Source organism: Diadema setosum, chromosome 15 (assembly GCF_964275005.1).
Source record: "Diadema setosum chromosome 15, eeDiaSeto1, whole genome shotgun sequence".
NCBI classification, from domain to species: Eukaryota; Metazoa; Echinodermata; class Echinoidea; order Diadematoida; family Diadematidae; genus Diadema; species Diadema setosum.
Genome location: NC_092699.1, coordinates 4,615,616 through 4,679,541, shown reverse-complemented (window position 1 = coordinate 4,679,541; position 63,926 = coordinate 4,615,616). Strand labels below are relative to the sequence as shown.

The 63,926-nt window shown below is 36.4% G+C and overlaps 1 protein-coding gene across 1 annotated transcript; it reads left to right on the top strand.

The window, feature by feature from the left end:
* The first annotated feature begins 6,151 nt into the window (after positions 1-6,151).
* LOC140239189 (uncharacterized) lies at positions 6,152-31,420 on the top strand. Its single transcript, XM_072319070.1, has 9 exons — positions 6,152-6,208; positions 6,424-6,635; positions 7,289-7,569; positions 18,697-20,279; positions 20,722-20,901; positions 26,381-26,548; positions 27,516-27,683; positions 30,028-30,195; positions 31,193-31,420. The coding sequence occupies exons 1-9, from the start codon at positions 6,152-6,154 to the stop codon at positions 31,418-31,420; spliced, it is 3,045 nt and encodes a 1,014-aa protein (XP_072175171.1).
* Positions 31,421-63,926: the final 32,506 nt, after the last annotated feature.

Sequence of the window (63,926 nt, the reverse complement as noted above, 5' to 3'; positions counted from 1 at the left end):
TTTTTGGTAGAATAGTGTGATTAGGCGTGTCTTTATAATCCCTTTTTAATTTCTGAAAAACCTTGTCCACACTCTTCACTTTCAACACTAATAACTTTTAAAAGAATAGTGCTACTGCTTTGAAAGTTGGCATTAATTATGAACAGAATGTGTTAATGAGGCATGCCTAATTTCAGTTTAATCTAATAATCCCTTTATTGTTGTTACTCTGGTGGTTTACTCCTGTTTTTTGTCCCATTCATCGCACAGCCAGCACGGTTTGGTAAAGATTAAGCGCTTGAATAGACACTGTACTTCAGATCCTCTTTTCTCAAGCCACACTTTTCCTGAGTTTGTGCTTTCTTTCCAATATTTAGATAGGTTAGGAGAGTCCATTTGATATGAGTTATACATCATTTTAAAGCTTAGAGTCTGTTCTTTCAGAATATGGCCTTAACTAACAATTCATGTCTGGCGACTTTTTGTTTGTTTTGAGGTGCAGGGTCACATTTAGTTGTATCATAATCTGTGTGTTTTGTATTAAAGGACTTCGGAACAATGAAACAAACCTTATCTGAATTCAGATTATTGTATTACAATAACGCAAGTTCCCTTCGGAAACTGTGCGTGATACACGGGAGTGAACATTCAATGATGCGTTCGCTCATGCAGAGACGCTTCAAAAAATGCTTGTTCCGCTATGCATTTTCGAATGCGATCCGTATTTTGTTATAACGGAGCACATTTCTTTTGTTTTTCTTTGTCAGTGGCGCTCAGAAAAGACTTCGTGATAACGACAATTTTGTCATAACCGTCTTCGTTATAAGCGAATTTTGTACATAGACTTTAATGGCGATAATTTTGGGACCAGAAGTTTTGCTTCGTTATAACGAAATTTCGTTATAACCGTGTTCGTTGTAACGGGAGTGCACTGTATCCAAAACAAACATTTCATCGTGTGGCTAGATCTTAGTTGATTACGACTCTGAACAATATCGCCAATAACGTTTAATGGGCTACGATCTTTATTAGAAAATAGCGGAAGCTGAGTATAATTTTGCATAAAAGAATGTTACGTCCCATGTACAGCCAGCAGACGTAAAATTTATGCAGGATATGTTCATTCGGTGGAACACCAAATTTTCGTATACATTACAGTTGGGACAACAAAGTAGAATTTGCAGCAGCGATAGAAATAAAAGCATCACGGACGTTCGTCTGTTTAGGGCTTTGATATTTCAATTGTTCTCTGTAATTTCATACGTGCTCATAAAGTTCTTATAATTTTGTGGTACATACCCATCATATGTCAGATCCAGAACATGGTCAGATATTAGATGCCACGTACCATAAAAAAGGCACATCATTAGTTTGAAAAACAAAAATTATTGTGAAAATAGGGTTTTACCGTATTTTTACCCTTTAAGTCCTTGTCAAATGAAAAATATCAGGCAAAAGTCAACCAAACCATACATTTCCTGAAAGGATTTTTACCAATCTTGGAGATGACATGAAAAAATCTGGTTTCTTAGATCATCCTGGCGTGTTCTAAGGGAAAGAATGTCATAAGGTGCTAAATTTGGCAATTGTACATCGTTCAAAATTCTCACCCATATATATGTATATATATACATATGAGATTAAAACCTAAAATGGCATTAAAACGCTTTATCCTGGCGAGGAAAGCGCATGTTTTTGAAACAAGACACCAAACAGGTTAGTCATCGCATTCTTCATCAGCGACCAGGATGCGATGTGATGTTAGATTAAAAATCCGTTTCTGAAGCAGAACATACACACAAGGGTATACGTCTGCTCCTGGTCGGACGGATTTCAAAACTAACCTGCTTGTGATGGAATGCGTCTAAACTGGTGGTAGTTGTTGCCACAGTGCATGGTAACCGCGCAGTTTGTATGTGCGCGGTTGGCGTAGCAACGACGCATCCATGGACTGGTTCCCTCCACGAAGAGCCAAAGATGAAAGGATGAAATCAGTTTAAAAAAACATGACAAACATGAATCCCTGATAGCTTTTCAATGGACTTACATTGCCAACGTCATGCTCCGATTTACTATCACGAAGATAAACGGTTCAGAGACCCACCTCATCTTGTCTTTCACTGAAGCAAACTCACACCTCCGGCCCCCATAGAGACATCCCAGCCAGTAGTTGTGCCTTGTCCGTGATGGAATACTGTATCAGACTTTCCTGATAGTCAACGGTCTTTCCCGTAGTCAATCAGACTTTTCCTGATAGTCAACCAGCCTTTCCTGGTAGTCACTGATCAATAACGAACAGAAGTGAATGAGATTAAAACCTAAAATGGCATTAAAACGCTTTATCCTGGCGAGGAAAGCGCATGTTTTTGAAACAAGACACCAAACAGGTTAGTCATCGCATTCTTCATCAGCGACCAGGATGCGATGTGATGTTAGATTAAAAATCCGTTTCTGAAGCAGAACATACACACAAGGGTATACGTCTGCTCCTGGTCGGACGGATTTCAAAACTAACCTGCTTGTGATGGAATGCGTCTAAACTGGTGGTAGTTGTTGCCACAGTGCATGGTAACCGCGCAGTTTGTATGTGCGCGGTTGGCGTAGCAACGACGCATCCATGGACTGGTTCCCTCCACGAAGAGCCAAAGATGAAAGGATGAAATCAGTTTAAAAAACATGACAAACATGAATCCCTGATAGCTTTTCAATGGACTTACATTGCCAACGTCATGCTCCGATTTACTATCACGAAGATAAACGGTTCAGAGACCCACCTCATCTTGTCTTTCACTGAAGCAAACTCACACCTCCGGCCCCCATAGAGACATCCCAGCCAGTAGTTGTGCCTTGTCCGTGATGGAATACTGTATCAGACTTTCCTGATAGTCAACGGTCTTTCCCGTAGTCAATCAGACTTTTCCTGATAGTCAACCAGCCTTTCCTGGTAGTCACTGATCAATAACGAACAGAAGTGAATGAGATTAAAACCTAAAATGGCATTAAAACGCTTTATCCTGGCGAGGAAAGCGCATGTTTTTGAAACAAGACACCAAACAGGTTAGTCATCGCATTCTTCATCAGCGACCAGGATGCGATGTGATGTTAGATTAAAAATCCGTTTCTGAAGCAGAACATACACACAAGGGTATACGTCTGCTCCTGGTCGGACGGATTTCAAAACTAACCTGCTTGTGATGGAATGCGTCTAAACTGGTGGTAGTTGTTGCCACAGTGCATGGTAACCGCGCAGTTTGTATGTGCGCGGTTGGCGTAGCAACGACGCATCCATGGACTGGTTCCCTCCACGAAGAGCCAAAGATGAAAGGATGAAATCAGTTTAAAAAACATGACAAACATGAATCCCTGATAGCTTTTCAATGGACTTACATTGCCAACGTCATGCTCCGATTTACTATCACGAAGATAAACGGTTCAGAGACCCACCTCATCTTGTCTTTCACTGAAGCAAACTCACACCTCCGGCCCCCATAGAGACATCCCAGCCAGTAGTTGTGCCTTGTCCGTGATGGAATACTGTATCAGACTTTCCTGATAGTCAACGGTCTTTCCCGTAGTCAATCAGACTTTTCCTGATAGTCAACCAGCCTTTCCTGGTAGTCACTGATCAATAACGAACAGAAGTGAATGAGATTAAAACCTAAAATGGCATTAAAACGCTTTATCCTGGCGAGGAAAGCGCATGTTTTTGAAAAAGACACCAAACAGGTTAGTCATCGCATTCTTCATCAGCGACCAGGATGCGATGTGATGTTAGATTAAAAATCCGTTTCTGAAGCAGAACATACACACAAGGGTATACGTCTGCTCCTGGTCGGACGGATTTCAAAACTAACCTGCTTGTGATGGAATGCGTCTAAACTGGTGGTAGTTGTTGCCACAGTGCATGGTAACCGCGCAGTTTGTATGTGCGCGGTTGGCGTAGCAACGACGCATCCATGGACTGGTTCCCTCCACGAAGAGCCAAAGATGAAAGGATGAAATCAGTTTAAAAAAACATGACAAACATGAATCCCTGATAGCTTTTCAATGGACTTACATTGCCAACGTCATGCTCCGATTTACTATCACGAAGATAAACGGTTCAGAGACCCACCTCATCTTGTCTTTCACTGAAGCAAACTCACACCTCCGGCCCCCATAGAGACATCCCAGCCAGTAGTTGTGCCTTGTCCGTGATGGAATACTGTATCAGACTTTCCTGATAGTCAACGGTCTTTCCCGTAGTCAATCAGACTTTTCCTGATAGTCAACCAGCCTTTCCTGGTAGTCACTGATCAATAACGAACAGAAGTGAATGAGATTAAAACCTAAAATGGCATTAAAATTCTCACCCATATATATGTATATATATACATATATATATATGTATATATATATATATATATATATATATATATATGTATATATATATATATATATATATATACATATATATATATATCACCATTAGTATTTTTATTTTTATTTATTATCATTATCATTATTATTATTATTATTATTGTTATTATTATAATTATTTCAAGATTGTCCTTTTGCTCATGTGAATCCTTTTCTCTTCTGACCTAACATACCACCAGATACCTTTCAGTTAGTGAAGGTCATGATTCACCAACAGTGCGTGCTAGCATTCTTACTTTGTAACCTCATTTCCATGCTGTAAGTAATAACACCGTTAATGATTGTATCAAACAGTATTGCTTCTGCGACAATGGAAGTCTTCCAACTCTCGAATGTCATATATCCCTTTGGACTATCACCGGGTGTTCTCAAATTACTATCCGTTACATTGTCAAGCTGATACAGTTGATTCCTTTTTAAATTAGCCGGCTTGTTTTCCTGTGTGCTGACGTATAGTTACGGCCTTTCCAATGTTACAGAGAAAACTTATTAGTCACCTCAGAATGCCTCTTCAAGGTTTTCACCTATTCGTTTCTGGAATAGGAGGCTTGAATCCTCTCCTCATGTCTACATTTTCGTAGCTTTATTCCAGCCTAATCCCATTTTGTATTATTAGTCAAAAATTCCAACTTTTTTGTGAGGAAAAGGCGAGAAATAGGGCGGCGGCCGACAACCCGGGAGAACTACAGCTGTACTTCCGCCTCCATCGAGAGTTGGGAAGGTTTTTGGAAGGGATATTTACAATCAGCAGCTCTCTGCAATATTTGCATGTCTTTCAAATGTTAGTATCCATTCATATCTTACCTCTAATGCAACAGAATATCATAGAAAATCTCAAACTTTTTTTATAGCTCAAAAGTCCGTAAGGCATAACGGTCCAGATATATGAAACTCATTGACTGATGATCTTAAATAGACGCAGTTCTTCCTTACAGTATTTCAAATAATCCTATAAAATGTTCTCGCAACATATCACTCGAATTAGAAATATGCGATTTAGCTCCAAGTTCCTGAACATTGTTTATATTTTTTTCCTTTACTTCTTTTCGCTTCTCCGTTCTTTTGCAATTTGAGTACCCTCTTATTCTTGTCCCTTATACTCGTTTTTCTTTCTTGTCCTTTTGTATTTTCCACCTTGCGTTGTCCTTTTTTCGGTCAAATGACATTCAAAATACTTGAAATGTACATGTTATTTATTCTATAGATATTTGTGTATGTGTTGTGTTCCTTCAGTTAAAGAAATATATATAATTGTTCAAAGCAGTAATGATTACACGCCCTTGTCAAAGTCAAGAGATATGCTTATTGACAAACGGTCTCCTCCACCTGTATACCAATAAAGTTTTGTCGTCATGAAATATTTCCATTTACATTACATGATAATGTACTAAGAACTCCTGTTTATATGTCAATGATTTGTGAATGTTTGATGTTGTCATACTTATTTTTGTTGTATTGCATATTATAATGGATAAATAAAACTTACTGAAACTGAAACTGAAACACACCCATGCATACACACGTATGCACTCACATGTATACGTGAGCGCCGCACGGAAACAAAAAAAAAAGGCGCTGGGAATATTAGTTCCTGAATGCAACTGACCTTGTTGATTATTCTTCTTATTCGTTATTTTCTTTACACAAAAGATGCAGCTAGGCCTATATACAACTAAAAGTAGACTTCATAAACATGATAATAATCAAAGTATTCTAATTCCTTTTGGAATTCTGCCTCCTTTTGAATGACAACATGCAATCAAACGCAAGTCAGAATAACTCAGATCCGATATCAGCCAACCAGAATTCGGTACTTATTGTATCTTTTATGTTCTGGTTGATCTCAACTTTTATGCAATAGGGTCCAGGAGAAAGTTTCCAACCCCACAAGAATATGAAGGACACTGATCAATGACTGAAAACAGAGTGGTCATATGCCTCATTCATTCTAGGTCTTGGACTAAGAAGTCAGTCCGGTGAGGTGTTCTGACGATCAGTTCATCGATTAACCTGTCTTTTATGTAGCCACGCCCTTCTCCCAGTCTAGTCGCCTTACGACGTGGAATCGCCAGTATAGGACAAAATTATTACATCCCTGCACCACCCTCAATTTCGACTTCATGCATTTTGGGTGTCAATACTTCGCTGGAAATCATGGCTAAAAATTTTGAGAGGGAAGAACAGCCAGACAAGGCTGCAAAACGTGCCAAGTTTCAACACGAAGTTGATGAGGAGAGGTAAGCAATATTATAGTCAAAACAGAACATTTTAATCTCATAGAAATGTCTTCAAATCATGCGTATGACTTTTAATTTTGATGGCAGACAGGATAGCGGAAAAAGCCTGCATACTGGGTTTCTTAAAAAAAGTCCCAAGTGTATGTTTCTGACCTTTGCAAAATCATGTTTAGTTTTCATATTAAAAAAGAAGCTATGAAAAAACATTTCGCTGTGATTGCTTCACAAAAGGAAAACCAGTCGGAATGTTCACTCGATTGACATGGGTTTTCAATAGGCACATTTCGAATCATGATTAAAATGACTAATTGCAGACTTAACAAAGTATCTGGATTATGGCTGGTTATTATTCATAGAGATGCTCTCTTAGCCATTCGAACTTGGTTTTGCATCGTACAAACTGATCGACTACTTTGATTGCATGATAAGGTTTGCATCTGGGCTATAACTCATGTCATTTACTGCGACCCATGTATTGTTTTCACTTTGGGCTTCAACCCCTATAATACCGCAGGGGACTCAATCAGGGATAAAATAGGATTTACATCAGACTTGAACAAGCAGAACTGATCGAGGCACTTGATTATTCATGTAATTAATGTATATAATCATACAGAATTCAAAATGGGCCCATTCCTCTCAATTTATCACAGGATGTCAGACGATGTGGATACCCTTCTGAAAGGTATTGCATTAGATATCTCAAACAATGAAGACATCGAGAACCTTGGGAAACAATTGGGTTTCACTTTGGGAGAAATCCAGAACTTTATCAAAACCAACAATCGTTACCATGAAGTAACCAGTGATGGAACTGTCAGCATGCTTCGTAAGTGGAGCCAAAGGGTAAGCTCGTCGTCACTTCGATCAGACCTGAGAGAAGCTCTGATGAGAGCCAAACTTGTCCGGATTGCTGAGACACATCTACCCTCCGGTAGGTCATCATACTGTAAAGTGTGCAGATGCATAGGGTAATTTTCCTATAGACAGAGTGATTCAGGAGACAAACATGACATTGATCATTAAAAGAGTAGTCCTAATTAAATAGATATACACCGTAATATTGTCACGATCTTTTCCTCTACCATTTTGTGTTAAATGCATACAGAGTGTGTTGTTATGTTCACTCTCATTTTTGTTTAATGTTTGTAATGTTTATGTTACGTAGTGTAGATGCTATTTACATGGTAAAATCAATCAATCAATCAATCAATCAATCAATCAATCAATCAATCAATCAATCAATCAATCAATAAAATGATAATAATAGCTCATGGCAAAACAAATCGTGTGTTTAACTTTAGTCATATAGGCATTTTATCCGGCATTGTGTCATCATTCTGTTTGGAAAGTAAGGTTGAATTCCAACAGCTGTTTGTGCACTCTGTCATAACCCTTTGTTTCCTTTACTTTAATTACCAGTCCCCTATCCCCTCTTCAGCTCACCATTAAAAAATAAGCACACTTGATGACAAATAAAAACAAAAGCTAAAGGTCTTGAATCATTCATATGCATCACAGCTCACTGTTTTAACAATGTCATAACAGCAATTATTAATAGAACGGGGGGAGGGGGTGTTTCATAAAGCTGTTCGTAAATGCCCAAGTTGTTCGTAAAAGCACCAAGTTGCTTGTAAGTGCACCCAGTTGTTAAGTCCTTCATAGATTCGTTCGTAAAATTACGATCATCTGAGGCTGTTTCATAAAGATCTGAGTTGTTTGTAAGTTCAAGAAGGTGCTTGTACCTTTACGACAGATATGGTTCAGGTTGCTCTTAAAAATCAAATGTGTTTGTAAGCCGTTCGTAAGTGTTTCAGAGCAACAAAACACCTGCAAGCAGATTAGGGAAAGAAGGGTATTTCTGTGCAGGCAGAACCCTAGTAGAGGGTTCTTTACCCTTTACTGGCGCCACACGAGCAGGATAGTGTATTTTGGCCAACCTGTTGGCACATGCTCTACGATTATACAGGACAATAAAAAAAAAGACCTCTATCCAATCTCTTACAAGTGTGCATTTATTGCAGTAATATAATTTGCCTTGCAGTGTACTTTATATAACATACATCTATATTAGGATTAATAATATCATCTCAGTTTTCCTGTGTTGAGTTGTGCCAGATTTCTGATTGGCTGTTTCTATGGGAAGTAGCCATTCCAGCACGATTTGCTATCTTAACATCTTTCTTATATGAAATGTGGCCCTGAAAGTTAAGATCTCTCTGAGACGCTTATATGCCAATTCCACTATGATCATAATGGACGCCATGTTATTGTAATGAATTGCCTTTTTATGAAGGGCAATCACCATTATAGTAATTAAAATTGTAACAAGACTGTCCTGCAGTCATTATGGATGATCTTAGTGCAATTAGCTAAATAGTAAATTGATTCACAAGTATGCATGCATGTGACACGTTTGAAGTCGATGTCTTGAACAGTATAAGATATCTTTAAGAAATATATTTTCAGATCAATGACCCATGTTCTTTGACCTTCGACTTACCCAAGCTTTATTCTGTTTATGCGCATGTGCTCATCAGAATAATTCATCAATGCAAGAACTAAGGCAATGCAGAAATTATTGAGGGAGCAAGGAGATAACGGATGGACAGACGGATGATGCGCGCAATACCATAATAATTATGTTGCAATCAATCACGCGAACATAATTTCAGCGACTTAAGTATCACAAGGCTTAGTGAAAGTATAGTAAAGCAAATTAAAGTTGCTCTCAATGAGTGAAAGCAGTAAATCACACTCTGTATTTAGAAGGTCAGCGGCTGAAAATGAGCCTCACAAACACCAATGTTGGGGTAGACAAATGTAGAGGTGAGGAAACTCATCACCATGGCACCATGTCTTCTATTTGGCCTATGCGATTAGAAACTTCTGAGGTATCTCATTCCCATCTGTTGTCACCCCTTCCTTCATGTTTTACCCCCATCAAACAAACAAACAAACAAACAAACAACAACAACACCAAAAGCAAATAAAAAAAACCCACTACTGGAACATCTTAGCTTCAATGCAAACTACAAGCAACATATTCGTTAAATGAAATAGATGTTGCTTTCTCTAATAGCAGAGACCCTCAGATCTCGCCTCTTCATGTCCTGCCCTTTTTTTTCATCTGTTTTTCTCTCCATTCATGCTCTCCCTTTCCCATGGCTGCTCAGGCTGGTAGCAGGCTCCTCCCAAGCTTTCTGTTACCTCTCCTCAACCTGTCAATTAAAGCTTAGTCTAGAATTACTTGAATAAAATAACAGGCTGCCCGGTGACAAGCAGCATTCTGCTGAAGGAGGCAAGTATTGGTGCATAAAATAATGCTAAGAATTCACCACTTTATGTGCCTTACAGGATCAATAACAAGAACAGTATTATATTCTGGCTTCATGGCAATAACCTCAGAGGCTACATAACATAGATATAAGCAAAGATCAGGGGAGGAATGACTTGTAACAGGGACAATGACGATAGGTTGGGTTACCTTAGGTTAGTGTACAATTTATTCCCCCGGATCAACCTTCATAATCCTTCTGCCCTATTTCAATTCCTCATTTAGCAAACTTGTATGAATGCATATATTTTATGATCTCTTGCCATCAAACATTTTGAAGGAAATTTTTGCAATTGTTCAAAACTGCAACTTGTAAGGGCTTTATTTATAATTTAACTAAAAACTGCAATTGCCTGCATTAACTTTAATAACAAGAAAGGATATTCTTGCAGCAATGTATTAGGGGAAAAAATAATGGTAACGTGTCACCATGAAGAATGCTTCTTATATACTATATACAATGAATATTTGAGTCATCTGCAGTAACTTCTGTAATTTGATTTGATTTGATTTGATTTGATTTTATTGGTTCCTGCATTATATCATTGTTCATGCAGAAACAAAAACATATATTATATACATTGATTACAGGGTGGCACAAAAAGAACGGATTACCTAAGATCTTTAATTACACCAATATTGTTGCACATGTGTCATTATTGTGCATACTATTGGAAAGGCCTTTTTTTCCTATGGAATGACGCCAAGTTATTTAATTTTGGTTAATGCGTTATGATTTAAGGACTATTTTGTGAACGATTGCAATTTTCAAAATGTGATCATTTTGCTCTCTCAGAGATACCGAAATCAGAGATAATTCGGCTTACCATAGAACCAGTAGCGTTCACAATGTGTAGAATGTGGACAACGGCTCTTTACTGTGAATGGAAGAGAGAGTGGGCGGGGCGGAGGGTGTGAATTTCATTGTCCGTTATCATTGTGAATGAGACGACATGTTGGGCTCAATGAAAATATGCTAAATTTATCTGGAAAGTAGCGAGGTTAATTTAAAGGCATGATTGGTAGTGGCGTGAGTTCATGAGTGGTTTAGGAATAAAGGCCGTACTTTTAATTGTAAGTATGCATTGATAAATACAGTGAGAATCTGTATCTATGAGTGGATTAGTAAAACTTGAATCATACCAGGCAAGTTCTACAAAATGCACACTAGGTGGTTCTGTGAACAGGGGTGCAAGTACACGGAGGCCGGAGGGCAAGTTTTTTTCATCACCTTTTTTTTTTTTTTTAACCAGCAAACCCCACCCTCCCCCCCCCCCCACCACCACCACCCCGGTGGTTCATGATCTTCATTATGCTTGATTTTCCTTATAGTTTTCGTCCATCTGAACATAATCATAAAGGTCAGAGAGCTGAGACTGAGAATTTTTAAAATCGGTCAGCCACATTGTTAAATCATGTCTTCAAATTTCTTGCGACTGCCCGGAGATACCGTAATTTCGCAATAGACGTCTCAGAGTCGTAGACTATAGCGGTGACATTTCTGCAACTGCTCTGCAGTCGCGATGTAACCGACCATGACCTGTAACCGTTCACCGGTACCTCGGTGAGAAAATACTTTGCCATTCTTACTATTTAGCGATGCAGGTGATCTAACGTTGTGTATTAGCGAAAGCAGACAGACCTCTCCTCTCTCCTTTCTTCTATCCCATGTCTATGCAAGTCATACCTCCCTCCTTTTTTCCTATAATACTAGTAATGTATTATGCACGAGGGCTGCATACAAATCAAGCAATGCTTAAGCTGTAGCCCTTCTGCGTTGTTCATTGCATTGCTGATATGTTCTGTTGTACATTGTAAAGGCAACGAAGAAACTGTATTGCTGTATAGTATTCTAAAGTTGATGAAGAAACTTACTTTGTTAGGAATTAATGTTTATGTATATATGTATATGTATATATACAATTATATATATATATATATATATATATATATATATATATATATATATATATATGTGTGTGTGTGTGTGTGTGTACATATATACATATACAGGGTAGCCCAAAAAGAACGGAACACCAAAGATCTTTAATTACTGCAATATTGTTGCAAATATTTCATTATTTTATATACTATTGGAAAGTCCGTTCTCTTTCTAATAAAATGACACCAAGTGCTTTAATTTCAGTTAATGCGTTATGATTTTAGGACCATTTTAGTGAACCCTTGCAATTTTCCAAATGTGATCATTTTGCACTCTCAGAGATACCGAAATCAGCGATAATTCGGCTTGCCATAGAACCAGTAGCGTTCACAATGTGTGGAATGTGGATAACAGCTCTTTAATGTGAATGGAAGAAAGAGTGGGCGGGGCGGACGGTGTGGTTGTCATTGTCCGTTATCATTGTGAATGAGACAACATGTTGGGCCCAATGAAATGCTAAATTTATCTGGAAAGTAGCGAGGTTTATTCAAAGGCATGATTGGCAGTGCTGACGTGAGTTCATGAGTGGTTTAGGAATAAAGCACGTACTTTTAATTAAGTATACATTGATAAGCACAGTGAGAACTAAGAATGTTGCTATGTCGGTTTATGAACGAATTAAGAGGTATCTCACCTGGCTTGAATACGCTATAAATTCAGAACGGCGATAATTCCACGAGGGAATTTCATGTACAATATATTTACAATGACATTATAAGATCACTGACATTCAGAGAGCAGCATTGTCTTTACAACTTTCTTAAAAGAATACATAGACTTTAAAGTTCGAATTTCAGAAGAAAGAGAGTTTCAAATATCGGGTCCAGTGTGTCTGATAGATTTCAGAGCCATCACCGTTTTCAGATTTTGTACATGAGATTTATCAGATTGCCTAATGGGATAAGAATGTATGTCCTTATTCAACTGAAATAATGAGGGAAAAAAAGAAGATGACAACTGACCGTTATACAAACGAAACATGAAATGTGAATTTGCACAAAAAAATAATAATGATAATGTAATTTACCTTTAGTGTTTTTAATTCTACAAACAGAGGATCTGAATGGTCCCGATAACCTGATTTGGTGTATCACGTATAGCTTTCTTTTGTAGAAGCAATATACATACTGTACTGTCAATGTGACTTTTTGCAGTTGCCCAAACAATGTCACAATAGGAGATGTTCTTTAGTATCAAGGAATTATAAAGCATAAATAAAATATTCTTCTATTAATTTCAATTTGAAAGAAAATACGAAGAGAGAAGGTAAGCTGTATTATAACTCCCAACATGAATGAATCAAACTGAGAGAATAAGATAAAAATAATGGCCCGTGGTATTTCAGCTTATCACTTGACACTTGCCTTCAGCTATATATTATAGTAACTTGTCAATTGTCTTGAGGATGACATTGTGGGTGTTTCAACTACCAAAATGTAGGAATCGATCGAAAGAAACCACACACGTCTTAGGGATGCCTTGTCTACCTGATTTATACCCTGCTAGACATATTTATATATTTCTCTCATCTCTCATTCATTCATTCTTTCATTCATTCATTTTTTTTTCATCTCCAAGAGAACTTGTAAATACATTCTTTATCACATAAAATATAAGCACATATATGTGTCAATAATTACAAAATATGAAGTATGATATTTAAGGAAAAACAAATGATAGGGTGGAAAAAAAACAAAACATTTTGAAGTTTAGAGAATGCAGGAGATGGGGAGGAATGCTGAAGAAGCAATGCTTGTAGGGTGCATTCCCCCCCCCCCCCAACACAGGAAAACAAAATATACATAAGATAGCATTGATATTTTACTTTAGTACTCGAAATTCAATCTACAAAAATGAATAAAACAAATTACGAATAACTAGAAATGTCGCTACGGCGACTGGTATGCCTCCGTCATAATGCATGGTTCTCCTAATAGGTCTATAGTACATGTGGACAATGTGTGATTACATTTTCACAAAATTGGCAAAATATTAAAATGACAAGTTTGTCACAAACGTGTTATATGCTCACCTTCCTTGACCTAGGTTTAATTGGAAGAATACATGTATTAGAGCATGTATTTGGAGATTTAAGAACTTTAACTTGACTTTGATCCATTCATAAGTTTATGCACTGAGTAATATTCAAGGTATGGAGAAAAAGTGCAATTTCTGTATTGAATAGTAAATTGTTGCCATTTTCATCTGGTCTTTGACCCTAAAATTCATATTAAGATAATCACTGTCAGGTAGAACATGCATAAATATGTAATAAGTTTCAAGATAACTTGAACCATTTCCTAGATAGCATTATGGAGGAAACAGTTCAGCACTTTCACTTGATCTTTGACCTTTTGACCTTTGAGGCAAAAAAAAAAAGAAGAAAAGAAACTTAACAGAGAATCTCTATTGTGTTATACATGCATACACCAAGTGTAAAAAAAAATACTCCTGCTGGCATTGCATAAATATGAGGGAAATAGTAAAATTTTGAAGTGTTGCCCTTGACCTTTGACCCCATGAACCCTAAATCTGCTAGATAATCACTGCCAGTCAGTATGTTCCATGAAGATACTTTATTTTACAGATATAAATCATGTAATACAGCTTTGAATAAATCAAAGTACATTAAATATCGGAATACTCTTACGTCCCTGTTACGTAAAGCAAAGAAAGATTATTTTTGTTCTTTGTTTGAACAGCACAAGTCAGATGCAAAATCTACCTGGCATGTAATAAACAGTGTTATTCATAAACGTGTAAATAAGGGTAATATTGATAATATCCTTTGTGAAGGGAAGAATTTAACAGATGATGTGGAAATTACGGAAGCATTCAACTCTTTTTTTGTTAATATTGGTCCGAATCTGGCACGCAATATTTCATCTGTACACAGACCCTTTCATTCTTACCTTTTAAATTCCAATCCACAGTCCTTATTTCTTCTCCCAGTACTTGAAACAGAGGTCGTAGATATTGTCAATTCTTTTAGCCCCAAGAAGAGTACAGGTCATGATGGGATTTCTAATCACCTCATGAAATGTATTGTAAACGAAATACTATCACCCTTAGTTCACATTTTGAATTTATCTTTATTGACTGGTATTGTGCCCATTAAAATGAAAATTGCTAAAGTTATCCCAATCTATAAGAAAGGCAGAGAGGATGAGTTAGGAAATTTTCGACCAATATCGCTTCTGTCATTCTTTTCTAAATTACTTGAGAAGGTGATTTATAATCGTTTAATCAAATTTGTAAACGATTGTGATATTTTAGCTGATAATCAATTCGGGTTCCGGAAAAAACATGCAACCACCCATGCTATATTACTACTGGTTGAGAAAATTGTAAGAGCTATAGACACAAGTCGCATACAGTCGGTCTGTTTCTGGACTACTCCAAGGCCTTTGACACAATAGATCACGAAATTCTTTTGTATAAACTAAATCATTACGGTATTCGTGGAAAGGCCTTGGAGTGGTTCAGAAGTTATCTTACCGGTCGATCTCAATTTGTTTCCGTAAATAATCATGAATCTGATATAAACTCGATTTGTTGTGATGTTCCACAGGGCTCCCTCTTAGGTCCTCTTTTATTCATTTTATACATCAATGACTTCCGTAACTCATCCTCTCTGCTGTCTTTTCTTCTGTTCGCAGATGATACAAGTCTATTTTATTCTCACTCAGATCCTTATGTTTTGCTCGATTCTCTGAATAATGAACTTAAGTTGGTGTTTGAGTGGATTCAGGCAAATAAATTGTCGCTTAACATGAATAAGACCAATTATATGGTTTTCAGTAACACAATAAAATCTCTTCCAGGTTTAGTTTTAATGAACGGTTTACAGTTAAATCAAATAGATTCAACAAAATTTTTAGGTATTTATATTGACAGTAACCTTTCATGGAAAGTACATATTGATTATTTATGTAAATTGTTGTGCAGGAATGTTGGAATTATTCACAAACTGAAATATCTCTTCCCAAAGCCAATATTGCATTCTCTTTATACAACTTTATTATTACCTTACTTGAATTACGGAATATTAGCCTGGGGGAATTGCTCAAAGACTAAAATTGATTCGTTACTTTTGGTTCAGAAAAAGGCCTTGCGGATTATAAATCGAGCACAATTTTTTGATCATACTGATGAATTGTTTGTTTCAAGTAAATTGTTAAAAATTTCTGATATGTATTTATATCATGTTGGAATTTTCACGTATAAGTTGAATACTGGTGACCTTCCTAGTATATTTTCCTCAATGTTTGTGAAAAACAGTGATATTCATACTTACCCTACAAGACACAGTGAATCCTATCATTTTTCCCCTGTTTGTACATTTTTAGCCCTTAAGACAATTACATCTACCGCCGGCCCTTCTTTCTGGAATGAGTTAGATTCGGTTCGGTTGCACTCAAGTTCTTTAAGCTCCTTTAAGAAAAATCTCAAAGCCAATTTTCTAAAATCCTATGTGTAATTATTTTGCCGTAATCGCTTAATTTTTTTTTTTGCATATACTTAAATGATGCCTCGCTCGGATGACCTCACCAGTTTGATTAACTTGCTACTTTTTTAAGCATTTATACCATAAGTTAATCATAAAACATTATATACTATACTTTGTACATCCCGTAAACATTGTAATATTCTCGATATTTTGAATTTTGCAGGTTACGTCACTTCTGACTTTGATATACTGTACTAAAACCCTATGTTATATTTTTGGAACCCACATCCTACAAGCTTTACTTTTTAGTGGGTTCCTCATATTACACGTTAATTATATGTCCTTATACATTTGTGCATTATTGGTTCAAACTGACCATTGTGTGACGAACATTTCTGCTTCAAATCAAATGGAATATAAAACTTGTACGAAATGTGGAATATGGAACGTGAATTAAAAAAAAAAAAGATACCTTGAACAATTTCCAGGGTACAGAGAAAAAAGTGAAATTCTAATATTTTACTTGACCTTTTGACCTTTGACCTTTGACCTCATGACCCCAAACTTTCACCAGAGAATCTTAATTAGGTATTACATGTATACACTAAGTTTCAAGAAAATATCTTCAGGCGATGCATAGATATGGAGGAAATAGTGAAATTGTATGTATTTGACCTTGACCTTTTGACCTTTTACCTTGGGCATGTGCACCCATAAGTTGACAGGCACAACTTCACCCCCTAATACACATACATGTCAAGTTTCATTAGGATACTTCTAAAAAAAATTGTAGTTACGCTTGCCACAAAATTCATTACGGACGGACGGACGGACGGACAACCCGAAAACATAATGCCTCCGGCACCACTTCGTGGCGGAGGCATAAAAACCTAACTATCCCTACACAGACACCCAGACAAATCCAAACACTACGTCGCTGTCATGCAGAAAACAGAACGGGAAAGAAAAGACAGAGAGATGAAGAAGAAGAAAAAGAAGAACAAGAAATAATATGGTTGGAGAATAGGAGAAAGAAAGAATTATGTCCATTGAGAAGACAAGAAGTGAAGAGTGAACGGAACCGCTAAGCTATACGCAAAATATGAAGGGAACAATGAGAGTGAATATTCCAGTAATTCTGAAATCATTGAAAAGTCAACAAAATTTGACCTTTTCAATTTAAATGTGAAAAATATATATGTTTAATGATAACGTTCAAAAGAATTTTGTTTTTAGAATTATCTTTAAAAAAAATCTTTAACTTAACTTTAAAACAATTCAAACTTGTGGCCGTTTATAAATTATTACTGAGGCCATTCCAAAATTTTGGTCCAAGAAAAGTAAATGTGGATTGAATGAATATCGTTCTGGTTAAAGGTAAATGAAATTCATTAGAATGACGAGTCGGATATCTGTGAAAGGAGTTGTTTCTCACAAACGTCCCAGTAAAAGTGGGAGGTAACAAATTATTACTAAATTTATACATGAAATGGCCAAGATGATACTCATATTAAAATATTAGAATATCATTTCCCAAAGATACAAAATTGCATTCTTGCTAGTACACTGTATTCATTGGCACTCATTTGGGAGTTACAGACTTGAAATTACATCAAAGTAGAAAAGTAATAGTATGAATTAGCTGGCAGACTTTTCAATCAGATTAAAGATTAAATGTGTAGCCAAACTATCAGATACTGACTCTTTGAATTCTAGTTTGCGGCAGCATAATATTGTGCGATGGTGTGTACATTGTAATTATGTATTCGTTTGTTTGATTTCTTTTTTTTCTTCATGAAAAGGGAATTAGCGTAATGTTGCTCCATTCGATTCGACCACAGCTCTGGAGATCAACTTATCCGGAACTGGCCAAAATGTTTGATTCCAGTCATCTTTTCTTCTTTTTTTTTTTGCATGTGTGGTTATAATTAAAATATGGTGAAACAGTGAATGATTTTGAATGACTCTATTAGACATTAAGATTACAGTCTTCTTGTGTCCATGCTGTACTATGTCAGTAAGAAGATGTTTGGAGGATTTCAAGGCTTTTTTATCAACCAAAGGAGGGTAATGGTACAACAAATGCCAAACGGATGTTAGAAATGGCAGCAATATCTTATAGTCAGTGATCCCCCCCCCCCACTTTGCACCGCGGCAGGGGGGTCTGTGGTTAACAATGTGACATCCATGCAGTCTAATCATTTTAGCTTTGTATTGGCCTAATATTGAGATGACAGAATCCATGATTTGGCGAACATAAAAGAATCCTTGTTGCATAGTATGCATTCCAGATTTAGTTGGTATTAATGATCTCAAATTTGCATTCTTTCAGATTCATCAGGTACATCAAGTTCAGTTCCAGCAAGTAAAGGCTCTACAAATGACAGAGTTCAACAAATCAAGGAGTTACGGGAACATTATGACAACATGTACAGCAGTGTGCGCACTTCCCCTCTTTATTCGAAATCATCAATGAAGCTGGAGGAAATATACACAAATTTAGTGATGTTGTCTAATGATAAGAGCGATGAAGGAATAGACATCAATTACGATAATTTCATTGAACACTTGGAGCAGATTGGCACTAAAAGAGGTATACGAAAACGTATTGCAATTAGTGGAGAAGCGGGTGTTGGCAAAACAACTTTCCTTACTAAACTTGCACTTGACTGGGCTTTGGGAAGATGTCTGCAGACCATTGATCTCCTTTTCCTAATTCATCTTAGGGAAATTGAGGAGAGTACATGCTTTAGTCATTCCATCATGAACAATTTGTCTGATGACCTGAACTGTGATTGGGTTGAATTAGACGAATACATTCGAACGAACCAGCAGAAAGTAATGATTCTCTATGACGGTCTTGATGAGTACAGTCAGGATATTAGTGTAAAAGCTTCAAGAGATGCCACCCCTGCAGTGATCAAGTGCGAGAAGTTCAAAAGTTCCAGAGTTATTGTTACCACTCGACCGTGGAAAGCTGATCGGATAAGATCCGATGAGAAATTGAAGAAGCAGTACACATTTGTTAAGATTGAGGGCTTCAAGCCAGGTGATGTTTCCTGCTACATTTCGAAATTCTTCCAAAACAACGAAGAGGCCAGGGAGAGTCTCACTAGATTGATGACAGAGAAGGACAGCCTTGTAGCACAGAATATGGCACCCTACCCCATTTACTGCAGCATGCTTTGTTTCATCTGGCAGAACGAAGGAAGCCGCAGTGTGATTCAGGAACTAAAGACATTTTCCAAACTCTTCGACCAATTGATACTCCTTCTTAAAGAGCACTATGCTGGTAAGGTGACTGTCCAGGAAGACCAACAAAAGAAATTGGAGCAAGGTAACGTCTGTTTACAGAATTTTGGCAAAGATGCTTTGTATAGTCTCCTTCGTAACGAACTTGTATTTAGAGGAAAAGACCTCATTGCAAGTGAAGATGATTTACAGACGGCATGTGATATTGGGGTCCTCACAAGAGAGAAGCGTTTTGTTTCAAGTTGGGAAAACAACAAGAGAAAAACAGAACTCGTGGTTGAATACCGAATTCCCCACAAGTTATTTCATGAGTATCTAGCGGGAATACATCTGGCATGGCTGTATGAGAACAACCTGGAGGAGTTCAACCAGCTGACAAAACAGCTGATTGATGACTACCAGTTGTATCGATACCTCCTCTACTTCACTGCAGCACAAGGACTAGATGTTGGAACGGCTGTCCTAGGTTTCTTATGTGAGATGTTGAATGTTGAGGATAAGGACGAACTGTTGTTTGTCATTAATGTCGCCTTTGAATGCAATTATCTGGATGCCGCCAAGCCTCTGATTCTTCATCTGAACACACTTTCATCATTGCGGATTAGAGGTTCTGACCATACAATTTCTGGATGGATGTATGTACTTCAGGCCTGTAGTTACTCTGTAAGCATTGTTCACCTTTCCTTCACATCACTACGTTTCTATATTACTGTTATGCCACATACACAGCAGCACGGTACATCATTATAGCTTTATTTTCACGAGAGTTATGATTATACGTTGATTCTTATAATTCTCATGACCTGTTTTAATTCTACAGTCAAAGTTCATTTGTTGTATTTTGTGTGCCTCACACACACATACACACACGCACAATGATTGGCCGGATCACAAAGAAAACGAGGATGTTTGTCGCATACCCAAGTTGTGACATTCAACTGACCATGCATTCAGAATTGATATCTCTGCAGGTTGTTAGCACAATTTTCACTGAAAAATACCAAATATTCGTCTTTCCATCATTTCTGTTTAGATTATTGCACATTTCAAGTGTAACACAAACGCAAAACTGAATGTCTTAATGTTCTACTTCTTCAATCATCAGGCATCGGGGCGTTCAGATAAATGTGATATAGCAGACAAGGACGATAGTCCTGCTTCTTCTGCTCGACTTGCTGGTCGAGGCATTTGCTCACTATCCAGTCTCATGTCAATGGGACTGGGCGACGTCCAGCTGCATGACGCGTTCTACACAGGAATGGCTTCTATGGCCTCACAATCAAAGGTTAGAATCTTCTGTTCAAAGAGTATTACTATTTTCTTTATTTTTCTTTGTCGATTTTGGCATCAGCTGTGATTGCTGTAAGAAGGTTCGAATGAATCTATTAAAGTGCTTGTATGATACATTATTATGTGTTTGTTTTTCTCTAATTTTAACAGCGTAGAAATAATTTGTAAGAATTGAGTTAACTTCCACTCAGGAGATGATGATACACAGTTATAAGATCAAAGATGATTGATGCATAAGTATACTTTAGAAGAATCATGTGCTGTGGAAACAGTGGAACCTTATGGACGCCTTATTAAATGAAAGAAAAAACATGTTTTAGAATCGTGCTTTCCAGCCTTAGAGGATCGTTTGTTACCCTGCATCACAAAACAAACAGAAAATCGCCAGACATGAAATTAAGAGCATATTCTGAAAGAGCAGCCTTTAAGCTTTAAAGGCTTGTATAACTCAAATCAAATGGACTCTTCTAATCTATCTAAATATTGCACAGAAACCGCACACTCAGGAAAAGTGTGAACTGAGAAAAGAGACTCTGAAGTACCGTGTCTTTTCAAGCGCTTATCTTCACCAAGCCGTGCTGGCTGTGCCATGAATGGGAGAAAAAACAGGATGAAAACCACCAGAGTAACAGCAACGAATGAATTATTAGATTAAACTGAAATTAAGCTTGCCTTATCAACACACTCCGTCCTTAATTAATGTCAACTTTCCAAGTAGTAGCATCATCCCGTCAAAAGTTATAGGAGTTGAAAGTGAAGAGTGTGTACAAGGTTTTTAAGAAATGAAAAGAATAATCTAAAGCCATATTTCATCACACTTTTTGCAAACAAAAGAAAATTAGATAATATGCTAAAAACACACTTTTCTGCCCGTTTATGATCTCAAATTTCATCATATTGTAGAAGAAGACTTGCTCTTTCAGAAATATGGAAAAGTCAAGATGTTTTCAGTCCTCACACAACTGTAACTTTTTGTTTGTTTTGTGATGCAAGGTCATTTTGCTCACAATCGGTAAAGCTTGTTTTGTCATGAAAAGAGGGGATATGTATTTACTCGTTCTTCCATGGTCTTAGACCATCTCAGGATTTGCCTCCTTGGTATTCCATGTGGTATGTAGTTTGCGTTCAAAAGAACTACAGTCACAAGGTTATGTTGTTTTACCCCAATTCCCTTCTCCCCCCCCCCCTGACTTAATGATTAATTCATTCCTTTAAACTATATTCATACAATTCGTCTGTGTTTATGCAAGGAAAAAAAAGATACTGAAAATTAAAATCATTCATATACTGACAAGACTGACGTGTACAACAGACAATAAAAAAACTCATCATACTTATATATCAAAGATGTAACTTTTTTTTACAGTACACTTGAGATCAAATTTTTAGGTGTTATGCATAATCATAGAAAATATTAGGCCTATGTTGAGAGAGATAGGAAAAGAAAAGTTACAGAATATCCTATGTTATTATATCACAAAACCATAAAACCAGATGATTTGGGCATGTGTAACCCTATCATCTTGTGAGCCCCATGAACGTTGTGAAATAATGCTATCTAATCCGTTTGAAAAGAAAAAAAAATGTTGCTGAATTTAGAGGGCATAAACGCGGTATTGTATTTGACTGTCTATGAATCTATTCGTGCTATATCCGGTCTGTAATCGTCGGCTATCCATCTTTTTCAGCAGAGAAACCTAAGTAGACAGGTTAAAGTTCATTTGTAGCACAATATACAGATCATACCAACCCCGGAGAGAAAAAAGCACTAAAAGTGTACTGGTCTTTGCCATATCCTCTATTCAGTTATCTGAGAATTTTCTTTTCGGATAAAAACAATACATTATTCTTCTCCCTACGCCTTTATTTTTTTATTTGCCGATTTTTTTTTTCTTTTTACTTCAGCTCATTTTTATTGAAGGAAATGTCCAACGCATGTCAATGCTAACTGCCAAAAAACAACAACAACAACAAAAGAGGACGAGGCAGTGTGTAAAAGTAATGGATGAAAATGTTGCAAAAATTCTGCAAAAATATAAAATGGTAGTTTTTAATGTTTGCACAACGATGGTATCAGTGACAACTGAATAATGAAAATGAGACACAAAATGATCTTTTTTTTTCATTTATACCTCTGCCCTGAAGTGTGTAGCCCTCATTCATGTGGAGCCTTGTATAATACAAACACGAAGATTTGTACAACGGGAGGGAAATGAACAAACGCCTCCCCGGGAAATGTACAAATTTTGGAAATGGCATCGACGGAAATTGTAAAAACATTCAGTTTTGACGGGAAATGTAGAAACTTTGCCGGGAAATTTACGAATCATTTATTTCAACGGTATTATGACGTATCGATGGTTTATTAAGTTAAATCAATGTGCATCAAAACTGCGCATGAATCTTTATACTTGTACCGTTTTCATATAACTTGGCAGATCGCATAGTCAGGGCGATTACGGTGGTTGTAATGGTCATATCATTATTGTATTCCTTCGTCATGTCATTAATGTATATATTGATGCAAAGCTCCAATCAATAAAACACAGTTAGTTAGTGAGGGAATTGAAGAAGTGAATTTATGTGGTCATATATTTCTGAAAGGGTCATATCATTAGTGTATTCCTTATATCGGTTATTTCCCCATCTCTCTGCCAAAAAACAAACAAACAAACTCCCTATCTATATTCGTAATTAAAGTGTTGACAAGTTCAAATCATTGTGAAAACTTATCTATTTACCGGTACTCAATCCTAATTTTGTTGATTTTGTTGTTGCTATTGTTATATCATATGCACATGATGCTGTTTCTTACCTCATTTTTTTTTTCCCGGATTAATGCGCTTATAAACGTCAGCATTACGCGCTATATAAGGAATCAACTTTAGATTCATCAATAATAAATGCTACATTCATAAACCGCTTAAAAAAACACATGCTTCTATATGCGCTGTACAATTCAGGTACAAAATTCAAGCAAACAAATGAATAACAAGTATTACAATAAGGGGTTACAAATATTTATCTTACAGGGGAAGGCTAGTAACCGATCAGTGGGAATCAGTGGGAATGCTGAGGGATGATTGTTCCAATCCTTGTGGGATTTATTTAAGAGTATATTATATATCTACTGTTGTGTGAAAATTATTTGCTTCAGAACGGTCTCATATTCAAGTAATGTGCAGATTAATGCCCCGTCACTGACCAGGGACGCTTACCTGGAAACATTAAACTGCACATTACTTGAATATGATACCATTCTGAAGCAAATAATTTTCACACAAGAATAGATATATAGTGTACTCTTAAATGAATCCCACAAGGATTGGAACAATCATCCTCCAGCATTCCCACTGATTCCCACTGATCAGTTACTAGCCATCCCCTTTAATGATGGAAAACGAAAAAAGAGGGTTTTCTTTCCATCCTTTCATCATCTCATTCACTTTAAGTGATTGTGTCCCATATCAACCTGTCATATACGTATAAAGTTGAAAACGATAAACATGAAATGCTTTGCTAAGACTATGTAACATGGAAAGAAACAAACTATTCTTTGAAGTCCAACTCGGCGAAAATATCATTTAGTATCTCAATCACTTTTTTTTTAAATTTCTTATATTTTGTTGCAGCAAAGCTTCAATCAATAACACAACTTTACGGACCTAACATCTCCCCTTCTGTATCAGAATCCTACCCCAAGAGTATCTGCACCATGCCAAACCTTCAGACGTTACACCTATACACAAAGTCAAAATAGCAGATTTTTTTTCTTGCCCTTGTTACATCAGCAGCAGGAGCGAAGGTATCTTCTTTGCATGGGAAACCTTCCTGCAATGAAAAAAAAAAGCAAACAAACAAACACGTGATTGAGATACTAAACGATGTTTTCGCCATGTTGGACTAAAAAGAATAGTTTGTTTCTTTCCATGTTGCATAGTTTTAGCATAGTATTTTATGTTTATAGTTTTCACCTTTCTACATTTATGACAGGTTATAGGACACGATCACGTAACGCAAATGAGATGATGAAGGGATGGAAAGAAAACCCGTTTTTTTCCGTTTTCCATCATGAAGATAAATATTCATAACCCTTTTTGTTTAGTATTGTATGTATTAGATCGATTGTTATACTTGCTATTCATTATTTTGTTTGTTTATATTTTTTATCTCCATTGTACAGCGCACATAAAAGCATGCGTTATGATAAGCTTTTGAATGTAGCATTTATTATTGATGACACTAAAGTTGATTCCTTAGCGCGTAATACTGATGGTTCTACACTGTAAAAACATCGGTGTTAGATTTAACACCACGGGTGTTAAATCTAACACCGATCAAACTTCAATAAAGGACCACACCCACAGGTGTTAAAAATGCACAGTGATGGTGTTGAAAAATGTTCACCTGACACTTCGTGGTGTTAATTTGACACTGTACCTGGTGTTATTTTGACACTGTACTGGTGTTAATTCAAAAATGACACCACATGGTGTTGATTTGATATTTCCTGGTGTTAATATCAATGGTTTAACACCCGTCCAGCTTCAATAAGGGACCACACCAGCTGGTGTTACTTTGGTGTAAATTTATTTTCACATTTTTTCAAAAATATAGTATTTTAATGTAAAATTCTTGATCGTCTTGTTTAAATTAAAAATGAACAAGAAGTGCAGTTACTAAGAAACTCTTCAAAAAACAGTTTAAAATTTGGAAATGACACCCGTAGGTGTTAATTTAACACCATAAATGAGCACCGAAAATTTAACACCAGCTCGGTGTTCACTATTTAACACCGGACTTTTTGCAGTGTAAGTACATTAATCCGGAAAAAAAAAATGAGGACAGATACAGCATTATGTGCATAATGATATAACAACAACAACAACAACAACAACAATAACAAAATTAAGATTGAGTAAACAGATAAGTTTTCAACAATGGTTTGAACTTGGTCAACACTTCCATTATGATACCAGGGATGCCAAGTTCAAAAATATTTTATGAGTGAGATTTTCATGACTCGGCATCTCGGCATGCTAATGTGTGCGCAAGCGAGGGTATGGAAGGGGTTCCCCCCCCCCTTCCCCCCCCCCCCCCCCCGTGGCCTCCCACAGTAGGGAGCTTTTTCAATTTTTAGCTCTTGATGGTGCAATCAGGTGCATACTTAAGTGACTATATTTTCACTTATTTTGAAAGACAAAAGGGAAATACCGGTATACCATCATTTGCAACTTTCACTTTACCGGTACTATAGGAACCGAAAAAGTCCCATCACCGTATGTAGCCGCTGCGGGTATAGGTGCGGGGCCACGTGATAACTGGAGACTGGAGGAAGAACGGAGAGAACGGGTTGAAGTGGATGAGCAGAAGGAAATCAAATCTTTAAGAAAGTATGAGCAAAATTATTATTATATATATATTTTCTAATGGTCATATCAATAATGTATTCCTTATATTATGTTGCTGCAAAGCTTCAATCAATAATACATTTGAAGGGACCTGACATCTCCCCTGCTGCATCAGAGGCTTACGCCAAGAGTATCTGCACCATGCCAAACCTTCAGAGGTTAGAGCTTTACGATGTCAAGATAGCAGACGATTTCTTTCTTGCCCTCTGTACATCAGCAGCAGGATCGAAGGTATATCTTTCTTCTTTGCTTCATTTGGTTTTCAATGCATGGTAAACCTTCCTGCAATAAAAAAACAACAACACAAAAACAAACAAACAAACAAACAAACAAACAAACAAACAGGTGATTGAGACACTAAACGATATTTTCGCCGTGTCGGACTGAAAAGAATAGTTTGTTTCTTTCCATGTTGCATAGTTTTAGCATAGTATTTTATGTTTATACTTTTTACCTTTCTACATTTATGACAGGTTGATATAGGACACGATCACGTAATGCAAATGAGATGATGAAGGGATGGAAAGAAAACCCGTTTTTTTCCGTTTTCCATCATGAAGATACATATTCATAACCCGTTTTGTTAATTATTGTATGTATTAGATTGATTGTTATACTTGTTATTCATTTGTTTGTTTATATTTTGAATCTCCATTGTACAGCACACATAAAAGCATGCGTTATGATAAGCTTTATGAATGTAGCATTTATTATTGATGACACTAAAGCTGATTCCTTAGCGCGTAATACTGATGTTTCTAAGTGCGTTAATCCGGAAAAAGAAATGCGGACAGATACAGCATTATGTGCACATGACATAACAGCAACAACAACAATAACAATGACATAATTAGGATTGAGTAAACAGATAAGTTATTAACAATGGTTTGAACTTGGTCAACACTTCCATTACGAATATAGATAGGGAGTTTATTGCAAAGAGATGGGGAAATACTGTAGTAACCGAAAAAGCCCTATCACCGTACATGTAGCCGCTGCGGGCATAGGTGCGGGGATCACGTGATAACTGGAGAGTGAAGAAAGAACGGAGAGAACTGGTTGAAGTGGATGAGCAGAATGAAATCAAATATTTAATAAATATGAGCAAGATTCATGTCTTGTAAACAATAAGCAGGACTTTAAAGCTGATAAGTTGATCATATCAATAATGCATTCCTTATATTATATTGCTGCAAAGCTTCAATCAATAGAACACTGGGAAGGACCTGACATCTCCCCTGCTGCATCAGAGGTTTACGCCAAGAGTATCTGCACCATGCCAAACCTTCAGAGGTTAAAGCTTCAAAATGTCAAGATAGCAGACGATTTCTTTCTTGGCCTCTGTACATCAGCAGCAGGAGCGAAGGTATATGTATCTTCTTTGCTTCATTTGGTTTCCAATTCATGGTAAACCTTCCTGCAATAAAAAAAAAAAAACAACAACACAAAAACAAACAAACAAGCAAACAGATGATTGAGATACTAAAATATGTTTTCGCCATGTTGGACTAAAAAGAATAGTCTGTTTCTTTCCATGTTACATAGTCTTAGCAAAGTATTTCATATTTACAGTTTTCACCTTTATACGTTTATGACAGGTTGATATGGGACACGATCACGTAATGCGAATGAAATGATAACGGAATGGAAAGAGAACCCGTTTTCCGTCTTCCATCATCAAGATGAATGTTCATAACCCCTTTTGTTAATTATTGTATGTATTAGATTGATTGTTATACTTGTTATTCATTTGTTTGTTTGTATCTTGCATATGAATTGTACAGCGCATAATTAAAGAAGCATGCGTTTTTGATGCGCTTTTTGAATGTAGCATTTATTATTGATGACACTAAAGTTGATTCCTTATTATAGCGCGTAATGCTGACGTTTCTAAGGGCTTTAATCCCGAAAGAAATGAGGTATAAAGTACCAGCATCATGTGCATACGATATAACAATAGCAACAACAAGACAAACAAAATTAGGATTGAATAAACAGACAACTTTTCAATAATGATTTGAACTTGGTCAACACTTTAATTACGAATATAGATAGTTTTTTCTTGCAAAGAGATGGGGAAATAACAAAAAAAAAAAAATCCATATCGCCGTAGCCGCTGCGGGTATAGGTGCGGGGGCCACGTGATAACTGGAGACTGGAGGAAGAACGGAGAGAACGGGTTGAAGTGGATGAGCAGAAGGAAATCAAATCTTTAAGAAAAATGGAGCAAGATTCATGTCTTGTAAAGAATAAGCAGGACTTTAAAGCTGATAAGTTGATATATGGGGAGCCAATGGGGGGATTGGAGAACTGCATGGAGTAATGTGGTCATATCTTGTTGTAAGGATCATATCATTAATGTATTCCTTATATTTTGTTGCTGCAAAGCTTCAATCAATAACACACCTTTGCGGACCTGGCATCTCCCCTGTTGTATCAGAGTCCTTTCCCAAGAGTATCTGCACCATGCCAAACCTTCAGACGTTACACCTATATACACTCTAAAAAAATTCCGAGTCAGAACTGACCCGGAACTGGGTCCGTTGGGGTCACACACCGTTCCGGGTCAAAAATGACTTGGAATTTGGTCATGAAGACCCCGAATGGGGTCACCCTGACCCAATTCATGACTCTGAATGGGTCATATCTGACCCCATTCCTTGTCATTTCTGACCCAGAACGGTGTATGACCCCAATGGACCCAGTTCCGGGTCAGTTCTGACTCGGATGTTTTAAGAGTGTACAAAGTCAAAATAGCAGATTTTTTTTTCTTGCCCTTGTTACATCAGGAGGAGGAGCGAAGGTATCGTCTTTGACCCATTTAGTTTCCAACGCATGTGAAACCTTCCTGCAATTAAAAAACCAAGCAAACAAACAAACACGTGATTGAGATACTAAACGATGTTTTCGCCATGTTGGACTAAAAAGAATAGTTTGTTTCTTTCCATGTTGCATAGTTTTAGCATATTATTTCATGTATAGTTTTCACCTTTCTACATTTATGACAGGTTGATATAGGACGCGATCACGTAATGCAAATGAGATGATGAAGGGATGGAAAGAAAACCCATTTTTCCCGTTTTTCATCATGAAGATAGATATTTATAACCCTTTTTGTTAATTATTGTATATATTAGATTTATTGTTATACTTGTTATTCATTTGTTTGTTTATATTTTGTATCTCCATTGTACAGCGCACATAAAAGCATGCGTTATGATAAGCTTTATGAATGTAGCATGTATTACTGATGACACTAAAGTTGATTCCTTAGCGCGTAATACTGATGTTTCTAAGTACATTAATCCGGGGAAAAAAATGAGGACAGATACAGGATTATGCATATGATATACCAGCAACATCAACAACAACAATAAAAAAATTAGGATTGAGTTAACAGATAAGTTTTGAACAATGGTTTGAATTTGGTCAACACTTCCATTACGAATATAGATAGGGAGTTTCTTGCACAGAGATGGGGAAATACTGTTTAGTTACCGAAAAAGCCCTATCACCGTACATGTAGCCGCTGCGGGTATAGGTGCGGGGATCACGTGATAACTGGAGAGTGAATGAAGAACGGAGAGAACGGATGAAGTGAATGAGCAGAAGGAAATCAAATCTTGAAGAAAATATGAGCTAGATTATTATATATATATTTTTTAATGGTCATATCACTAATGCATTCCTTATATTATTTTGCTGAAAAGCTTCAATCAATAGAACACTGGAATGGACCTGACATCTCCCCTGCTGCATCAGAGGCTTACGCCAAGAGTATCTGCACCATGCCAAACCTTCAGAGGTTAGAGCTTCAAAATGTCAAGATAGCAGACGATTTCTTTCTTGCCCTCTGTACGTCAGCAGCAGGAGCGGAGGTTTGTTCTTTCTTTGCTTGATTGCCAATGACTGGAAAATATTTCTGAAATATAAAACACACACAAAAAAAAACAAAAGAACAAACACAGGCATGACTGAGATGTAAAACGATGTTTTCGCCCTGTTGGATTATAAAGAATAATTTGTTTCTCTAAATGCATTACCATATTACATAGTCTTAGGAAAGTACTAGATAAATAGTTACTATAGATAAGTAATGACACTAAAGTTGATTCCTTGTATAGTGCGTAATACTGATGTTTTTAAGCGCAATAATCCGGGGGAAAAATGAGGTAAGGTACAGCATTATGTGCATATGATTTAACAACAGCAGCAACAACAACAACAACAAAATAAGAATTGACTAAACAGATACGTTTCCAACAATGATTTGAACTTGTGGACACTTCCATTGCGAATATAGATAGGGAGTTTATTGCAAAGAGATGGGGAAATACCAGAAAAAGCCCTATCACCGTAGACGGTGCGGGTATAGGTGCGGGGACCACGTGATAACTGGAGAGTGGAGGAAGAACGGAAAGAACGGGTTGATGTGGATGAGCAGAAATAAATCAATCTTTAAGAAAAGATGGGCAAGATTATTATATATCTTGTAAACAATAAGTAGGATTTTAAAGCTAATACGTTTATGTTTGGGGAGCCAGTGAGGGAATTGGAGAAGTGGATTTATGTGGTCATACACTCTAAAAAGACCCGAGTCAGAACTGACCCGGAACTGGGTCCGTTGGGGTCATACACCATTCCGGGTCAGAAATGACTTGGAATTTGGTCATGAAGACCCCGAATGGGGTCATCCTTACCCGATTCATGACTCTGAATGGGTAATATTTGACCACATTCCTTGTCATTTCTGACCCGGAACGGTGTATGACCCCAACGGACCCAGTTCCGGGTCAGTTCTGACTCGGATGTTTTAAGAGTGTATAATTTTGTAATGGTCATATCATTCATACATTCCTTCAATTTGCGGCAAAGCTTCAATCAATAAGACACTGTGCTGGACCTGACATTTCCCCTGCTGCATCAGAGGCTTACGCCAAGAGTATCTGCACCATGCCAAACCTTCAGACGTTAGACCTTTACGATGTCAAGATAGCAGACGATTTCTTTCTTGCCCTCTGTACATCGGCAGCAGGAGCGAAGGTATATGTATCTTCTTTGCTTCATTTGGTTTTCAATGGATGGGAAACCTTCCTGCAATAAAAAAAAAGCAACACAAAACAAACAAACAAACACGTGATTGAAATACTAAACGATATTTTCGCCATGTTGGACTGAAAAGAATAGTCTGTTTCTTTCCATGTTACATAGTCTTAGCAAAGATTACCATGTTTATCGTTTTCACCTTTCTACGTATATGACAGGTTAATATGGGACACAATCACGTAATGTGAATGAGATGATGAAGGGATATAAAGAAAACCCGCTTTGTCCGTCTTCCATCATTAAGATGAATATTTATAACCTTTTTTTTTGTTAATTATTATGTCTATTATATTAATTGTTTATCTGAATTGTACAGCGCATATAGAAGTATGTGTTTTTGATCCGCTTTATGAATGTATCATGTATTATAAATGACAATAAAGTTGATTCCTTACATGGTACGTAATACTGATGTTTCTAAGCGCATTGATCCGGGAAAAAAATGCGCTAAGGTACAGCATTATGCGCGTATGATATAACAACAGCAGCAACAACAACAACGAAATAAGGATTGAGTAAATAGATATGTTCTCAACAATTATTTGAACTTGTCAACACTGTTATTACGAATATATTTGTAGATATGGAGTTTATTGCAAAGAGATGGGGAAATACCTGAAAATCCCTATCGAACAACTAAATAAACACGTGATTGAGATACTAAACGATATTTCGCCGTGTTGGACTAAAAGAACAAATAGTCTGTTTCTTTCCATGTTACATAGTCTTAGCAAAGTATTTTATGTTTATAGTTTTCACCTTTATACGTTTATGACAGGTTGATATGGGACACCATTATGTAATGCGAATGAGATGATAAAGGGATGGAAAGAAAACCAGCAATGATTAATTTTGAACTAGTCAGCACTTTCATTACGAATAAAGATAGGGAGTTTATTGCAAAGAGATGGGGAAATATCATGTAAAAAGCCCTATCACCGTAGCCACTGCGGGTATAGGTGCGGGGGCCACGTGATAACTGGAAAGTGAAGGAAAAACGGAGAGAACGGGTTGAAGTGGATGAGCAGAAGGAAATCAAATCTTTGAGAAAAGATGGGCAAGATTATTACATATCTTGTAAACAATATGGAGGATTTTTAAAGCTGATACGTTTATGTATGGGGATTAAGTGGGGGGGGGGGATTGGAAAACTGGAGTAATGTGGTCATACCTTTTTGTAATGGTCATATAATTAATGTTTTCTTTATATGTTGCTGCTAAGCTCCAATCAATAGAACACAGGGAAGGACCTGATATCTCCCCTGCTGCATCAGAGGCCTACGCCAAGAGTATCTGCATCATGCCAAACCTTCAGAGGTTAGAGCTTGAGAATGTCAAGATAGCAGACGATTTCTTTTTTGCCCTTGATGCATCAGCAGCAGGAGCAAAGGTATGTTCTTTCTTTGCTTGATTTCCAATGACTGGGAAATATTTCTGCAATATAAAACACACACACACACACACACACACACACACAAACAAAAGAACAAACACAGGCATGACTGAGATGCAAAACGATGTTTTCGCCCTGTTGGATTATAAAGAATAGTTTGTTTCTCTATTACCATGTTACACAGTCTTAGGAAAGTACTGGATATGTAGATACTAGATATTAAGTACTGACACTAAAGTTGATTTCTCATATGGTGTGTAATACTGATGTTTATAAGGGCATTCATCCGGAAAAAGAAAAGTGAGCTAAGATACAGCATTATGTGCATAATGATATAACAGCAGCAGCAACAACAACAACAACAAAGTTAGGATTGAGTAAACAGATAAGTTTTCAACAATGGTTTGAACTTGTGAACACTTACATTACGAATATAGATAGGAAGTTTATTGCAAAGAGATGGGGAAATAACAAAAAAAGCCCTATCACCGTAGTCGCTGCGGGTAGGTGCAGGGACTATGGTACATCGGCAGCAGGAGCGAAGGTATATGTATCTTCTTGCTTCATTTGGTTTTCAATGCATGGGAAATCTTCCTGCAATTAAAAAAAACAACAACACAAAACAAACAAACAAACAAACACGTGATTGAGATACTAAACGATGTTTTCGGCGTGTTGAACTACAAAGAATAATCTGTTTATTTCCATGTTACATAGTCTTAGCAAAGTATTACCATGATTATCGTTTTCACCTATCTACGTATATGACAGGTTGAAATGGGACACAATCACGTAATGCGAATGAGATGATGAAGGGACATAAAGAAAACCCGCTTTGTCCGTCTTCCATCATTAAGATGAATATTTATAACTTTTTTTTTGGTTAATTATTATGTCTATTTGTTTATCTGAATTATACAGCGCACAAAGAAGTATGTGTTTTTGATCCGCTTTATGAATGTATCATGTATTATAAATGACAATAAAGTTGATTCCTTACATGGTACGTAATACTGATGTTTCTAAGCGCATTGGTCCGGGGAAAAAAATGAGCTAAAGTACAGCATTATGTGCGTATGATATAACAACAGCAGCAACAACAACAACAAAATAAGGATTGAGTTAACAGATAAGTTTTCAACAATGATTTGAACTTGTCAACACTGTCATTACGAATATAATTATGTTGATAGGGAGTTCATTGCAAACAGATGGGGACATACCAGAAAAAGCCCTATCGAACAACTAAATAAACACGTGATTGAGATACTAAACGATATTTCGCCGTGTTGGACTGAAAAAGAATAGTCTGTTTCTTTCCATGTTACATAGTCTTAGCAAAGTATTTCATGTTTATAGTTTTCACCTTTATACGTTTATATGTACGTTTATATGTACGTTTATAATGCGAATGAGATGATAAAGGGATGGAAAGAAAACCCGCAATGATTAATATTGAACGTGTCAGCACTTTCATTACGAATAAAGATATGAAGTTTATTGCAAAGAGATGGGGAAATAACAGAAAAAAACCCTATTACCGTAGCCACTGCGGGTATAGGTGCGGGGACCACGTGATAACTGGAGAGTGGAGGAAGAACGGGGAGAACGGGTTGAAGTAGATGAGCAGAAGGGAAATCCAATCTTTAAGAAAAGATGGGCAAGATTATTACATATCTTGTAAACAATAAGGAGGATTTTAAAGCTGATACGTTTATATATGGGGAGCCATTAGGGGGATTGGTGAACTAGATTAATGTGGTCATATCTTTTTGTAAGGGTCATATCATTAATGTATTCCTTATATTATTTTGACGATAAGCTCCAATCAATAGAACACTGGACACCACATGACATCTCCCCTGCTGCATCAGAGGCTTACGCCAGGAGTATCTGCACCATGCCAAACCTTCAGAGGTTAAGTCTTTACGATGTCAAGATAGCAGACGATTTCTTTTTTGCCCTCTGTACATCGGCAGCAGGAGCGAAGGTATATGCATCTTCTTGGCTTCATTTGGTTTCCAATGCATGGGAAACCTTCCTGCAATTAAAAAAAAACCCCACAAACAAACAACTAAATAAACACGTGATTGAGATACCAAAGCTTGAGAGGTTAAAGCTTTACAAGATCAAGATAGCAGACGATTTCTTTTTTGCCCTCTGTACATCAGCAGCAGGATCGAAGGTATATGTATCTTCTTTGCTTCATTTGGTTTTCAATGCATGGGAAACCTTCCTGCAATTAAAAAAACACAAAAAAACAAACAACTAAATAAACACGTGATTGAGATACTAAACGATATTTCGCCGTGTCGGACTAAAAAGAATAGTCTGTTTCTTTCAATGTTACATAGTCTTAGCAAAGTATTTCATGCTTATGCATATAGTTTTCACCTTTATACGTTTATGACAGGTTTATATAGTACACGATCACGTAATGCGAATGAGATGATAAAGGGATGGAAAGAAAACCTGTTTTTTCCGTCTTTCATTATCAAGATGAATATTCATAACCTCTTTTTGTTAATTATTGTATATATTAGATTGATTGTTATTCTTGTAATTCATTTGTTTGTTTGTATTTGTATCTGAATTGTACAGCGCATATACAAGCATGTGTTTTGATGCGCTTTACGTTTATAGCATGTATTATTAATAACAATAAAGTCGATTCCTTATATAGCGCATAATACTGATGTTTCTTAAGTGCATTAATCCGGAAAAATGAGGTAAGGTACAGCGTTGTGTGCATATGATATAACAACAGCAGCATCAACAACAAGAACAGAAAAAGGATTGAGTATATAAGTTTTCAACAATGATATTAACTTGGTCAACACTTTCTTTACGAATATAAATTAGATAGGGAGTTTATTGCAAAGAGATGGGGAAATACCAGAAAAAGCCCTATCATCGTAGACGATGCTGGGACCACGTGATAATTGGAGAGTGGAGGAAGAACGGGGAGAACGGGTTGAAGTGAATGAGCAGAAGGAAATCAAATCTTTAAGAAATGATGGGCAAGATTATTACATATCTTTTAAACAATAAGGAGGATTTTAAAGCTAATACGTTTATGTATGGGGAGCCAGTGAGGGAATTGGAGAAGTGGCTTTATGTGGTCATATATTTTTGTAAGGGTTATATAATTATAATTAATGTATTCCTTATATTATGTTGCTGCAAAGCTTCAATCAATAACACACGACGGCGGACCTGACATCTCCCCTGCTGCATCAGAGTCTTACGCCAAGAGTATCTGCACCATGCCAAAATTATATACTCTTTCATATTTTGTAGGAGGTTTCTTATCATCTCAAGAAATAATCATCGAAAAAACGTTGGAAACCTCTAGACCTATCTCACCAAAAAGTGTATCACCCATCTCATAGTCTACGCAATGTATTTAACTCTCAATGATGAAGGGAAGCTAATGACACTAAAGATGATTGTTTGTTATCACTACTCTCACGAAATTTTCTGCATTCGTCCTGCAGCAGCATGAGAGGCAGGGTTGTCTCATTTTTTTTTTATTTGTTTCAGCTCATTTCTTTCAAACGTTTTTCTAGTTTTCAGAACAGTTGTATCATAGACAATGACGTAATTGCATGAGTTAGCAGGTCATATTGTGTGTTTGTTTGTTTGTTTTTCTTTTTGTTTTTTGCCTTAAAATCCCACTGCCCCCAGAATTAAGTGTTAAAAATGTTCGTACCTTCCTCTTGCAATCTCTAACCAAATATGTGCATTTCTGTCGGAATCAAAAGATTCAGTTGTACTGGGTTTTTTTCTAGTGCAAAGGAAAATGCCAGCATATGAGTAAAATGTAAGGTATCATCTGTGGAATTATCAAGCACCACAAAGTGCCAAATTACTTTCCTATTATGTAATCGAGATTTTACTGGCAGTAACTTCTTACACGATGCACTACATCGATTTTGATCCTTAATTAGATCCAGCGAATGGAACTGTTCGGAGCTTCCATGTCGGCTAGTATTCTTCACTCCGTTTTACATCTACCATGTCTGAGTTCCCTTACTGTTCGAAATGTTAGAAACGAGGTAAGTTTGAAGAAATTTTACAAAGAAATCGGGTTGCTTCAGGCCTTGAGATCCATCTGTAGTGAGATATTCGTCGGACCTTTTGTGACTAGCTGGACTGGCAATGTTTCTTTTACATGTACATAATTTATTATAGCTTTATGAACAATATTCATTTTCCAAGTACTTCTTCTTCTCTTCTTCTTCTTCTTTCCGTCTGGTACAGTCCGCCGCTGGCGTATTATCGTACCTTATGCTTGTCAAGTGCTGAATGCCCAGTATGCAGTTAAAAAATCCTCTACAATTTTGTATGTGCAGCTAAAAACAAAAACAGAAACTCATCGGAGCTTTATGAGCTGCAACTTCTTCTTAAAGATTTCGAAGGAGAAGCAGCTACATTTGTACTTCACCTCTACTTCACTGTCTTGTTCTTCAACTGTGGAGGAAAATGACTATTCTGCTCACTCTTAAAATAATGTTCTTCGTGTGTTTGCTTGAACCAATAGTTTACTTGGTGAAGATGTTCACAATTGAAAAGACGGATTGAATGCTACTAAATCAGTACCAAGACGCGCGTCTAGTCTTGTCTGAGTAATTATACACAATACCCTGGCACTATTGACAGATGCAAGCATATTTGCTGCCCACCATACAATGTACTTCACTTTCGACACTGATAGGTGCAAGAGAGTATTATCAAATGTAGTTTACTAAGCTAGATTCTGTGATTTTCCCAAGAAGGGACATAGCGAAATAGATTCATACTTAGCCATTGCCAAGAAGGCCACTCAAGCTAGTTTGATACAGCAGTGATATTCATGTGTGCTTTGTTGTATAATGTAATAGTCTTTACTACTTAACTACTTCAGCGTATGGTATTTCAGCATCGATATACTTGAAGGTTAACTGTTTTCTGTAAAAGTGCATGAATTAAAGTTGGGGTCTAAATTAACTTTTATATTATATATGAATGATTGGTTCAGATAATGAGATTCAAGTGCCAATGCTATTCCTTATTGCCTGATTGTATTATCTTTCCTCATTTTTTTTTTTTTTTTGCTACTACAATGGTAATGTAAGGAGATGTTCGTCAACCTTCCACCCCACTCGGTAGCTGTTCATATATCTCGTTCTCTTTCCTCTTATTTGTTTCTTCCTTTCCCTGCTCCATCTTCACCTTTTCCCTAAACGAAGTTGTTGCTCAATTTATCAGGTATTGCAACACTGTTTATAATATTTCTATTGTCTGGTTGTGATAAAATCAACATTTATATACTTTAGCTGACGGTATTTTAATTTGATTGCTGTTAATGTGAGAACAATGATTTTGCTACTTTAATTTGAACTTCAGATTTCCATGTCACGTCTTGGAAGCAACAAGGAAAAAGCTGAAAATGAGGTTTGTTCTAGAATTTTCTCTCTTTCTCTTCTTCCTTAAAAACGACAACTAAGAATCTTGCATGCACTTTTCTAAAACTGACTTAATCTACGTATATCAATGCTGCTCCCATGCGCCTTAACAAAGATCAGGAAAATAGATGTGTTTATCTTTGACTTTTAACAAATATAAATTCTGTGATGAAGGCAATATACTGTCATTAGTGAGGAAGAAAGGAATCATTTCTCTTTTGTGATCACCATCCATATAACACTGGTGTGCAAAGGGTGATATGAATATAGAGCAGGAACAGACAGTCATTACAAGGAATTTAATGACAATTACTACCCATTAAATACATACGTAAGATGTGTTTGAAAGATTGTATGTGCACTTCATACAGAAGTATTTATGACGGGAAATGCAGGATGTCTGGATTGTATGAATGTTCCATTTTTTGCTATTCAAGCACAGCGCTGAAAACAAAAGAGTTTGCAAATAAATGTATTATCACATTGTAGAATTCTATGTGGATCTGAATGATTTGTTATTCATATTATTTGAAACATGAGTGCCCATTTCGTGATCATTTGCGGATATACTTGCGAAATTCCTCAATAAGGGAATGAGAAGGTCAGGTTTGGAAGGATTGGTAACGTGGTATCCCCACTTTCATAACTTATACTTTTCATACTTTTTCTTTTATAAAAATGATTGCAGTTCACTGTTAGGTCTTCCTCCAACGTTTTCTGTGAATCTCAATTAATTTGCAGGTAATTATCAAGGATAGGCAAAAACTATGTAGTCATTTATTTGTCATACTACACTTTTCCTAGTTACAATGTAAGATTTCAATGATGTTGGGCTTCATCTGAAAAATGTTGTTATTGAGCACTTTATGTGTACAGTATCTAGTGAAAAAAGTGGAGCGGGATATAGATATAGCAAGCCAAATAAAGTTCTCTCTTGAATTGAATGTGATATAATTATTAACATATTTGTGTATTTCTTTGTGCGTGTTTACAAGATGCTATAACACCAAAGCATGTCTACTGCATTGATAGATGAGCGACCAAACAGAATAAAGCAGGATTGATAGAGTGAGAAAATAATGATCGATGATGCCTCTCATACAACCTATCATTATCACGATTCTGAAGATAACTGACATTTTGTATAATATACATGTTTTTATAGACCGTGATTTGCTTTATTCAGTTCAAATTCAGTTCAAATTTATTTTCATATTTCCGTTTTCTCAATGATAACATTACAAAATTATTGATAACAAAACAAGAGTACAAAATATATACAATCATGTCTTTTGATTGTAGAAGAAAAAGAAAATATACTTGACACAAATGTACATGGTCACATCGTATGAAAATGTCACTAGTAAGTATAAGAAATATGATGGGGCCTACATAAAAGCTTTAAAGCTTGTAAAACTGAAGGTTCCCGAGTTCATAGGCATATAATTTTACACGGAGAACGGATATGTTTGTCTTGACCAACTAAAATTACACCAGTACAAAAAAATAGATGAGTAATAAACTAATGAACCACATAGATATCGCACAAACCAGACTGCATACAAATCTCGCAGTGTTTGAATAACAAAAATGCTGTATTATTAAAAGATGTAAAATAACTTAAGTAACTTGGTGCTGCGGACAAGGACAAAAGACTGGGAGCATAAAAAGGTTGCTAAAGGCTTGGTAGTGTGTATCCACTAAGTAATAACTGTTTTAATTTGCGTTTAAAGGTGAATAAAGATAAGGAAGAAGTGATATCTAGAGGGAGATCATTCCAATATCTGGGTCCAGTAAATATAATTGTCTTCTTTGCAAAAATAGTGCGAGTACGGGGAAGGTGATAGGCGTCACTCTGGCGAGTGGGATAACAGTGGATAGAACGATTCCTTTTGAACATGTGGATAAAAACAGATGGTAATTCATTAGTTGTTAGTTTATACATGAAAATTCCGAGATTATAATAAAATAAGTCTGAAATTTTCAGAATTCTGTTGTGATGGAAAAAACAATTGGTATGGGCAAAATATCCGGCGTGGTTTATGATTCTTATTGCACGCTTTTGAATACGGAGAAGGGAATCTAGTAATGAGTGAATTGCATTTCCCCACGCCAAAATTCCATAATTGAAGTGTGGAGATATTAAACAAGAATATATACTCTGCAAAATATGAACAGGAAAAAAATGTTTTAGCTTATTCAAAATCCCAATATTTCTAGACAAAATTTTACTTACAAAATTAACATGAGTTTTCCAGGATAATTCTTGGTCAATCCAAAGCCCTAAAAACTTTGTGTTATTAACCTGCTTTAAACATAAATCGTTTATTCTGATATCATATGGAACAACATTCAAAGAATTACTAAATACCATATAATGAGTTTTTTCTATGTTCAAGGACAATTTGTTCGCATAAATCCAGGATTGCACGGACCTGAGCTCAGTATTCATCATATTTATTAATGCATTAGGGTCTCGATGTGAAAAAAACAAGCTTGTGTCATCGGCGAAACAAATGAATGACAAAATTTGCGATGATTTTGGAAGATCGTTTATGTATACTATAAATAAAAGTGGGCCCAAGAGGGAGCCCTGCGGGACTCCACATGAAATAGGCTTTAATTGCGAATCATGGCTATTGATATTAACAAATTGCTTTCTTTCTGTTAAATAACTCTTAAACCATTCTAAGGGGGTACCGCGGATTCCATAGTGACACAATTTATAAAACAAGATTTCATGATCTATCGTGTCGAAAGCTTTAGAAAAATCAAGAAAAACTCCAATTGTATGTTCAAAACTATCTATAGCATGAGCTACCTTGTCTATAAAAGTAAGTAAAGCATGGGTTGTGTTGTAATGTTTTCTAAAACCAAACTGAGAATCCGACAGAATGTTATGATTTGTGAGAAATTTTAATAATCGTGTGTAAACCACCCTTTCGAGAATTTTAGAGATTGAAGTCAACAAAGAAATTGGTCGGTAATTATTCACCAAATCTTTCTGTCCCTTCTTAAAGATAGGGACAACTTTTGCGACCTTCATCTTATTGGGGACTTTGCCATTAAATAAAGATTGATTGAAAATGTATGTAAGAGGAGTAATGATTTCGTTTAAAACATTTTTTAAAAGAAAATTTGTAATTCCATCATATCCTGAACTTTTTTTATCGTTCAAATTCTTAATAATATCTATAATTTCTTCTTCAGCAATAGGTTCAAAAAATATTGATTGAGAATTCCTATTACCTAAGTATCTATAAAATTCAGTTGATGATTTCGGGATTTTACTGGCAAGATGTGGACCAAGAGTTGCAAAATAATCATTGAAAGATTCCGCCATATTGACCGGGTCGTTAATCTGGCGGCCGTCCACTGAAATATATTTAGGAGGATCAGTATTGTTTTTATGTTTGAGCGCCTCATTAATCACCTTCCACGTACTCTTCACATCAGATTTATATTTAACAAACTGTCGGGAAAAATAATTTCGCTTGGCTATACGTATTATGGATGTCAATATATTCCGATAACGAACATATTTGTTTAAAGGGGATGGATCTTTACGATACTTATGAAAAAATTTATTCTTGCGGTTAATGGACCTGAGAAGAGATTTTGTAACCCATGGTTGTCGTGGTACTTTTTTATAATTAGAATGGTGAGGTCTTCGGAGAGGAACACAAGAATCATAATTAGCAATCAAAATATTCATAAAATTTTCAAAGGCTAAATCAATGTCGCTTTGACTGTATACGGTGGACCAATCCTCTGAACTTAATTTCTCCCTAAGTTTATTAAGGTTGGATTCCGACATTACACGAATACCTGGGTTATGGGTGTGAGAAGCATTAGCAGTCATAAAACTGGACACAAGGGCGTAAATTGGGAAATGATCAGTAACGTCAGAAACTATTATGCCAGATGTAATGTCAGAAAATGAATCATTTACAAAAATGTTGTCAATAAGAGTACATACATCATCAGTTATTCGAGTCGGTTTCCTTATAAGGGGAATAATGATTTCGACAACATAAGATTAAGAAAATCTGCGCATAAGGGATTATCACTGTAATTAAGGAGATTGAGATTAAAATCACCCATGACAAAACATGTCTTACTGTCAAAGTAAGTGTTCGAGATAAGGCCGCAGAATAACTCTAAAAATTCAGCAGGGTTTGAGCTTGGGGGTCGATAAATCTCCCCAATTATAATATTACCTTTGTTTGAAGTTTTGACCTCGATAAATACACTCTCAAATGTATCTGACATCACGCTGTATTTTTCTAAGAAGACACAGTCTAAATTCTGTGACACATAAAATCCGACTCCCCCACCTTTCTTCCATGTTCTATTATTTGTTATGAGTTTAAAACCGTCTATAGTAAGCAGCGAAGAGGGTGATGTCTCCTTCAACCAAGTTTCACTGAGCCCGATAATATTATATTTGGATTTTAATATACTCACAAAAGAAAGAAATTGATCAAAGTTTTTATTTAAGCTTCTGATATTAAAATGTGAAATAAACAGTTGATTTTCGTCGGTATGAGTGAGTGAAGTAAGCTCATCCTCTGTGTGGTAGTGAGTGAATACATTTTGGACTGCTGTATCGCTACAGTCAAAATCCAGTCTTAATTCAGGAGTTTGCATATTTAAGAAAGTGACGATGTCGGAATCCTCACCCTCTTCGCTGTCTACTGAAATTACTGGTGTCATATCAGCAAATGACTGAGGATAAAGGGTGGCAACTGATGCGGCATTCGAGTTTACAGTAGTATTTGAATTCATCATTGTGACTGATACAAGGCAGGTGAATATGAAGACAGGCTGTAAACAGGAAATAACTTCTTAAAAACACATCTGCTGCTTGGTTTTATAGGAAGACAAGTGGGAGAACATTCACCCTGATAATATATGGGAAAAGAATGTCCAATGGCCATACATAAAACAATGCATGCCAAAAATTCAAAGGTAACTGCACCAGTATAGTAAGTAGGGAATGAAGTTGTTGCTAGGCTATATGAGGCCAGAATTGCACTGAAGAGTTCAGAGAAGCGAATGCCAGAGCAAACAGACAACAAATAATTGGGGGTGAACAAAAACACCATAGCAACACATTTATGCCTACACAATGATAACAGTTTGCAGAGGGTAGGAGGCAAATTACGTAGAGGAGTCAGAAGCACCGGGATGACACATTTTTGCATAAACATTGATAACAAATCACTGAGAGGAGTCGGAAGTACCGTGGTAACACGTCTTTGCATGTACAATAACAAATAGCTGAGAAGAGGTAGTGAATTGATTTGCGAGGTCAAAAACACCGGAATAATGCATTTTTGGATACACAAGGATGACCGATTGCTCAAAGCTGATGACAAATTGATAGCGGTCGAGAGCACCGGCATAACACATTTTTGCATACACAATAGGAAGTTCATTAACACTGTTATGTAAATTTTTGTGAATTTCGCCAGGAGAGAAAGCACAGTGAGCGTGCATAGAACAATGTAAGAAGGTATACCGAGTACTGGTTCTTTACATAGTGGATATGGTAATACAGTTCTCAGTTCAAATCTAAACATACGAGTGGTTATACGTACGTTCATAAGTATGCACTTGGCACAATTGTGAAAAATCAAATTAATATATCCAGGTAAGACAGATTTTGATGTTGCGTACATGGAATGTATGTCAAGGCAAAATGCAAACACTGCTGAGCACATAACAAAATCTAAGTTGAAATGAAAATCAATCGCTGTGTCGTGTGCGTACTTAAAGCACACAGAAAGATACATAATCAATAAAAAATTACTTACATACATGTCTTCTTTAGACCGTTTTCTCCAGATGTTACCCGCAGCCACCCTCCCTCCCTCACCCTTGAAAAATCCCTTTGCAATCAAAGTACAGACATTATTGCGATTTACTTCTTTTCGCATTACGTGTAAATTATAATTTCGTTATCATTTTCATGGAATTGTGAAGAAAAAAGACAAAAGGTTATAATAGTTTCAGTCATAACACAGTACAGACTATTTCATGTCGAATATACTATAATCACAGATTGCGATAAAAAGCATATCACATTTTACATGTTTTTTCTCCAATAGCCGAGTATTGGGACATAATGGGAAAAAATAGAGGAATTAAGAAACATTCTTCCTACCAGTAAACAGACCAAATCTGTTGAACAGTAAATTAGATCATTACTTTTCAATCACATAATTTAAACGTGTTATGAAGTCAGAGGTCAAGTTCCAGTCGTAGCATAGTGCAAGCCATCTCGTGCTGGATATGGTAGTCTAAGATTACGAGAAAAATAATTTTCCATTTGCCGAATATTAGAGCAGATGTAGAAGAAAGAAAGAAAATGTAGAGGAAGAGCTTACTTCCAATCAATATATATACCAAATCTGTTGGGCAGTAAACTTCCGAGTTCAATCATTGCCATTCAATCCCATAAACGTATAATGAGCGCACTGTTTATATCTAAAATCAATTCAACCAAAATGAATAATTGACTGAGTGAGCCGCTGCATCGGCCTCATACACTTAGTATAATTGTTGAGTGCTTTGTTTGAATAACATGACATAATGTTTGAATACCATGACACAAAAAAAGAAGGAAAAGGAACGAACACAACTCGTGGTAGCTATTTGAAATTTGCGAGTGGTGCTATATCAGTGAGAATAAATTTACGTAGTTGGCAAAAGGATTCGGAATTGTAACTCAGAGGTGATAACAATAATAATGGGTAATAACGGGTACTTTGGAAGAAAGAAACACTAATGTAACTGATAAGAGCTTTGATGGGTACTAAAGCTTACCAATCAAGTCGCAAGAGGTATTTTAACTTAAAGGCGCACATAGGAGCTGAAGATCGCATGAGACTCGCGGCTTTCAGTTTCAGTCACGGTACAGATTCCAAGTCGCAGAGCCTTTTTCTTTCCATTTAAGGAGTACTTCTGTGCCAGCTAGGTATATCTTGGTAGAAGCGTTTTTTTGCTTTCTGAGGTCGCAGGCCGTTTTCGCGAGAAAGCTTCTCCTGGCTTTGAGAGCAGGGGGCAGATCCGTGCGGACCGTGATCCGTCGAGATTCCTGACCGGGACCGGTGTTGGCTCGCGGCTGGCTGTTTTGGCGCTGGCGCTGGTCAAACGATTCAAGAACACGATCCCTGTCGCGAATGTAGACGAACTTTGCAATTATGGCTCGTGGAACAGGGTCTCGAGATGGGGCTCCGTTGGCCTGGCCGGAAGCAGCGTTGGCGTTGTCGCGTCGGGGGAGCCGATGAACATTCACGAGGGCAATATTGGCGGCATCATCTGCGTTTATCCCGAGGTAGCAAAACGTGTCGCGAAGTGTGCGCTCAACATTTTCGTTTGGCGTTTCCTTTACTCCGTAAAAGAGCAGGTTTGCGCGACGGCAGTAAATCTCCATTGCCGTGAGCTTGTTATGGAGCTTGGTAATTTCGGCAGCCATCTTGCTTTCCATTTCTGGAAGTTTCTTGTTCTCAATCTCTATTATCTTGTCAGAGTTCATGCTTACGGAGTCTTCTAGCTCTGACAGTTTGGTGTTGATTGAAGCAACCTCTCGCGAAAGAACGTCAAGTTTTGCGCAAACTGTAGAGGAAGAACGAGTTATACTTTGTTGTATGTCCGCCAAGGTCAGGTCATCGCCGTCATCGCCGTCATCGCTCCTTGAGTGAGACTGACCGCCGTCGGCACGGCTGGGTTGCGGGGCGTGGGTGGGAACAGTCCGGTCTTTACTGGTAGCTCGGGTAAGGCGGGTCGCCATCTGCACTGATAATGCGCGTTCAGAAGTTGCAAATAAATTCCAGTTTTGGTGAATTTCAAAGCTTATGTTCAAAGCTTCGTCGAAACAGGTTGAAACCAAAGTTACTTTTCGGCTTAAGGTGAAAAGTTATGCAGGAAGAGTCAGAAAATAATCCATGAAGTGGTGGTGAGGGAAAAGGGCGGTGGCTGCAGAATCAGGAGAGCTATGGCGGCACGTCCGTCTCCATCGAGCGCTTTCGACTGATTTATGTTCCTATGACTATTGAAGCACTATGGGTAAAGGTTGTAATTTCTCGTCATTTTTAGTTCGAGGTGTAGACACAAACAGTATAGTACACGTTCACACAGTTAATGGTGATGTAAGTTTTATGGGAGCATGTAATTTTGTTTGCGTGCCAATGCATTGATACGATTCGAATATATAATTAGGCTATGGTTTTATGCAATGCTTACATTGTTTTTTCACATTTTCTTTGAAATGACAAAATTTACGACTACAAATGTATAAAATTCAAAAAATCGTTCTAACCGTCATCTCATTATGAGACCTGTGACTAAAGCAGCAGCGAGTGCATGTAAACACGTCCATTCTTCTCATCTTTTTTCCTTACTTTTCTTCAGAGTGGCTTTGTGAGGAGTCCTATCGTTCATCTTGGTGGAGATCTCAAATCCCTCTCACTTCTCAAACAGCTAAATGTGGTCTCCGTGTGCCCCAATGTGGAGAAGGTCTCTGTTTACATAAAAGATGAAAGCTCTTCCTTCATATACATAGACAATGCGTGGCCGCTCTATTCTCACAACTTGGAGCTCAACATGAAGGGTGACATATCAAGTGTTGTAAGCAACCGTCATTTACGCCAGTCCTTACTCGCACCACCTACAGTAACTAGGCTGTCTGTGACGGACGAGTTTGTGGGCAATGAAGAAGCCCAGGAATTGATCAGATCTCTGAGCTCTTACCCTCATCTCAAGGATGTATCGTAAGTTTTTAATAAAACCTAGTATCTCAAGCTTACTTTCATGCAGTTTATTCACTTGACCTCAATTGTAATAACTTTCCATCCCACAGAAGGGTGAAATGAAATACAGAGCATGCATTACGCAAATGATATCAATTTGTCAATTTCCAAGAAATATGTATACATGATATAGCTTTGTTAAAGTTGTATTCCTCAAACTATTTCCATTTGCACAAACTTGCTTCGTTGGATATCACTTGTGTATGATAGATATCAATTCCACTTTTAAAATCTGATCTGAAAATTAAACAATTATGCTCCAGAGAATTCTGTGTTACTTAATTTTGAAAGGAGTATGTCACTTTCTGTAGAGGAACGATCAAGGGAATATATAGGGTGTAAGAAGTCAGAATTCATATTACATTCTCACATATATTTTAGGAAGTAAAAAAATACAGAAAAAACGTGATGGTGCATGTGTTCCTTTAAAATAGGGTTCCTTTAATCAAGACACATATAACTGGAAAGGTGTGAACTTTTGTTCGTCTTTTGGGGGAAGAGGTTGGTTTTTGCATTAAAAAAATGTTTTAACAAACAAGAAAGAAAAGAGCATACATGAACGAAGAGGGATTGCCATTGAATATTGATATAGGTTTGTGATGCATATATTGTTACGAAGCAGTTAAAAGAGCCCATCAATATTGACTCGCTGGCTACTTGTAGATACTGTTCGCTTATCATAAATACCCAGCATCACACGGATCAATGTACAAATTGCTTTTGTTGTTTCTTTCTTTGTTTGTCTTAATTCAGGCTGATCAGGTGCAATACCTCAGAGGATCTTGACCCATTCTGCAGAGAAGTCAACGCAGAAGGGAGGCTTCTCATTTCAGTTGAGCACGGAAAACCAAGTATGCATCCCAGCAAATATACAATGTGTATATAAAAAAGTTAATCCAACTTCGGAAGGCTACCATTTCATACGTGTCAGTTATGGAGAGCATAATGTTAATTGTGAGGAAAGAGGAATTCTTCCTCTTTCCATTGATACCTAACTATGTTGACAAATGTCGTGCATGACGAGCACATGACCTTTAAAGCCAATAATGACAAATTGCTCTTTTTCCAAGTTTGAGTGCCACATGAAAAAACAATGCAAGTCTCACTGAATGGATGAGATCTGTCAATGAAAGTTACCAAGTAAACAGGCCTGCCTGTCCGAATGCAGGTTTGTGTTTAGTGTTCCTTCTAACATGTTTTTATTTTTGTGGTCCACAACCTATAACATGGCCACCTGTCCAATAACGTCGTTACTCCCACTTAGGCCAACCAACACAGTCCATTTTTCTCTGTTCATATTCAACTTATACCTTGCAGTACAAACCATGTATTAAATATGAAGAGAGATAATGGATAATGAGTTAGCCTTTGTGAGAGTGACCACGTTATCTACAACGGTGGCCATGTTGGAGGTTATGGACCATAAAAGGTTAGAAAAATTAGGTTAGAAAAATCTGCATTCATACAGGCCGGCCTGTTGATTTGATCACTTTTATTGACAGATCTCATCTATTCATCAATGAGACTTCATTATTCCTTCATGTGACACTCAAACTTGGAAAAGTGCAATTTGTCATTGTTGTCTCTAAAGTTCATGTGCTCAATCACGCAAGGCATTTGTCAACATAACCAGGTAAGAGGAAGACTTCTTCTTTCTTCACAACCACCACTGCACTCTCGATTAGTGACAATTATGAAATGGGAGCCCTCCAAAGCTAGGTGACTTTTTTTTTCTATACGCTCTGTAGATGTAGTATCATACCAAATGCAATTCTGTACACTCTGTATTTATCATCATCTTCGAATTATTTTTCCCCATCATATCTGCGTCCTTCAGGCAGGCTGATTTAGATATTCACAAAACCACTCCCCTAAATGTAAGTGTGTATGCATACAATTGAAGATCTGAATATAAGAACGACCCAAGTAAGTGCAATTTTTGGTCAAATTCAGTTTGACATGGGAAATTGAAGCTTATGCATGGATTCATCTTGTGTATGAGTGATAAATCCTAATTACCCCCGGAAGTGCCTGAAATGAATGTGTGAAATCTTATATTAATGTAAGAATGACCCAAGTCCAGGACTTGGGTCATTTTTACATTCATATTTTAGCGCCCTCTCTCATCGCTTCTCTCATTTCATATAGCAGCCTATCCTGTATTATTATGATTCGACGAACGACCCAAGTCCATCGCACGAAGTGACCTCTCCACAATCAATGTAAATGTTAATTGTCATAATGAGATATGTTCTAATTTGTATATACAATGTTGCCTTCCCATCACAGTTGAATAGAATATTATTGGACAAATAGAAAAGATATGAAGTTTCTTTTTTTTTTTAAGTTTATTCGAAATGGCCTTCCATGAACTTGGGTCGTTCTTATATTCAGATACTCAATTACATGTTTGTGTGTGTGCATTGTGTACTCGGGCATACAGTAAAAAAAAAAAGAAGAAAACAAAAAGCACAAAGTGTTTTAGTCATGACATGTGCCAGCTAAAACTTTGGTCTATTTGAGGATTTGTTTTTTAATGTGTTGTCACCAAAAAAAAAAAAAAAAAAAAAAAAAAAAAAAACATAGAGAGCTTTATGCAAATGATTTTTTTCAATGTCTTCTGTAACTGCTGAGTAGAAAGTGTCAACATTTATATAAATATTGATAAAGAAGTCAGACTTCAGGATACAATGACTCAGGTGCTTTGCATCTAATGTTGATATCGCAGACTAACTATCATCACCATGTAATTCAGTGCTGCATCAGAAAAATACAGGTGCAAGTGGGATATCAAACAAATTTAGAATATATTTTTATGTGTTTGCTTTATGCTGCTGTATTCAGTCTAAATTCTAACTTTACCAAGCGAATCCTTGTGTGTGTGTGTGTGTGTGCGCGCGCGCGCGCTAGAAATCATTCAGGGCTCACCATCAGGTTTAGGTATGATCTATGAAGCATCCACATAAAGACAATTTGTAAAAATCCCTGAATTCCCTCAGTAGGTCATAGGTTCTCAAAGAAGACTTCATTCTTTCCCCCTGCAGACCATATTTAAAGGGATTGTACAGTTCTGGTTGAGACCTAATTTCAGGTTTGTAACATTTTTTCGGTGAGATGATGAGAAACCTCTTATAAAATATGAAAGAGCATGTAATTCTATGAGGAATTCAACGTTTATTTGACGAAAATTGGTTTTGAAATGGCTGAGATATCGAAAAAAGAGCGATTCTGATAAAGTGTGGGACCCACACTTTTTTACGACCGCTTTGTTTTACTTTGTTTTTGGATGTTTCAGTTATTCCACACCCGATTTTCATCGAATAAACTTTGAATTCCTCTTAAAATGGTATGCTCTGTACTATATCATAAGTGTTTTCTTGGTATCTCGCAAAAAGTTAAAAGCCCGATTCTCATCTCCACCAGTACTGTACCATCTCTTTAACATCTCTTTGTATTGTCCGTTTATTCAGCCCTTGGGTTCATCAGTCTCTTATTTTAACCCCAATGCAAACTCTGCTAATAAGATTGCTAGACAAGATAGAGATTGTAGGTGAAATTGTATACAATATTGTACTCCAATCTCAGATATAATTCACGGTAAGAAATCAGAGATGAAAGACAGCTATACAGGGGCGGATCCAGGCATTACGTAAAGGGGGTGGGGGTTGGGGGCGCAAACAGTTTTATCTGATGCTGCTTCCGGGTTTCATTTCATTTTTTTTTTTACTCAAACACAGAGGTGGATTGTGCCAGGTGCGCCCCTTTGGATCCGCCACTGGCTACAAATTGTATGCAGACTTTCAAGTTTGTTTGTTTGTTGTTGTTTTTATAGATGTGCATACTGTTATATGTTGAAACACCTCTAATCATTTTCATTTTGCTTGAATACAAACTTTCAGAGTTACAGTGGTGGTGGTGAAAATCAACGACGTAGACAGAATCTTGCCACGGACATTGCTGTACCGGACAGACGTTCTACAGCTGATCTATTAAGTGAACATTGGTAATACATCAGCTTGTGACAATCCTGCATCCGGTGTTGGCCAGAATCTTTTATTTCTTTATTGCTTTTGAGTATTATTGTATCCTAAGATGTAAAGATATTCTTTGTAATGTATGTGCTATTATTGCGTGTATAATCAGTTGTTTTATGGAAATTTTCAATGCCCAGTGTGATTGTTATCAATTGTGGTTTTATATGTTTACAGTCAATCATTTGTTGACGATGTGTCTCATGTCGGCAATAAAAAAGCAAAGAAAAGAAAAATGTGCTCAAAACAAGTTATATGTTGGATGTGATGGTTTGATGTTGAATTATTCAAACCAAGACAAATCAAGACTCTGTGTTCGGCTTTCCTGCAGTGGTGTTTGACTTGGTTCCAGGATATTGCCACCGCTGTGCTCTCTTTGAACACAGAAGCAGATTAGACCTCTGACCTATGTAAATTGTCAGAACTCTTGTTATTGTTTCATTCTCCTAGGTTAAAGTATGGTCCCTGTTCCATAATGTGTGTTGAGCATGAGAATGAATATAATGGTTACTTGGAATGTGTCTGCGCCGGCGGAACTGGGGACCGGGTACATAAAGAAACCCGGAAGTGGGAGCAGAACGTTGTGCTACAGGTTTTTTTTGTGTGTGTGTGTGTGTGTGTGTGTGTGTGTGCGTGTGCCTTTTTTTTCTTCTTTAGCTGATGAAACCCGGAAATGACATCACAAATGATAAACTGCTCCCCCCCCCCACACACACACATACACAAACACACGCAAACACTTGCCAAAAAAAGAAAGAAAGAAAGAAAGAAAAACGTGGCGCTGGCCGAGTATTTTAATAGTGTCATATGTTTTCAGGGGAAAATGATTTCAGACATTCTTGAGACAACTGAGAATTTGATAATCCCACAATTTCCAGTTACATTCAACTGTACAGGGTTTTTTTAGGTTCTATTCATTATTTTCTTTTCTGTTTAGTCACACATTATGGTGGTTTGTACAGCTTTTGAAATGAAGAAATGAAAAATAAAAGCCCAATTTATCATTGTAAATCCACACATCTATATATATATATCACTTTTAGCTGCACTGTGCAATGGTTTGACAGTATCATTAACTCTTTCCTATATCGTAAGCACTTGATGATTTTAATATTCCAAATCTGTTGGAGACTATAAAAAAAAATCAAAAATACATGTGTTCAGTGTGATCAACTGCAATCACAACGTTTACTGTTTGAAAGGACGTTATCACCTACGATTCTTCTATCTATCTTAATCTATTAGACATTATGCTGCTTGGACGAAACATTCTGAAAGCAGTATCCCAGTTTAGGTGAGTTGATATTGCTGAATACTGCATGTTTCATTGTCATAAGACTTTAACGTTGATCATGTTAATGTCTGAATGCAGAGCTGTAGATGGAGGTTTGAAATGGAACACTTTGTTTTATGCTCTCGTATATCCTACACGAACTTGCAATGCACATATTACATGCCAGGTTGTAAACTATATTGTAATCTGATAAGTTTTCACTCTGTGAATATGCTAGTTTGTTTGTTTTTTTTTTGACATTTAAAGGTGTTGTCATGTGACATATTGTTATTGGCATATAATGCAAACTCCAACCATTCAGACTCCGACCATTCAGTTTACTCTGTAGCTTAGCTTTGTTCTGTGGAGAATGGTAATGTGTATTTTTTTTTGTCTGAAGATTGTGTACTTCTTTAAATAAAAAGTAAACAACTATGAGTGGATATAATCAAATCATACACGTACGCGTTCATGCTGGTACTTAAAGTTTACACAAGTATAGGTGTAAATTTCTAAAAGCATTATGGCCGCAATATATATCAATCAATCAATCAATCAATCATAGTTTATTTCCAATCAACGAAAATCCAAAAAAAAAAAAAAACATAGTACAAAGTATACATGTGATGAAATATTGTTCAAACGTTTGCAAAAGATTCATGTAATATATATACGAGACAAGTTATAGAACAACATATAACATGTACAATATTTAGGAAAACGCTGTATAAATACTTCGTGGGAGAGCGGAAAATGAATTCGATTATGGAAAATAGTGATCCACTAAAAAGCATAGCTTGTCGGACGTGGATCGCTAGACAAATAATGAGTAAATTATATACTATTCTATAAAAATATACATGTAATTATTTTGAGATACACCGGTTGGGAAAAAAATATAGAATACCAATGCTAGTGCCCGGACACTGCTCACTGAACCACGTGTACCGGGAAAATATGACAAGGACAACACGTTCGTACACACATTCGATTACCCACACGTATACACTGTAAGACGCGAGACAGTACCGACAACAACCATTCATAATACCATTCATAAAACCATTCATAAAACCATTCATAATACCTATATCTCTACTTCTGCAGAAATGTTTATTTCAATGCACTTATTACTGTACTGTGTGTTATTTGGATGAATGGATGGATATTGAAAGTGGCTGCATTTGATTATTGGAGGTACACTGTACGTCATCTCACTGTCTGTGTTAATAATGACTCTCTCACATCTCTGCTGCTTTGTCAATCCAGAGTGTTTAATGCATTATGCATGGAATTGGAGATCATTAAATTTTCATTATGGTCTATTTGAGTCACTTGTACATGTATAATATGTTTTGCTATTTCTCTTTGTTATGCAAATACTGTTATATAGTTACAACTGTACATGTGTCAAGTTAAAGACAACATTGAATATGTTTAGAATATCTCCCCCTTTGGTGCAAGTAAATGTAGGTTTTTGCACTAGACAGTGTATTTTATAAAGTCAAACTGGTGATGTGGATGACACTTGTAAATTGTGATCTAAAGATTTTGTTGAAAGTTCTGACTGGCGAAGCTGATAAGCAAACACTGAGAAATTATAGCCCATAGAATTTCACATTCTTCTACACAATGCAAGCATGATATGCCTAGGGTAATTTGAATAGGTTTTCCATTTTCATGATGTTGATATAATGTATTTTGTATGATTTAAAACTAAAAATATCAATAACTGATATTAATCTGCAATGAATATGTATCAGTAAAAATTGAGCTGAGAAGTGAAACATGCTGTTTTCGGAAGTTGTTATTGTCTTCTCATTGTCTATGCGTTGTTCTCATATATAGTGGAAGTAGTTTGTAAGTTCATATCAAAATGTGTAAGTAGCATATTAATCTATTGTAAAATATTTTGATTAATGTCGCTTGAGTGAATGTAATTTGTAATATAATTTGTATAACTTTCTCTCTCAACGACAGCAAGAGGGAAATGTGGTAATAGAAAATACAAGAAATTGCAGTATGCGGCAATAATACCAACTCTGAAGTGGAGGTAATCGTAACACCATTGTAACATGGAATTAAGTTATTCTGCTTTGTATAATACCAGGTTGTGATACATACATGTATCATTTGGCGGTATACACATTTTTATTTGTGATCATTTAGCGATATGAGTTTGAATTTAGAAGTCCGCCGAATAGGAGGACATAGGAAAGACGTAATGCAAATGTGAAGTGTTTGTGACTTCTAGGACAGACTGATCCTGAATTCATTTGGTAAAACCCAGAGCTCGTAATGTTCTCTTGCTTACTTTTAATAACACATTTTTTTCATATTTTTTCGTAGATTTCATATTTCTGGCTGTGATAGAATATCAGAGGTGATGCATTATACTCGTTAAATCGTCACCATGAGCTTTTAGCAAGAGAAGATAATTGTATTTGAAGGATAGAATGGAAACGTTGCACTTTATTACAGTCTTCCTAGAAATTTAAGCAGAATGTGTTATGGAAATAATGATTAATGCCGTCATTTCCTTCTTGTACAGGCGAGGACTGTGTTGTATATTATGTAAATGTGAAGTTACGTGTAGTTGGATGTTATAGAACAATCGGACATCATGTTGAAAATATCTCTCCGTGTGTCTGCTAGTTTAAAGAGGTATATCAAAAAAATGTAAATGAATTTTGATGTTGTAAATTACTTGTTATGAGTTTTGTGAAAATCTTCACAAGGGTAAGCAATTATCGAATGAATTTAAGCAATGTATCCCATGTAAACTTAGCCTACCTTGTTCCATCACGTGAGATTCATTGTAGTGTATTTTACATGATTCCAAATTGTAAACAAAAACAATGTTGATAAGTGATATCAAATGTCAATGATAATATCTCAGCCGAAAACAGAATGAAACATCCTTTTTGTATATATATTGCTGTAATTGATTGAATAATATTCTACGCGTTTGTAAAGTAGTACACTATAGATTTCTATTTTGCATGTTCATCGCTTTGTGTTGATAGCATCTAAAATAGCCATTGTATGCTCATTCGTATATAAAATTTCTATCATTGAACGCAAAATAATCGGAGTTTTTTTTTTTAGTCATAGTCATGTGTAATAATCATTTTAATAGGGAACAGTAGAATGACTAAATCAAGAGTAAATAATGCAAGTCAATAATACATTTTCCCAGTACATGTAGTACGCAATCGCTAAGCTCATTAAACAAGATTGCTCCAGCTAATTGCCTTCGGAGCACCTCTACGATATACGTGTGGGATGACACCATGAGTGAACGATGCGGATATTAAACCAATGTGTATTAGTTTGTTCAACCACTATTTTATAGTAGCCATGGTGATACAACCAATTCAGGCTCGATATCTGATGGAGGGGCAGGAGGGTGTTTTAATAGTTTGACAAACGCATGACTATGAAGTGCATGCCTTATTATGCCATGGATAGAAACACACAGGACGCCCTGCAAAGACGGACTTGATCTCGTATAAAGAATTTAACTCGAACACGTTCATTATGACTGTTTATCAGTATACTTCAACAAACTGGTTAGCATTTTAGGAATTTCCCTTGTATGCGAATATGACTGAATTTATCACTTTTTATCGACATACTGTAACCATTTTTCATTGTAACAGGAGATTTTATGTCCTTATATATGTATCGCGCATATTTGGGTATTACAAATTTAGTACATTTATACATGTAGTCACTTTGATCGTATGTTGTGAAAACGATGAAAATGCATGCTCCCATTATTCAAGAGAATGTAGCGTAGTAGCTCGTAGTAATAAATCTTTTGATCATATATGTTGTGGTCAACTGGTTTTGATTATTAACCGAATCATTTTTTTTCCCGTGATATTATTGTTTTATGACTTTCTCTATATTTTGTAAACCAACAATGTAGCCAATGTGTTCTTGTTTTGTCTATGACTTCTGTATACATAATCAGTCTATCAGTCTATTTACTGTGTTTATGGTATTGTGCATAGCTATTCATACAATCACTGAAAACTCACTAGTTAAAACAGCTATGCTCAAGTGTTATTTGAAAGTAAAACTCAGACTTATACTTAAGTATAGGTGTAAATGGCCGCAATATATAAACAATCATTCATTATACCTATATCTCTACTTCTACAGAAATGTTTATTTCAATGCACTTATTACTGTACTGTGTGTTATTTGGATGAATGGATGGATATTGAAAGTGGCTGCATTTGATTATTGGAGGTACACTGTACGTCATCTCACTGTTTGTGTTAATAATGACTCTCTCACATCTCTGCTGCTCTGTCAATCCAAAGTGTCTAATGCATTATGCATGGAATTGGAGATCATTTCATTATGGTCTATTTGAGTCACTTGTACATGTATAATATGTTTTGCTATTTTTCTTTGTTATGCAATAATGTTATAAAGTTACAACTGAACATGTGTCAAGTTAAAGACACCATTGAATATGTTTAGAATATCTCCCCCTTTGGTGCAAGTAAATGTAGGTTTTTGCACTAGACAGTGTATTTTATAAAGTCAAACTGGTGATGTGGCTGACACTTGTAAATTGTGATCTACAGAGTTTGGTTAAAGTTCTGACTCACTAAGCTGATAAGCAAACACTGAGAAATTATAGCCCATAGAATTCCACATTCTTCTACACAATGTAAGCATGATTATGCCTAGGGTTATTTGAATATGTTTTCCACTTTCATGATGTTGATATAATGTATTGTGTATGATTCAAAAGTGAAAACAATAGATTTCAGTAACTGATATCAATCTGCAATGACTATGTCGTCGGCATTTTCACGAACTGACGCTATTTCGATTTTGGTCAAAATTTTCAAAATCGAGATATTGGTACCAAATGAAAGTGCTTTCAAAACTCTACCAAATCCCAAAATTTTAGATCACAAAAGCAATTATTCTTAATTTTATCAAAGAAAGAAAAAAACGACGGTACTCGAAATATCGAGAAATTGAGAAAAAGGAGTTTCACGAACCGACGCACGAAAGATACGCCGGTTCGTGAAACCCGAATTGCTACGGTGAAGAGCAATGCGGGTTTTACGAACCGTCGCAGTTGCATTACTTTGAGCTCTGTTCAACTTACTGGCCTAGAATTAGGTTTTGGCCCTAATCCAGATCTCAGAGTGAGAACCAAACCTTCTGAAAGATGAATGACGGCCTAAGCCAGCCCACTGTCCCCGAGTGAAGTGAATGGTAAGCTATAATCCTATTAAAATCATGCTCAAAATAACAGTTTCAGTTGGACTACCATAACCATTAATTGCGGTAGTGTGTAGTCCCATGTATTCAATCGCGTGATGCTTATGAAGCGTAGTCTGTAAACGCCATCCAATTTCAAATTAGATCCCAAATCATATTATTTATTGTTTCTTTTCAACTTATGTCGTTACTTCTGAGACTACTGAGTACTGTAGTCGTAACGTCTGTGTGCAAGACATGCAGATTGCAAGATTTCAAAGTCTCGAAGACACTAAAAGCCTTGACTTTTGAGTTGAAAATGAAATCATGAGATTGACAAAGTAGGCGTACTAAACTAGAAAAAAAAAATAAAAAGTCTAACAGTAAAACTCAAAGGAAGAGTAAAGAATAAAGTTAGACATGTTAGACTTTTACTTTCAAGTCTAACTATTAAGTCTAAGTTAAGACTTGTAATACCAGTTACTAAACCTAAGATCAGCTGAAGTCTAAGACCAAGTCAAATTAACACAGTTCAGAGCCATACCGGTAGTCTAGCTCTAGATCTACATCTAGACTAGTGGTAATAGTAGGTAGAGTCCACCCATTTTTCCCCCAATCTTTACTGGTCCATTCCTGAAAAAGTTACTGGTCAGTGTCCAACAGTGATTTTTCCTGGTCAGGGACCGTCGGACCAGTGCCAGTGTGCAGCGTTGGTGTAGATGTCATCTATGACAGTATGTGGTCTAGTGATACTACCTAAACACTACGAGTACTCTACAGGTTAGGTGGCTTTCCTGTACAGTGCAGTGTTAAAGTATACTTGTGAATTCAGCCCTAGTACCGTACTGTGTGTAGTGTATGCCTAACGTTAGTTTGAGTGGAGTACCTAAGCACAGCGGTGGGGCTTTTTTCCCCTAAAACTTGTGAATGTGGCCCAACCAAATGGCGTTTATATATTTACGCTTGATTGATAGTGATACAGTGGCGCTGTCGATTTCCACACTTTCCTTTTTTCCCTTTGTTCTTTCACTCTTTTTATTCTTGGAATCGAAGGACTTCCTAAGAAATGTCCCTCGACTGATTTAACCAGGACTCTTGAGTCCTGGTAAACCTAACCTTACCGAGTAACCGTTAACGTTTGTTAGGCCTAACATAACAGTAACACTGACTTAGCCCTGTATTGACTTTGTCTTTGGCCGACTTACTGAGATGGCGAGTCTCACTCTTTAACGTTAGTCTAAACATAGTCGCTAGATCTGTCAGTGTCAGTGTCACCGGTTATTGTATATGGTGCCATCTCTAACGTACTTTAACAAGTTGATGTTAGTTATCTATGTCAACTTACTGATTTAGTAATAGTGGTACTGTCATCCTGTTGGACATCGCCGAAATATCATCCGTGACGTGTTAATTTCGTGTCACAAAGACAAAAGTTGCCAAGATCTAATAGTATTAGATGTCTAGATTTAGATGTAGTCTAGATCTAAGTAATAAGAAATCTGTGTAACCTAAAAGTGAAAGGTCTAGACTTCACTTAGTCTATAATTAGACCAGACATTCATGAGGCAAAGGCCTATTTAGTAGATCTATTCTTATTCTATTTTAATGTTAATTCCTGCTAACTCGCCACGTGTTATTCCTAAGGCCAAGGACTTCCGGGTTAGTGTTTTTTTTGTGTGTGTGTGATAAATACCAAACAGCAGACGTGTTTCATTTGCATTCTTGCACAGACTTCATGAAAATATGTGCAGTATCAAAGAAATATGATGCACATGACAATGCCACTGTTTTATAGGTGAATGGTTAATACCTTTAAAAGCTGAATGATAATGTAGAGTCTAGGTCTAATTAAGATGATACAGTCTCTGATAAGAAACAGGTTTGATTGTCGTAGACTGTTTCCCAAATGCAGGTAGTAATATTCAGCTACTTCAATGCAATGCCTTGTTTACAAGTACATGTAGATTTATATTCATGTGAATGATAATTCAATTTCTACATGAGACTCACTAAGTGCTAGACATAAGATCTTGCATCATTAAAATGTGTAAATGACGAGACAATTTGAATATGGATCAAAGACGAACAGCAGTATATTTTGACATTCTTTGATCCTGCATAGGCCTACCATTTTGTTTTATGTTTAATATAAATAGAGCAAAATAATTTCAACTTCAGTTTTGTTGGCTGATTTTTTTTTTCTTCTCAAAATTAAAGTTGTATCTTGTACCATGATGTTTGATTTTAATCAAAAGTTCTTAATTTCTTTCTTTTCTTTCAGATGACTGGTGCCATGTAGAAGCGAAGAACTGGACTGTCTCAGAAAAGAAAAGAAAAAGTACAGGGTCGTGTACATCATCAACGGATGTGAATACAATGGTAATTAGAGTCTAGGTCTAATCAAGATGTTAAAGTCTCTGATAATAAAGAAGTTTGATTGTCGTAGACTGTTTCCCAAATGCAGTTAGTAATATTCAGCTTTTTCAAAGCAATGCCTTATTTACAAGGACATGTAGATTTATTCATGTGAATGATAATTTAATTTCTACATGAGACTTACTAAGTGCTAGACATAAGATCTTGCATCATTAAAATATGTAAAAGGCGAGACAATTTGAATATGCATCAAAGACGAACAGCAGTATTTTTTGACATTCTTTGATCCTGTATACCATTTTGTTTTATGTTTAATATAAATAGAGCAAAATGATTTCAACTACAGCTTAGTTGGTTGATTTCTTTTTCTCAAAATGAAAGTTGTATCTTGTATCATGATGTTTGATTTTAATCGAAAGTTCTTAATTTCTGTCTTTTTCTTTCACATGACTGATGCCATGCAGTAGCGAAGAGCTGGACTGTTTCAGAGAAGAAAAAAAGTACAGCATCGTGCTTATCATCAAGGAATGTGAATACAATGGCTTAGGAAAGAAGACAATCTACAGATAGGATAGAAGGGAGAACTTGGGATGAAGGGCGACAACATAAGGACGGTATATCTACATTAAAATGTGATTGTAAAGTGGAAACATGAAAGAAGATTCTAAGATTGAAGGTGAAAACATGCATTCCATTCTGTGATGTCGTAATTACAATTTTGCTACACTTTAATAACACTACTGAGAGACATTTATATCAAGGCAAGCTTCATGTGGATATGGAATGTTAGATTTTCTTTAAGTGTTCATTGGTATGTATTTCATGATAATAAATCTTGAAGGTTTTGTGTGGTAATCATAACCTTGTGATACATCTTGATAAATTTCTAAGTGCACATTGGCAATATTCAGATGATGCTGTAATCAGATGAAGTTAGATGGTTGAATAATCATTGCATAGTTGTAATAGTTATCGACTGAGGATTAACATGCCCTTCACTGATTTATTTTTCATAAACGGTGATAATTGCGAGAGTCAATCTAAATTGTCGGGAGCATAACCAAATGTGTCACACTGTCAAAATGTGTATATCAGAAACTTTTCGCTCGCTGTACGAATTTTCACAGAAAACAGATTTATGAGAGTCACAAATGGTAGCTTAGACCCATTAACAAAAGTTCCAGCTTCATCTTCAACCATGTTCATGATACATGTTCATCTACATTTTGCAAACATTCTGATGTTGATTGAGACATGTTATACATGTATGTATTTTTATGAAATTAATGCAACAAATAATCAAATATGCATCTCTGCTAGATGATAATATTAATCCAGTTAATGACATGCCAAACTCACCTCAAACTGTAATTCATTCTATTCTCCTTTATTCTTTTATTTATTATTTTGTTGTCTTCAACCCACTTTGAATGTGTTACGTATGATTCTTATAAACATGGGAAATGCACTCCATATAACTGATAGGACTTATAACAAATTGACATAATCATTCAACCATCACTAGACAGTTCTGTTATGAGATGTTCTTTATTTAACTAAAATTGTAAATTATGATACGTGTATGCTCCCATGCAAACTCACAACAAAATACAGAAATATGATTTCTTTTAATAATAATTCATTATGTCTCTAAATGTACAATTAAAGGAAGTGATTACAAAAAGGATGTCAAACATTGTATATTAAAATAATAGATTATTCATTTGTCTCCATCCGTAGTAACACATGCAACTGCAGTGTGCAGTTTGTGGGCTGCTGTGAAAAAAAAAAAAAAAAATCACAGGCAGCCCAAGCGGGATTCGAACCCACGACCTCCGGATTACTAGACCAGCGCCATAACCACTAGACCACCGGGATGCCCTAGCACTACCTTTAGACATGAATGATTAAATATAGAAGGGCTTGGGGGCGCTTCGAAGTTAACTGCTCTTATTAAATATGCACATGTCATTTGCAACTCGACTAAAGATGATTAAACGCACTGAAATTCTTACTTTAAATAATATTCATAATCTGTTTTTTTTTTCTTTAATAGCTTGGGATGTACACTTCGTACTCTGTATCGGTCTACATTTCGCCTACAATATGGAATTCTTTACTTCGAGACGTTTGTTTTTTACAAAAGAAAATTAAGAGTCCTTTAAAGGTGCTGTAAAACAGTGCCGTGTTTTTTTTTTTTTTTTTTTTTTGGGGGGGGGGGGGAGGGGAGTCAAATTAGCCTTGGCCCCTCTCCACCGTCCTTTCCCCCCCCCCCCCTTTGGCTGCATTTTTTTTAGTCATCACATGAAAATTCGTCTGCATCCACCCCGTAGTTTTGCCGATGACCTTTCTTTTTAATTATCTTAACCACACACAATTTTGGCCGAATTTCCCCACCCCTCTTGTGAATTTGCTAGCACATGTGTTTATAGTACTGGTGGATTAAGGATTCGGAGGGGGGGGGGGGGTCGGCCAAAATTTCTCTTTTCTCATATGTAACAAGCCTACGGGGCGAAAGGCTGATATTATGGGCTTTCTACACACATTTTTTTTAGATGCTAATTATTGGTTAATATGAGCACGATCATTTATGTTGTGATTAATTTGTTTTCTTTTCATATATGTATAACTATTAGAGACTTAATTGGCTTGGCACTCCTTACATCGACCTATTTTAGACACCCATTTCCTTCTCTCTCTCTTGCTTTTTCTCTACTGTCCTGTGAATAGTGTAACTACATGTACATGCAGTACCTCCTCTCTTTTGTATGATATACATCAAGTTTCCGTCTGAGCATAATGTGTGTTGCTGCACTCACAAGCTTCATGCATATGCAGCAACATCTTTTTATGTTCATATACATAATTATGCTTGATATATTAATTTGAGAATGTTATTCTTTCTTTTGTATATGTTCCGTCCGCACTCTATAGATGTAAATGTAAATTGTAAGATTTGGTGGGCATGTTCGAACTGTGTTTCTCTTTTTGTGAACGCACAAGAACTGATGTAATAATGAACTTGAATTACGCATATTCTTTAATATTGATTCCATCTCCATTTGCCATTAGATATTTATTGATTTATGGAGCTCTTCCACAATTGTTATCCTTCCCATTGTCATTACTCATCTCTGAATAATTGAAATTTGATACTTTATTGAGAACCTATGTTTCTTCGATTACATAATGTACCTCTTCAATATATTGCTGCAAAAGGCATAATAAAACATGACCATTGTTATATATTTAAAATGAAGCTTGAAATTCTGATAATTTTGATATTTATGTATTTTTAGGAGTTTATCAGTTTCGAAGAGTGCATGCAGGATGAGTTTTATGTTTTTATATGATCAAGTGCAGCTATCAAAGAATCTGTTGAGCAGGAAAGAGAAAGATGGAAAATGAGGAATTATGAGTGAATTCGCATGCAAGCCAAATGACAATAATGACACCGATAAAAATTGTGACAAAGTAAAAGTCACAAATGATGTGGAATAATAAGAAATAAAGAAATTAATAGATTATTTCAGAGAAGAAAGAAATAACAGAGTGCATGAGTATGAAAGATGAGTAAATGCAAGTAATCATTACTGACTGGCACATCTTTTTCCTTATATTTAGCGGTATCCTTCATCTTAGAACAAACATTCATAATTATTATGAAAGAAGTGAACTGAATTTGAATTAAAAATTATGTGAAAAATAAAGAAAGTAAGTTAAAAAAGTAAAAAATAAAACAGTAAAAAGTAAAAAAATATGAAACACAGTATACCGAGTACATATTAATTACCAAATAATAAATGTCCACATGCAAAAGTGTTGAATAATATATCCACACAAAAAAGGAGGGGGGAGGGCAAAGAAATCTTTGGAGCGATCAACGACAGCTCTAATAACAATGCTAAATGAAGATGAAAACAAGGACAACA

Excerpts from the sequence above, each read along its gene's own strand:
- LOC140239189 (XM_072319070.1), top strand. The coding sequence starts at position 6,152 with ATGCAATCAAACGCAAGTCAGAATAACTCAGATCCGATATCAGCCAAC. Across the intron at positions 26,549-27,515 it reads CATCAGCAGCAGGATCGAAG|CTTCAATCAATAGAACACTG; the intron begins GTATATCTTTCT and ends ATTGCTGCAAAG. Across the intron at positions 30,196-31,192 it reads CGTCAGCAGCAGGAGCGGAG|CTTCAATCAATAAGACACTG; the intron begins GTTTGTTCTTTC and ends TTTGCGGCAAAG.